General features: G+C 48.4%; 1 protein-coding gene and 1 long non-coding RNA gene across 4 annotated transcripts in view; both read left to right on the top strand.

Moving 5' to 3' along the window:
- LOC139061153 (uncharacterized) overlaps window positions 1–10,850 on the top strand; it is a 21,190-nt gene extending 10,340 nt beyond the window's left edge. For 2 of the 3 annotated variants that reach the window (XM_070540779.1, XM_070540777.1), the window contains 4 exons: window positions 4,430–4,747; window positions 5,863–6,183; window positions 7,690–8,448; window positions 9,833–10,850. In XM_070540779.1, coding sequence (XP_070396880.1) covers window positions 4,430–4,747; window positions 5,863–6,183; window positions 7,690–8,448; window positions 9,833–10,462 — 2,028 coding nt within the window. In that variant the 3' untranslated portion in view covers window positions 10,463–10,850. The remainder of the gene's footprint in view (window positions 1–4,429; window positions 4,748–5,862; window positions 6,184–7,689; window positions 8,449–9,832) is intronic. The other variant, XM_070540778.1, reaches the window with a different exon arrangement.
- Window positions 10,851–35,801: 24,951 nt separating this feature from the next.
- LOC139061158 (uncharacterized) lies at window positions 35,802–55,603 on the top strand. The gene is made up of 2 exons (XR_011515231.1): window positions 35,802–35,883; window positions 55,360–55,603. It is a non-coding gene; the product is annotated as an uncharacterized lncRNA (long non-coding RNA).
- Window positions 55,604–72,089: the final 16,486 nt, after the last annotated feature.

Below are 72,089 nucleotides of genomic sequence, written 5' to 3'. Positions count from 1 at the left end.
CGCAGCGCAAGCACGGCGATGGACGAACCAGGCTAGCGCTAAGGTTGAATTTCACAACACAATTTTCGCAGCGCAAGCACGGCGATGGACGAACCAGGCTAGCGCTAAGGTTGAATTTCACAACACAATTTTCATTCCACGTCGTAATCACACAGATCGTTTGAGGCTTCGTTCAGGGGCACACGCGGGCGTTCGGGTTGGTGCTTCTTGTTGCGTTTGGCGTAAGAATATGGCTAGGAGCAGGCACCACATATGCGCAATGACAGGCAATATACACACATCCTTTCTCCAGAAGCTGACGCCGAGCACGGGTAGCGCGAGGATCTTGTTGGGCTGACACGACAACTTCGGGGCAGCCGAATTCCGAATACTGCATATACGGTGAGGGTAGCTATATGAACTTGTCGATAGGTCATCTTGCAGATTGTTGTAGCACAGGCAGAACGAAACGGTCATAGAAGGTAGATAAGACAACACACATCGCTGAACCACCTGCGAACAGCTGATTACGTGCGCGATGTCGCACTGAACTACAGAAACCGCCGTCGCGCACCCCAAGACAAATCTTAACTAACGTTTTTAAATGAGTAAAAGTACATATTATTTGCTTACAATCAAGAGAAGTCAATAATATTATAGTGTAAACGTTTTATTTACTACAATAAAAGAATTATGCAGCGCGTGCCACGAAACCTGGCACTAAGCAACCCTGTGCGTCGCACCAGTCGCATTGTTGAAATCGCAATCATGTGAAATGAGCCCTCTAAAAATCGCACTGCGACGCGTGCGACAGCACCGATTTTCGTCGTTGCAGTCGCAGCATGTGAAACAGCCTTTATGCGTCACCCGCACGCTGTCCCTCGCGATCTCCAGATTGGCGAGGCAGTAATGCCCCAACTCGGCTCCGTTTGCAACGTGCCGCACGAGACCGATTGTCCACGCCAGCCCAAAATTTGGAGGACGTTTAAGCTTCGCCTTGAAGAGCATTCAAAGATCCCTGACTGCTTCTCACGGTCCCCGGCAACTGCAGCCTGTGTAATCGTAATGTTTTCCGGGAAACGCTGGCGGCAAACGCTATGGACGACGGTGAGCTTTCTGGATGAAATGTTACGGTACCTTGCGTGGGCCGCAAATCCGTGGATATAGAGCCACCTGGACAGTGGCGTTGCAAGGAAGCGAGCTCAATGCGCCGCGCTACGAATGGTAGAAACGCTGGAAAAGGGGTTTATGTTTGAGTTTCCACTTAATAGAATGTTGTTTTCTCGTATATCCATATCTTTGAAGCTATTGATAACAGCAGTGAGCACTATGCTACACCTGGTGACGACCCCCCCTCCCCCTGCCCGGTTTCGCCACTGCCGTATAGCTTCGTAGAAAAGCTACTATAGGGAACACTGCAACTAGCGTATACAGGAACAGCAAGTGAGCTCTTTCAGCCACGGCGTTGAAATGATGGGCATTACATGAATGCTCTTTGCGGTTTAAACGGCTTAGCGACTTTGAAAATTCATATCCTTGCCAAAAATGCACTGCTTTATAAGTAAATGCATGAGTGCAACTACTCGCAACGATTATAGGCGTGCTCAAAGATGCTTATTTCGTGCGTTCGTTCGGGAAGGTGCGATTTTCTTGGAAATGTTAGAAAGACAAAAGGCTACAAAATGCCACAAGGATCCCTGAACCCATAAGCACGAATATTACGGAGGGATGCGTGGTGTAGGAGTCGTCGGACGATGTCGCCGCTGCCACCATTTGAAGGAGTTGAAGGTCGTAGAGAGGAAGCCGGTGAACAGGACTAGGCGAGCATGATTTATTTACATATAACATTTTGAATAAGACATACATCGACTGTCTAGCGTGACTCCCATATGGAGCCCGCAAGACTAACATACAGCAAACAGCTTACGAGCACACAGCTCACGAGTACATTTCGAGCACGACAACGAGCACTCAGCTCCCGACGACAAGCACACCCTAGCAGCCGGCAAACGCTGCTTATAAGCACTTGATCCCCCTTTGATTCCCAGTGAACGGAAACGTTCGTCCAGTCATCGTTCGACGTCACCGTTCGTCACCCGCCCTTTTGGAGGATGAGGGCTGGCATACACGTGCCGCACACACACACACAGGTATAAAGGTCCGGAGCCGACGTCAGAGGGGCTTCGTAGAACTCTGCTTTGTCCCGGGTGGCGCAGCCGAGTACCACATTCTTTATCTGACCCCGCGCCACGTGGCTGCCGGTTTATTCGCACTTCTCTGAAGGGCGCCCCGTCCGGTTGGATAGGAAAACGTGCAGCGGGCTGAAAGCTGACACGTTGCCACCCCGCCCGGCCATTCCTAACAGTGGATACTGATATTGATACTTTTTGTGCGCAAACAAACAGGGACGAAGAATAGGGGCAACACAAGGACGAGCGCTTTACTGCCTATCACTTACAGATTGCAGATCCAAGAGCTCCCTCTGTCAACCATTTTAAGAAACCTTTCGATCGTGTGTAACAATGCGGAACACATTGAATTGATATGGAGCCACGTTACATGAGTAGGAGCTTTTGTATTCCTGGAGCTCAATGTCTGTGTATGAGTTCGATCCTTGCGCCGCAGGGATGACCCGTCGAGGGTGGCTTAATGGCTATGGCGTCGTGCTGCTAAGCACGGAAGGTCTCCGGTTCGATTCTCGAATGCGGCGGCCGCGTTCCGACGTGACGGTAATGCAAACACACTCCTGCGCTTAGTCTTACATGCACGTTAAAGAAGTCAAGATGGTCGAAATTAATCGCCAGAGTGCCCCAGTATTCGCCGTTCCTCATAATCACATGGTGGTTTCCGCACGTAAGAACCGAACATTTTATTATTCAGCGCAGGACGGCAGGAACGAGTTGCGTACACGTAATCTCGTAACGAAAAGTGACGCACATCAATTACAAGGGAGAGGAATGAAGAACTAATGCGCTTGTTCATCGTACCCTCCCCTGCGATTGGGTTTATCTTATGCGTGAATGCCTATAATAATCGTATAAGTGTATGCGTAAAACAGCAGTTCAACTTTCCGAGCACTCCTTTCGGCATACTACAAGAGCTGCATTGTATTTGAATAGATAGCGAAGTGAACGCCCCTTTTTTCTAGCGGGCGCTGAAGAATGATATTTGTTGTTAATTATAAAGAGATAGAGGCTAGTATCTTTCTTTCCTCCCGACATGTATATAAGCTTGATTAGGAATTTTATTTCCGTTGAATGAAATCAAGTTATCTCTTTTTTTTAGTTCAAAATTCTTTTTTTTTTCTTTCTCAGTGTTTGTTCCCTCCTCGCCTAGTCGCGCTTCAATCACTGCTGCCGTAACCGTCCTTGCTGATGTCATTGACAATGGGTTCTGGACCGCTTTTCGCCCGAAGCTTCGAGAAGTGTTCGGATCGACTTTCGAAAGAAGTTCCACTCGCGTGCAGAAGTTCGCACGCCATGACTCGAAGGCCCATGGTCCGCCTCAGGGCCACCTGGCCACGCACTACCACTTGTGTCCTTGGTGTCCAAAGAAGCAGGAAATGATGGAGTCGGTTACTAATAGGCGTTCTCACTGCAGTGATGGCTGAGGCTGACAATATTATCAAAGCGGAGGACGTCTCCGAAAGCCAGGCACCTCTCATGTCGCCTGAGGAAGTGCCTTTGCTGTCTGCGACATGATCGTCTGTTGTTGTTTATTGATTGTTTCTGGTCCGTTGTCTTATTCTTTGTTTTTTTTTTCGTGTTATTGTGGGAGTAGCGTTATCCTGCCTGTATGTTTCCGCACGTGCCAATTAATTTTGCGTCGAAATTCGGCGCCTGGTCGTGTCGTTTTTCATCCTCGTACGTGTTTTCTCGGGCTGTTTACACACTGTGAAGAAGATATGCAGTAGCGGACGGGAAATTTCTCTGCAGCTAAATTTCCAAGGATATGACCGTCAAAATGGCGACAGGCCGTCACTTTCTAAGGATCGCACCACGACGTATGCATCTACTACACGCGGCAGCTAATCGAATCGAGATATTATCATCGCGAGCAAATTGCTTTGTTTATCGTGAGACTCGTGACTCGGCCCTCCTCTTCGCCTGTTCGCGGTGTTTCAAACGTATTGCCGGAATAACGCCCATATGGCTCGTTAAAAGCAATAACAAAAATTACCGTTAACGTGACGGGCTGTTCTTTTTTTTTTCACAGTGTATAGCACAACGAATTCTTACCGACTAGCAGAAGCTCGACATGGGCGAGTTGGTTTAACATACTTGAAAAGAAAAGAGCGCTGCAAAGACGCGGACTAAAACGAAGAACATGTACGACACACCGGCGCTAGTCCATCGTCCACGTGTTCCTCATTTAGTCCGCCATCTTTGTAGCGCTCTTCTTCTTTTCGTGCCGACTAGCTCAACCTTCCTTGCCTCCGCACGGGGCGCAGCAGAGCCCCACCCGGAGCACGCGCGGGCCGTCGCCGTCCCGGGCCAAGTACGCGGCAGAGCCGAGCCGCCGTCGCGTGTGGGCCCCGCTGCTGGTCCTCGCGGTGGTCGCGGCCGGCGCGGTCGCACTGGCCGTGGCCGCGGCGCGCTACCTGCGGCGGCCCGTGGCCTCGACCCGGCCCCGCTGCCACGGCTACACGTGCCGCCGCTACGAAGAGCTGCTGGCCAACGCCATGGACCCCGAGGCTCCGCCGTGCGACAATTTTTACGCGCACGTGTGTGGCACCTGGATCAAGGCCGGCAGGAGGCCCGTCTACGAGGTGAATAACGGCGGGCTCTGAACGAAGCATGGAAATAAAGTAGTGAGTGAGTGAGTAAAGACTTTATTTGAAAACAAGGTATTGTTTTTGTGCAACTCTTCTTGTCTATGCTTCACGGCCTGCTGATCCGATTGATAAAGGGGCGGGGGGAGAGGGCGGAGCGTGACTCTCACCATTGACGAAGCTGCCGAACGTGCGACAAAGAATAGCATCAGAACAGGCATCGATACGAAATCGCTGCAGCCCTACGCCCCTTTAAGTCGTAGGGCTGACGATGTCGCTCAAAATGCTCAGCCGGTTCGTTATCAGAAGCAAGGGCCTTGTCAACAGCACTTTTGCTTCTTCCTGAAGCGCACCTGTCATTATTGAGCGCATGTGCTGTCCCATGTCTTCTACCGTGCATCTGTTCGCGTTGTTCCATTTTTATTCCGTGGAATGAACCAAGTAATCCAACAGCGCGTCTTGCGAATGAAGCATAGCATCATCACGAGTTTGAAAAAAAGCCCACACCTCGGATTTCGTTGGATAAACAGCCGTGTACTTAGGTTTAGCCGCACGGTAAAGATCCTCTGTGGTCAAAATTTTTTCTGAGCCCCCCTCCCCCACCCCCACTACGGCGTGCGACAGACCGTGGTTTTGGCACGTAAAATCGTTCAGTTAACTTTTAGTATATGTTAAGCCATAAGAAACGAAATAATTGAAAGCATTTTATTTGCGTATCAGTTTTAATTAGGTCCGCCGTCTACTAAGCTACCTCTGAGCAATACCTGTTATTGGGCTGGTTGGTTCATCTTATTCTCCATGCTCTTTGACGCTCTTTCCTGTCCTGAAGCTTTTTTCCGCCCTTGGTAACGTCTTCGGGCAATAAGCTACCTCAAACCACAAATTTTGCGCCACAGTCCCGTATTTCTATTTCTATAGCGAACACTACTCAACGGAATTTGCTCTTACATTCCCATCGACCACATTCCCATCTCCCTGTCTGTTAACGTGACGCTTGTCATTTTCCGTATGTTCGCTCCGTCGCACAACTTCGTCGCGACATTCTTCGTCGTCCTGCAAGCGTCGGGACCCGCAGTTGCCGGCACAGCGCGCTCAGGATCTGCATGCCGCAGGTCAACTGGGACCGGTTCCTGGTGGAGATCGCGAAGCGCACGGCCGACTTCAGCCCGCGCACCGGCTCGGACCAGGAGCCGGTGGACAAGGCGGTCGCCTACACCAGCGCCTGCCTGTCCCCGCTCGAACAAGACAACATGCTCGAGGTGCGCGCCGTCCTGGCCGCTGCGGGAGTCACGTGGCCACGGCCTGACCCGAAACCGGACTTCCTGTCCGTGATGTTCCACATGTCGCAGCGCGTCTACCAGCCGGTGTTCATCGCCGTGTACGTGGACACCGTGGAACGGCCGAGGACCCTGGTGCTCTCGTTCGGAGGACAGGTGGGGGAGCCGTGTACGCGGCGTAGGAAGTGCGTGCTCAGCGTCGAACTTGTCGCGATGGCGAAGTTTATTGTACGCTGTGCTGCTTCTATTGCGGTTCTAAACTCTTTCTAGGGATTTGTAAAGTTGTTTCTACACTTCAGGGAGTTCTAGGTTTTAAATAGGGGTGCTATTCTAGGAGTTCACTACTAGGAGATTTTGCTATTGTAATGCGGATAATCTAAATAAATACGCCATCATCGTATCCCACTGTAGGACTAGCTACAGGACAATGTCATTTTTTTTCTTCTGAAGCATGCACGCCACTTCACCATTCACCACTTCAGTGATGTAAGCATGGCGACGCCCAAGAAAAAATGAAAGTCGCGATAATGAGCGAGGTCTATGTTACATAAACTGAAATTGCAAATCTAGTGGCAACATCAGAACGGACCTTATTTAATATTTCACTCTACGCTATCCCTAAAAGAGGAAGGTCTTGAAGATTCACAGGCCCGTACCTTGCCTGACAAACCATCACCACTTCGAACCTAAACCTCCTCCAGTGATGCGACGCCAGACTTTTTTGCATATTACCACCAACCTTATCATGTGCAAAGCTGCTTCTTGATTCGTCGCCACCAGCGGTTCCGCTTCCGAAATTTCCGGTTCTTCTGCTGCATCTCGCTGTAACACGCCCGCGCACACATTGATATACTTCATCCGGGAAGTAACTTCTCGGACCCACAAGATGAGGCATTTGAAAGATCTGCTTTACGATGCACACAGAAAGTGATCGAGAGAAGCACTGAGGTTGGGTGGCTGGTGCTACTTCACCTTATTAATAGTGGCTGCATGAATGGCTGTGTAGTTATTGAGATGAATTGGCAACACAAGTTTCAAATGCTTTTGGAGAATTCATTCCTTTTGTAGGCTCTTCTATAATCGCTATTAACCCGCGCAGTAGGCCATGGATGAATTCTGGAAGATTCAGAATATGAAACTTCAAGTATCATTGGAACACAATAAATAAGAACGTTTGATTCATAGGCGAAATTCTGAAAAATCTCTCTTTTTGACGTTATTGGAATGCGTCGTTACGTGACTGGAATACAATGAAAAGAAAAGCCTCCTTCAATTAAGAACAGAAAGCTGCTTATATGTAGGCAGCCAATGCTAAGCGCTGGGGAAGTTGCAAACTGGTTTAGTAAATGAATTGCCGAATGAGGAGAACTCGAAAGAAGACAGAGCGCCAGATGGATAAAAACACTTCGCAAATGATCTCAACCAATAATTCAACTGGTGCGTTGGTACTGCCAGCTTAAGAATTTGCTGCAAACTGCATCGTGTATTGGGAAACCATTGCGCGCTGGCCGGAGCCACGACTGCCACTGTGTTAGGCGAAAAATAGAATCCGCGTTTACGTTTATTTGCTTCTCTCCCTGTATCTGACCCTTTATAATAGTAAAATACTGACGAGAAAGAAACTACTCCGAAAAAAACTGACCTCATACTTTGCCGTCGCAGTTCGCGTCGACGTACGAACAGATCTCTCAGCACGTGACCACCATCCACACCAAGCAGCACTTCCGCGTCACCTACGATAGCCTGGCGCCCATGAACGAGACTCACCTGGATGAGCTGTTCGACCAGTTCATCGTCATGAAGCGTTTCCTGGACAACCACACGCCCATGACGGACGACGGCTACAGCAGCGCGGACCCGGCGTCCTTCGTGCAGTGGACCCCGTCCGTTCCCGAGTCTCGGTGGGACGAGCAGACGCGGCGCTTCCTCGACAGTCCTCTGCGCGGCCTGGGCGGCTGCTTCGTCGACCGCGTCGGCGCCTTCAAGGCGCTGTTCGAGCTACACGCGTACTTCGGCGAGAAGAAGATGGCCAACTTTGTCGGGTTCTTCGCGGTTCAGGCCCTGGTGGGCTTCAGCAACATCCGCCTGCTGGAGAGCTTCTACGGCGCCTCGGACGTGGCTGTCGAGGAGCAGCGCAAGTATTGCGTCACGGCGGCCTACCAGATGTTCGCGTACGCCATCGACAGCTTCCTGGAGACGGGCACCAAAGGCGCTCTCACGGACGTGAACACGCTCGTCGGTTGGGTAGAGGCGGCCTTCGGGCGCCTCCTCGGAGCCACGGACGATTCCTCCTCGCTCGAGGGAGACCCGACTCCCGAGCGGCTGCACTTGAATCTCAACCAAGCGTTCAGCATCTTGAATTACTCCAGGCGCGAGGTCACGCATAGGATCTATGCCGGGTACCCTGAAATGGCCATGGAGGTGAATATAGTTCGATATGGATTGCTTCCGAGATCTGGCTGGGCGCTGTATGCATGACATCTGAGATAGGGCTGCGTGCACGTTCGGACACAAGTGGATCATGGAAACTATGTGCTTTATCGCACAGAACCCTATAGCAGAAGAATCTTACAACAGACGAAACTTCACAAGCGCTGTGAAAGTACTACATTTTCTTCGCGCATCTCCGGTGTCATGCATCGACTGACGCAGTAGTTCATGACGGCTATGCGTACGCTGTCAGGGAAACTCTTAAAATGAAACGCTTATCGCAGCTGCATAGTTTCGTTTTCATTCCGGGCACTCTCTTAATAGACATCGAGATTTGTCCTAAGTTCATCCGACTATAGCGTCTTGGCACGCCGTACTTTGTGCATTTTGTGTGCTGTAGTGTATGCTGCCCGGAGTTGTACGAAGCCGTACGAATTCGAGAGCCGTCGATGGGGCTGGGTATCAAGTGCTGCAATGCTGCATACGCTGAGCCCGTGCAAGAAACAGACGCAGCGCGTACTTGTATCCCTTTCGGACTTCTCAGCTCCTTACATCCAAGCATTATATGCGCTTGATATGTGCGGACACACTTTAGAGGTACCAAAACCTGTTGAAAAGTACGTACTTATGATGTAGCGGTTCCCTTGTTCTATAGCCAATACTATGAACCAATTAAAGAAGAAATCACGCAGGTTGAGCGAGCAGATGCTTCATATGCTATTCATTTATTGCAATAACAGCGAATAAAGCGGCATGCGTTTTGGTGTTCAGAGCATGGTAAATATCTTAATGCCGATAAAAACAAACGGAACGTATTTCAATGCTGCATGAACTGTCTCGGAATGTGACCCAATTGCTTTGTATTTTATGTAATGATCTTTTCCATCTATTAATAATGTTCTTATCCAGCTTTTTCAAGCGTTATTCAAGCCTTAAATCCTCATCGTGCGAAAAACTTATACAACTTTCTTTGATCAGCCGTTAACTTCTACAGATTGCCAAGTCGCTTCGCTTACCTGCAGCCGTTTGCTCATCAGTAGCTGCAGCAAAATAATGCAACGAATTTGAAAAAGCATTGTCGCTTATCTTTCTCTGTGGAGAGAATTTAGCATAACACTTTCAATTCTTCTGGGAAAAACGTTTCCGAAACTACGACAGGCGACCAGCTCAGTTACTACCTGGAAGCAATGAAAAACGTCACGGCATCACAACCCTTCCCTTAACGTACTTGCATATTGCTTCGGGTGAGGTTCGTACTTTGCAGAGGTTGTTTGACGGCGCGCCCCGCAAAGCAACTTAATTTTGCCAGCGCGCGCCAACTCTTGCAACGTTACCGATGCACTGCTTCGACGCCCTTGCGTACCGTACCCCCCAGGCTCCGTTGAGCAACCGCATCAAGGCGTCGGCCTACATGCAAGCAAGGCAGAAAACGGCCTCCGCGTCCGGGATGACGGGACCGACCATCTACCAAGGCTACCAAGCGTTCGACGCGACCCTCTTCAACGGCTTCCGCGTCAACCCGCAGCTCCTGGCTTTCCCATGGTACGAAGCGGACGCACACGTTGGAGTCCTGCTGGGAGGCCTGGGAGCGAGGCTGGCCGCGGCCGTCTTCTACGACTACGTCGAGCGAAACAACGACAGCGCCAGCGCCCTCTACGCTGAGAACAAGCGCTGCCTGTCGCCCGAGAACGGGACCGGCGGTGACGAGGTCGACTTCGGCCGCGACCTCCAGGGGGCAGTGGCGGCCGCCGCGGTCGTCGCAGACGTATACAAGGAGGTCGCCAGAAGCGGCGACCGAGCTTGGACGGAACGCGAGTCCCCGCCGCCGTGGACGGGCGAGAGCGTGGCGTTCGCGTTCTTCTGCTGGCTCAACTGCGGCGACGCCGAGCGCGGCCTGGGCATATGCAACACGGCCGCCATGCACAGCCGGGACTTCGGGCGCGTCTTCGGGTGTCCCGCCGGGTCGCGCATGAACCCCGTGGAGAAGTGTCGCCTGAAGGTTTAGCCCGAGTTTCGAGACTGTGCAATCGGGCTCACGTCGTGTGAACGATGCGTCGCCGGAGCTTGCGGTCGGCTTCCGCAAGCAGGGCGACGCGCCTGTTCAACGTTCGTTGATTCCAATGCATACTCCCCTATAATTGCAGGCGATGAGTAACAAGCAAACTTGGTTCTACGTGGGCCGTGTTACTCGCGATAGACCGTCGCGGCGCTGTTGTCAATTTTTTGTGTGCATATATGCGCACGTGGGAGCGTCGATGTTGCGAGAGTGTCCCGTTCTTTTTTTTATGATACTCTCTTTAAACGCAGCCGTTCTGTGAAGCTGCGCTTGTCGATGTCACGCATAAACTATGTAATGCGTACTGTGATATATGCAATTTTTGTCGCCCCTCCTGACGTTGGTTGCGTGCTTCTTCTCAATGAGAGCGGCCATCTCCAAAAGCTGCGTGACTAAGCTTGATGACGCAAGGGTTAAAGTATGCATTTGCAGCTTCTGCAGGGAAAGTAACGACAATACAATTTTATATAGACGCCACAAACTCCGTGAACGAAGCGTTTTTGCAGAGGAGTTCCTAGACAAGGCGGACAAAAGCTTCGGAAGACTACTTAAAAAAATTGACCTTTTTTTGCAAATTTGAAGGAAGTCTCGTTTTAATGCGCCCACCTTTTCTGAAAATCGCGAATGTCGCACCTAATTCGAGATACTTATTATCGAATTTCAACGGTAAATCTGCCAATATCGAAACCTAGCGCCGCGGAAGCGCAGGAAAGTTGGCCCCGCTATAATATCGGACCACTACCAGACGGAAACTCGTCATGACGACAAGCTCGAAGTTGCAAACCGAGCGTCTCGGCCCGTCGCGGCAGCCACGCACGAGGCACGCTTTGCACAGCAATCACGTGCGGCTGCTTGTCGGGCTCGAGATGTGCCGCGGCACGATACATCATTCAAGCTTCGTCCCGCACTTCTTTACACCGCGTAAGGAAGTGCGTCGCCGTCTGACGCGTACAGCGGGAAGCGCTCGGTCTAGATATTGCCTCCAATGGGCTTCGGAACTGCAGAACGACCATCAGCAACTAGCTGCGATGTTCAAGATTATATTAAAGGATGAGTGTCCATGAATATGTCACTGCCTACATATTTTCCATTTATACAACTGGCTCCAAGGTACTAATAAGAAAAGGTAATAATTTTTGTTAGTCTTCTGAAACTCATGTTATTCTTCTGAAGCTCAAATATCCGAAGTACATTGTTTCTTGATGGTCGGGAAAGTGCCCCGTCTCTCGTCATTCGTAGTGTTCGTCAAGGGTGCCCTCTATCTCCAGTACTCTTTGTGCTCAGCCTTGAGGTATTTCTGCGCTCAGTAATGTGAGAGCCTCAGGTGTGCAGTCTCCCACTTCCTCGTAGCAGTGAAAAATACAGCAAACACAGCAGGAGCCCAATAATGCTATCACCTATAGACTGTGCATTTGAATGCAACACTCCCCGATTCAAACGTGTCATTACATGCATGTTCGATACCACATATTCTTTAACAAGTTCATATCTTTGCATGTAAAAATTTTCACACGGCTTAAGCTCTTCCATTGCTCACTTGTGATGTAATCGTTTCATAGGTCAAACATTTGTTCACTTTGTACTTTTGTCTTGTACTAAAAGCGGCATCCTCTACAGTCGGATAAAACTTCAGAAGACAACAGAGGCTCTGCCCCGGATGACCAAAGCGCAGCAGCCAATTGTCGCCACGTCTAAAGAAACAGTCCCTCTCCAATGAGCGTGTATAGTGCATCCGGCGGCACGACTTCAGTCGCAGCACCTGCCTTTGAAGTGAAGATTACGCGGCCTCCTAAAGTTGTATCCGACTATAGAATCACGTAATGCCTTCCACTGGTTGCATAGACTTAGGAACTTGATAGCACACAATAATAAGGAACAGAAATCTATAAAGGGGAGGTCGTCGCACGTGGGTGCGACGACCTCCCCTTCCCGTTTCAACAAGGACGGGCACCGCGGGTGCGACGACCTCCCCTTCCCGTTTCAACGGGGACGGCGCCTTGGGGGCCATGTCATCCCCTTCCCGTCTCATGATCGTGGCATCGGGCGTGCTTACCTCGTCGCTCACTCTACCCGCTGAGCCCACGAGCACCGGAGAGGTCATTCACTCTTCCGCTCCCCTCAGATTCGTCGAAAAGAGAATCGACTTCTCCTACCCCGACATGGTATTGCCGGAGGAGGGGCCTTCTCTCTGTGCCTGTCTCGTGTCATCGACGCAAGCAAGATACCGCCCATACAATTGTCAGGGAGCCTATTTAAGGGGCTCCGAAATGTACTTGTCAGAGATACGAGATATAGACTTCATGCCATGTACTTCATACTTGTTACTTCATTCTCTTCTTATTTCCTTTCAACTACTATGGAATAAAAAAGTGCAAGTTTCGCACTAGCAAAACGTCGTCTCGCCCTTGCTCGTCGCCATGGTCTACCGGAGGCCTGCAGCTCGCCGACAACGCCACGCTGCCCAATAAGGAATGTCGGTGGAGCTTCGAGAGACAGGTCGCTTGCAGTAGGATCGCCTTCAAATGCAGCAAGCTGGTTCTTAACGGAGGGATCGCCCAGAGGGGCACCACAAACAGGTGGCAAGCGTTAGGATCACCCTGAGCCGCAACAAACTGGCTGGCAGCGACTGGGATACGGAATCCTGGAGACTCCAACTTGGATGACAACGACGAGAGCGTAGCCTCTTCGTCCTGGCAACAACGTTCGGAAAGAAGGTGTCTGGATCATGACCGCATATGGTGAGTGCACGGCTTTTCTTCACTGAGATATCACTTGGCTTTTATGTAATTTTTGGAATATACATAGGAGTGATTTTTCTTTAAACCGTTGACGGAAGTTTGAGTACGTCAAGGTTGTATAGAGTGAAGGTTTAGCAGCACTAAGGGCAGCCATGAACTTGAAGGCAATAAAGAAGCCGGAATTGTTGAGCTTGGCCAAAGAGTTGGGCCTCCAAATTGCCGAAACAAAGAGAAAGCCGGAGATCATTGAGGCGATCGAAGCGACCGGGGCAGACGACGAGGAACTGACGGAATGCCTAGAGGGCATTAGAGAAAAAGACGAAGAGCGCAAGCGCCTAGAGGAAAAAGAAGAGCGCGAGCGCGAGCGCGTTGCACGTGAGGAAGCCACATGGCATGACAAACTAGATTGCAAATACGAATAGGTCAGTACTAGCTGCTGTTCCCGGGTCTGACAGAACACCAAGTCCGTGCAGACAGCATGCAGGATGCAACACAATTTAAAACAAGAGTTGCCACCTTTCTACGATCATGCTCACCTCTCCCTGTCGTCGGGCACCATTTTACGTCCCTATGCGTACGTAACAACAGGACTCACGTGATGTTCTTTCTCCATGAAGTCCTGCACGTGTCTAATAAAAAATTAAATGCAAGTAGCACCAGAACTTTAGTACACCAGCAAAGCTGCTGCATTTGCATAGGCAAAACTTGGAACATTGTAGCAAAACAGAGAAAGGAAGTTTCTGCTCTCTAATTGATTTGTATGCAGTTATACATATCCCATTGCCAACAGGGCCGGGCAGGAGTGAGAAACATTGGCGTCGAACAAATCACTTCGCTAAATTGCACACATGGCTTGCGAGAAGCATAACTGCATACGACAGTGGTACAATTTCCTATAAAGTGAATGATGGACAAGGATGCACTACAAGAATAAGCTATTATCTGAATCTGACACTCGTTAACATTGCATGCTCAGTCATTTTTGATTTATTTAGCATAAAGTATTTCAGGAATTCATAAAGTATTTCAGGAATGCTACGTCTAGAAACAGCGAGTTTTGTTACTAACTTCAAGTAAACGCTGTGAATAAGACTTTAGGTACGTCTTAGTTTAACAATGTCCTGGCATAAGAGACCATGAATAATATAAAAGCACTGCGAACACTTACCCCATAAAACTGCTCTCGGCAGCCGCACTACCAGATTTATTATTGTTCGTCCGTACTCTCTTATACGTTCTCTCAAGTGACTTCCATTTATTGGTAGCATGAACTACGGTGAGGCAGCAGCCGAACTCATCATTGAGGGAGTCCGTTAAGAACAGCATCAGCCAGGTTCAAAGGTGCACTGCACCGCGGCGACACCTAACCTCGCACCCAGCGCACTCGAGGGAGAGAGTGCAGGGGGTTTAGGTGGAGCGCACCATGGACGAGTGCAGAAAGTGCAGAGAACCCAAGCTGAATTGACCTTATGACGCTGCCTAGGTATAACGGAGTTGGTTTCTTAGCGCGTGTTGTAGGCGTTTGTCCCTAGGTGTCCTGGAATTGCGTAGTGGGGTCGAGTTTGTTTACGCTCCGACGCTGGCTTTCGGTGCGGTAAAGTAGGGAAGCAGCAGGCACTGACGCCCGATATGGCGACCCCTCTGTCGGACAGACTGTCTCGCACCTGTGGCGCTCACGCTAAGTCAGTCGCGGCGGATCATAGCTTTCTCGCGCCTTACGGCGATGTACCTTGTAAATAACATGGCAGATGTTTCTGTGGGAGCAGTAGCGACCGTAGCAGAGCCCGGGTGGCATATAGATTGAAAATCTAGAAGGCGGCTCGGGGAGCGCCTTAGCAATCGCGGTTAAACGCAAGTGGCTGAAAGACGGCCGGAAAGGATGACTGACTCAGCACCAGCGGCGCAGGCGCGAGCTAGAACTCGGACTGGTCCTTGGGTTGGCGCTCACCGAGGCCGGCGCGTGCCAGGGGTGTATAAGATCGGCTGCCCTCTATCGCTGACAGCAAATTTTTTATGCGAACACCCCCTGGCATGCTTCGGCCTACGCGCCCACAACCCACGGGCTTCCCTGTTTCCAGCTCTGACCCCCCCCCCCCCCGCCCAGCTACCCCTTGGGTGACCTCATAGAGTTTCTAAATAAATACTACATTATGCTAACATGAAACTCTATGGGTTACCTGGAGATCCTGCGCCACATGCTTTATTTTAACCTCAGGTGCTCTCCTAAAGCCTCCGTTTGCCGGTTACGTGTGCCCTCCTGGAGCAGTGCATGTAAAAAATCCAATCTATCGTCGCGACGAAAACAGCGACCCGCGACTTATACAAGACCAGTTAGAACCTTGCCCCTTCAAACCCATCGATCACCAAATGGGGCGTCCGTGCCCACTGCCTGACCGCGCGGGCAGCCAGCGGCCTAGCGCCAAGCCGCGACATGCCTCAACGCCACGGCATGTCAACATCCCGCAACGCAACGCCCTAGACATGCCGCAACGCCGGCGTGTCTAAGGGACAAACGCGTACAACACGCGCTAAGGAATCTCCTGATGATAGTGATGATAGTGATCTTAAGAAGGGAAAGACGCTTGATTCTGCAATCCGTGAAGCAGCACGGCGAAGCGTCGATCCGTAGTGCTATAGGCGGAGTCGCATAATCAAGGAGCAAAAGCCCCCAAATTTTCTCACTCGCGCCCGCTCTTACTCGCGCCTGCACACAAACGACTGGCGATTCCTCAAATGAACGTCTCGTCTCTTCGATGTATCTGCTTCTAACACGGCTTCTAAGCTTTCGCATCACTGTCGCCACTCGCGGCAAGTGCAAAATTTCATAATTTGCTCGATCTCCGTTTGGCATCAGAAATTTCTAGCATTCGAAATGAAAAACAGATACTTAAAGAACTAAAAATGTTTGTTATGTTAATTTGTTGTATTTTAACGTATTCGATTGAGCGAAAGTGTGGGTGCAAGGATGCGCCACACGTACCCTGTTCGAATTCGACGGAGGATGGAAAGATAGTGCCCGAAAGAGGAGGCACGCCCTTGACACGTCCGAGAAAGCCTTGGCAAGCGGCTCACAGCAAGTGTGCAGATAGACAGCGGGACAGTCGCGGTATTGCTTAGTTGCGATAATCCGTTGATTAGAATACGCGGGGCTGGCGCGTTTCGTTGTGCAGCCTTCTGCGCTTGAAACGTGGAAGCAGCGTGCCGCGAACGGTGGGCTCGTTTTGTCATACACGGCTTTTCGTCTACATTTCGTTTTTTGCCTGTAGCTATTGCGCGTTCCGCGCTATCTCCGTTCACTGACTGCCGTCGAGCAAACTCGGGTAAAACTCGGATGAACGAGAAAATCGGTGCATCCTGCATAGCACCCCTGGTCTGTCGCGCGGCGCTTCGGTAACCACGCACTCGCAATGGGTTAGCGTTCCCATCCATGTCTGTCCGCTGCCGGCTGCTTGCCGTGTGATTTCTGCTCCGTCTGTCACAGCGTGATCAGTGTAATGCGCGTGAACTTGCCCGCTATTTCCTTGGCGCGAAAATTCGTTGCATATTACCGAGCGCGCACATAAATCGCAGACGATGAGTATTAAACGCACCTGCATTTTACTCTACGACCGTGGCATATTATCGCCACATACAACAGGTATTTTCTGATGTAGACGTTCTTGAAAACCGTGTTGAAAACGGTTTAGTGGATACGATGTCAGCCTTACTGCTTTCTCTTGTTACACCAGCGCGCCGCGCACGTTCCAATAATGTGTCGTGGAATGCAATAACGACGTCATTTCTGCCTGGCCACCTACGCAATTTCATGTGACGTCTACGGTGGCAAGTGCTTGGAACTCGTAACAGGCTAGAGCGGTAGGCTGCGGTCCCCATCTTCGCTGTGTCCGAATTGCCCCTTTCAAGAGTCGAATAAACATGTGCCGCTGAAGTGCATCGTTGCCAAGGTGTTTTGGAGGGCCGTGCATACTGGTTTCCGCGGCCTTCGAGTTAACCGCTTTATTACATCTGGTCGCTGCTCACGTGGCCGCTTTGCACGACTTTCCCGCAGGGGCGTCTGCGTTAGAAGGAGTTTGGTGTGTTGCGACACCATGTACCCGAGCACACGAGGGTTGGACCCACCCGCGTGCAGCCGTGCGGGGCTTAGCCGTGTCCGGGGAAAGGGGGATCTTGGGGGTTGATGCGACGCCGGGTGTTCGGTCCTTTAAGGCCCCCCGGTGGAGGCAACACACCTCTTTGGCCTCTGCGCCACGTAGACGGCACCCCCGGACTGACCCACCCGGGGGAAATCGGTAGTTGCCTGTCCATTCTCACTCTCCCTCCAGCCTTCGTCTTTCTCTCACATTCATCTTTCCTGTCTTCTCCTAGCTTGCGCTTACTTCCCATTTTTCCGGACAGCAAGGGTTAATCTGGTGTGAATAGCCAACCTAGGTTATCTCATATTTTGTTATAGTGATTACGTACAGCTGGCGTTTGCAGAATCTGTTTATACACACCCTGTAGCGTCCCCTTGAAGGGCTCCACGGTGGGTGGCTGGCGTTATTGCCGAAAATTACATTCTTCTATGGCAAGCTCTTTCACTCCGCTCCATGATCGCCCTCAGAAAAGAGGGCGCACCTAAGATGTATTTCAGTTCTTTGGACGTCAAAGACCCAACTTCCCACGATTTCCCGTCATTCACTCGGAAAAATCACATACACAAGTACGCACAATCTCCCCATTTATAGTTTCAAAGCTTCTAACTGAGGCTCTTGGTCCAGCTTACAAAGCATCAAGGATGGTAAGTGGAGATCTGCTCTTGGAGCTCCATGATCTGAAAAAATTAGAAAAGTTGCCCAGTCTAGTATCGTTTGGGGACGTTCAAGTTACAGTGACTCCGCACCGCACTATGAACACTATTCGCGGCGTTGTCTCAGACGACGATTTGCTTCTGCTGACATAGGCAGAGCTCCTGGAGGGCTTCAATGAGCAGAATGTCGTAAATGTGAAAAGAATAAAGATGAGGCGAGATGGTAAAGAAATTGCGGCCAAACACCTAATACTGACCTTCAATTCAAGTGTACTGCCCGACTCAATCGAGGCCGGGTACATAAAGCTCCGTGTGAGGCCGTACATACCAAATCCGCTCCGATGTTTGAAATGTCAGCGTTTTGGACACAGTTCACAGATCTGCCGTGGCCGCCAAGCTTGTGCGAAATGCAGTGCCCATGAACAGACCTCTGAAGCCTGTGAGAACGCTCTCCACTGTGTAAACTGTGATGGGCAGTACGCCGCGTACTCGCGGTCGTGCCCATCCTGTGAAAAAGAAAAAGAAATTGTAATGTTCGAAGTAAAAGAGAATATATCATTCAAGGAGGCACGCAAGCGGGTTTCATACCTGCCCACGAAAACCTTTGCCGATGTGACGCGTCAGGGGGCAGCGACATAAAGGCTTGCGGTGGCTGTCCGACACACAAGCAGTGAGTTGGCAGTTCCGCCATCTGCCCCCGCGGTGGTTGCAGTTAGCGCTGCTCCGCCAACCCAGCAAAAGCGACCATCGACCCCGAAGGTGGGTGCAGCCAAGGCTGCCTGAACCTCCCCGGCCCCTTCCAGCGCTGGCATCAGCGGGCGCAGCCAAATTCCACAGGGAGCCCCATCGACCTCCAGGCTGGTGGGCGCCGGGTTCTTGCCCTCCTAGGCGGGACTCTCTCGGAAAACTTCTCGATCGCAAGAGCGCGTGTCCGGCACCTTACAAGAGACAATGGACACTAAACCTAGCCTCACGGCGCACCAAGCGCCTAAGGAGTGGCGAGGCTGCCTGGAACGCTCCAGAAAGGACAAAACCCCCATTACACGGCCTCGAAAGAGCTCTGTAATCTAATCTCTGTAATCTCTGTAATTATTACTTCTGTTTCTGTCACACAGCATCTATTTACTTGCAATATGGATACACAAATAATTCATTGGAACGTCAGAGGTCTTAGAAACCTTGATGATGTGCAAGAACTTATCCGCAAACACAATCCAAAAGTGCTGTGTTTACAGGAAACACACTTAAATCAAAACACACAAACTTTCTCCCAAAGAATGTTACGTTTCGCAAAGATCGCGATGATGCCGTCGCATCATCAGGCGGTGTTGCCATTGTTATTTCTAAAAGTATAGCGTGTCAACATTTACAGCTACAAACGCCCCTTGAAGCAATGGCGGTTCAAATTGTCCTCCTGAACAAATTCATTACCATTTGTTCGCTTTGCATACCCACAGATTACAAATTAAACAAACATGAATTGGACTCCTTTATAGATGAATTGCCAGAACGTTATGTTGTTCTTGGCGGTTTCAATGCGCACAGCTGCCTGTGGGGCGACTCTCGTATAGATGCGCGAGGTCGTCTTGTTGAACAGTTCCTTTTTTCTCCTGGTGCGTGCCTTCTGAATAAGAAGGAACCCACACATTACTGTCTTGCAAACAGAACCTGTTCTTCAATTGACCTCAGCATAGTGTCCCCATCGATACTGCCTGAACTTGAATGGGAAATTACCAACAATGCTTACGGGAACGACCACTTCCCCATATTGCTAAGAACATCTGAAGAAAACGAATCTCCACCACAGGCTCCTAAGTGGAAGATTGATACAGCCGACTGGGAGAAATTCCTAACTCTCACTAGTCTCTCATGGGATGGCATGTCTTCTTTAGGAATTGATGCTGCTGTGCAGTATTTCACAGCCTTCATTATAGATGCCGCATCTAAATGCATATCTAAAGTAAGTGGCTTGGCATGCAGACGGCGTGTCCCGTGGTGGAACGGCTAACGTAGGATCCCTCGTAAGAAGCTTAACAAAGCGTGGGGGTTGCTACGCGCTTCTCCCGCTGCAGAGGATCTTATCAACTTTAAGAAAGTAAAGTCCCGAGGCAGGATAGATAGAATAAACTTTAATGTCCAACAGAAAAGGCGATCTACCCACCCCCCGACACGCAGGTCAGGGAGTGAGTGCCGCCGCCTCAGATGCAGGCTGGGAGGTCTTGGGTCCCAGCAGCCTCTTCAGCCAGTTGGACGAGCCGGAGCTGGAGCTCAGAGTCCGAGCTGCGCAGCAGGGTCTCCCAGGTGTCTCTACTATCTATTTTGTGCGTTCCCCCGGGAGAGTACGGACATTCCCATATTATGTGGTCGAGGGTCCCTCTCGCCCCACAAAGATTACATTCATCGCTCCTGGCCTCGGGGAACATGTGGTTCGCCATAACCGGGTGCGGATATGTATTAGTTTGTAGTCGTCTCTACGCGACTGCTTGTCTGTTGTTTAATTTTGGGTCTGGCGGGGATACCAGTCTACGAGCCAATCTATAATGCTGCGTGATCTCCCCATATTTTAGCATGCGCTCTCCGCTCCCTCGGTCATCGAGGGGCCCCGTAGCGGCTCGGCGGTAGAGATCTCGAGCCAGCTCGTGGGCCGCCTCGTTGCCGGGGACGGCTTCGTGCGCCGGAGTCCAAATTATTTGAATTTTTCTATCTAGCTTTCTCTGGCCTAGGATTCTGGCCGCTAAGGGCGAGATCCTTCCCTTGCTAAAATTTTGTATGGCAGTTTTGCTGTCACTGATCACAAATTTCGCGTCCGTTCCAGCGCAAGCTAATGCGATCGCAATTTCCTCGGCAACTTCTATGTTGCGCCCGCGCAGAGTGACAGCGGTCACGGGAATACCGCGGCGGCTGACGGCCGTTGCCACCGTAAAACTGCCGCTACCGCCCGCCGCATCTACATAGGCCACTTCATGTTCCGGGATATTACCGAATCTAATTTTTAATGCTTCGGCTCGTTTATGCCTCCTGTCTTTGCTGTGTTCCGGGAGCATGTTTTTTGGCAGGGGGGGGTGGGATAATCAGATTTTTTCTAACTTCCCTATCTACTTCCACCTTTTGGGTGGGGCCTCTGTCCGGATTTATTCCATCTTTGGCCAATATGGCTCTTCCTGTCCTCGTGGTGCTAAGTCTCTCAATTTGAGAGGTTCGCACCGCTTCCACCAGTTCTGCCCATGCGTTGTGCACTCCTAGAGCCATCAGTCTTTCTGTTGATGTACACATGGGCAGTCCCAGCGCTCGTTTTACGCATTTTCTCATTAGAGAATCAATCTTTTCTCTTTCCACCACTTTCAAATCGAGATATGGCGTTGCATAGCTCACCCGGCTGAATATGTACGCCTGTATTAGTTTAACTAATTTTTTTTCCTTTAGCCCTCGGCCTTTGCTGGTCACCCGCCTAATTAGGCTCAGGGTCTGTATTGCGTGATTCTGCAGCCTCTTGACGGTCTCGCCATTGTGGCCGTGTGACTGGAGAATCAGGCCCAAGATTCTAATTTGCTCGACTATTGGTACCTCTTTACCCGCCACTTTAATTTTGATCTCCGACGGTGCCTTGCACCTTAAGTGTTTCGGATTGTATATAAACAATTCTGATTTCTGCGGCGAGCATGCTAGGCCTCTGTCGGCCGCGTAATTGACTATGATGTCGGTGGCGGCCTGGAGCAGGCTTTCGACGGCTGAATCACTTCCCCGGTTGACCCAGAGGCTGATATCATCCGCATATATACTAAATTTTAATCCCTCGAGCTTTGCCAATTGCTCGGGGAGTTCTCTCATAGCCACGTTGAAGAGTAGGGGAGACAGCACCGATCCTTGGGGCGTACCCTTATTCCCTAGCTCAATTGTGGGGGATTCCAGCGTTTGGAACCTCATGCAAGCAGTTCTTCCCGTCAGGAAGTCCCTGATGTATCGATATGTCCTGGTACCTACATTAATCTTGTTCAGCCCTTCCAGGACCACCTCATGCTTTACGTTATCACAAGCCTTCGTGAGGTTCAGTCCCAGAATTGCTTTTGCATCTTTAGACCTTGAGTCTATTATATCATGTTTGATTTGGAGCATGACGTCCTGCGTACACAAGTGAGGTCGGAACCCGACCATCTCATGTGGCCACAGATCGCCCTGCTCCATAAAGCCCATCAGGCTGGTCTGGACGACGTGCTCCATCAATTTCCCCACGCATGAAGTTAAGGAAATTGGCCGTAAGTTTTCCAGTTGCGGAGGCTTCCCGGGTTTTGGTATTAAAATATTGCTTGCCGTCTTCCACTGTTGTGGGAGCTCGCCTTTTTCCCAACATTCCTGCATGTACTTCGTTAGATAACTAATGGAATCATCGTCTAAGTTTCTGAGCATTTTGTTCGTTACCCCGTCACGGCCCGGAGCCGACTTCGTTCTGAGTCTTACAATCTCTGCTCGCACTTCCGCTTCTGTGATGGGGGCGTCCAACGCCTCGTTAGGCGCTCCACCATAGTCGGGTAGTGGAGTTCGCGATGTTTCCCCCACGAACGTCTCAATTAATTTCTTCATGAAATAATCATCGTTGTCAGAAGTTTTTGTCGAGTATCAACTCTTTTACAGAAGAGGCCAAAGTCTGGAACAGGGTTTATAGGATAAGAGGGCGAGAAACATATTCGCTCCCTTTGGTAAATACACAGTGCGATACACTGCAAGATCAGGCAGACTCACTTGGGGAGCACTTTGAGAGTGTGTCAAGTACAAACCATTATTCGCAATCCTTTCTCAAATATAAACAAATAGAAGAATGTAAATAAGCCACTCATAAAAAAATGTCGACAGAATGAACCGTACAACTGTCCCTCTAGTATTGCCTCGTTGAGAGCTGCCTTGAGCGCATGCAATAGCTCTTCACCGGGATCTGACAGAATCATGTATGAAATGATCAAAGACTTACACAATGACACCCAAGTTACACTATTCACAATTTTCAAGACCATTTGGGCTGTAGGATACCTTCCAACTGCATGGAAAGAAGACATTGTGGTCCCTGTTTTCAAACAAGGCAAAGACCCTTCCTCATTGGCAAGTTACCGCCCGATATCCCTCACAAGTTGCCTTTGTAAGGTATTTGAAAGAATGATTATTCGGCCATTCATTCATTTTCTTGAACTGAGCAAAATGCTCTATCCTTATTAGTGTGGCTTCAGAGAGGGGCGCTCCACAACTTATCATGTTGTACGTATTGAAGGAAATATCCGTGACGCGTTTGTACACAAACAGTTTTTTTCTTATCCATATTCCTCGACATGTAGAAGGCGTACGACAGAACGTGGCGTTACGAAATCTTAAGAGACATGTCAGAAATGGGCATCCATGGTAATATGCTAAACCTAATAGAAAGCTATTTGTCCAATCGTACCTTCCGGGTAAAAGCCGGCAATGTACAGTCACGTCCTTTTACGCAAGAAACTGGTGTACCCCAGGGAGGCGTGCTCAGCTGCACGTTGTTTATCTTGAAGATGGACATGCTTCGTTCATTACCACCAGCCATTTTGTACTCCCTCTACGTGGACGACATTCAAATAACTTTCAAATCCTGTAACCTCGCAGTGTGCGAGGAACAAGTACAGCATGGCTTAAACAATGTGTCAAAGTGGGCAGAGAAAAATGGATTTAAAATCAGTCCTATCAAAACTTCTTGTGTCTTTTATGCGTTGCATATTGCAATCACTCAGTTCAGACCTAAATAGAGATCCTGAGGATTTCATGACAGTGATCCCAACGTACTCTGACATACTACATTACCATAGAGGGACGAGAATCAGATATCCCCCGCCCCACAACACACTCACTCAACAACAGGCAGTTTACTGGCGACAGCTGCAGACAGGAACTTTCCCAAATTTACATATACTATGCAAAATGTTCCCAAGTCAATACAGGGACAAATGCCCGTGGTGTGGTGCAATGCCCACACTTTATCACATCACATGGGAGTGCAATACAAATAAGGAATTCCACAAAATAGAAAATCCGAGTGCGGAGCAGTGGGAGAGCGTGCTCTCCAGCGGCGACCCTAGCCTCAACGGAAGCTGGTGGATCATGCCCGACGAGCAGCCACGCTCAGTGGTGCCCTGGAATAGGGGCGCCAACCATGCAGGCCGGAGATCTTCATCAACCAAGAAGATCAAGACATCCGGCACGACCGCTGAATTACTCTTTCTAGAGTAATAAAGTTTACTTCCTCCTCCTCCTCCTCAGCCCTCGGGCGCGGCCGGGCAGCCACCATTGAGGGTATGAGCCATTGTTCATTGCTGCGCGTCTCATATGTGGGTCTATTGTCTTATAAGTTTGCTATGTTAGTTATTTAGTTGCTTCTATTTTATGCGTTGTATATTGCAATCACTCAGTTCAGCCCTTGGGCGCGGCCGGGCAGCCACCATTGGCCTTTATCGCAACCACGTGACGTGACGTCATGACAGCCGGAGGAAAAGCTGGGGCCCAACTCGCGCAATATGCAACGCATTCTTGGCTTTACCAAGCTAAGCCTGGCCATTTTTTTCCAAGAAAGAGAGGCCTGGTCCCGGACCCTACCTTAGAACTGTGTGGACAACAAATACCTAGCAAAGAGCACAAATTCCTAGGTATTACACTTGACTATAGACTCACTTTCATTCCACACATCAAATATCTGAAAGCAAAATGTCTAAAAACAATGAACATAATTAAACTTCTATCCCAGACTACATGGGGTAGCGAGAGGAAGTGTCTAATGAATCTCTACACGATCCCAATTTGGTCACGATTGGATTATGGTGCCGCAGTGCATAACTCTGCCGCCCCGACCGCGCTAAAGATGCTCGATCCTGTCCACCACCTAGATATCCGCTTAGCCATTAGCGCTTTCAGGACAAGCCCGATGGAAAGCTTATATGCCGAATCGAATGAGTGGTCGCTCCACCTACAGAGATCATACATCAGCTTTACATATTTCCTTAAATTGCACTCTAATCTTGAACACCCATGTTTTAATACCGTTACCGATATGACGTGTGCTACACTTTTCCGCAATTGTCCCTCTAAGACAGCCTTTCTCGCTGCGTGTGAAGCAGCTTAGCGATGAAACGTATGTGCCACTCCTCGAGCATCGTTTAATTCACCTAACCAAGCTATTACCTCCTTGGGACTGGCAGATGCTAGAATGTGAAGTATTCCTTCTAAACGTTTCAAAGCATGCTCCAGAGGTCGAAATCCGAATGCATTTCCCAGAACTTCGTTACAAGCACTCATGCACAGAGTTCTACACAGACGCGTCCAAGTCACATGCCGGAGTGTCCTATGCAGTCGTCGCTCCAAAGTTCTCGGAATCCGATGTACTACATCCAGATACAAGTATCTTTACGGCAGAGGCCTACGCATCATTGTCGGCCTTAATGCATACAAGAAAATAAAAACTCCAAACACCGTTATATATGCAGGCTCCCTAAGTGTGGTGAAGGCCTTAATGTCACTCTGCAACCATAAAAATCCCGTACTTACTGAGGTCTATTCCGACCTGTGCAAAGCTTATCTATCTAACCAGCATATCATTATATGTTGGGTACCTGGCCATAGGGGAACCGAAGGTAACGTTCTGGCAGACCAGATGGCCACGTCAATTGCATCCCCCGCTGTTAATACTTCTGCTTCGGTGCCTCTCACAAATCTGAAACCTTACATACGAAAGAAACTGCGAAACCGCTGGCAACGTATGTGGGATGCAGAAATAAAAAAAAAACTGCATGGGACCAGCGGATTGCAGAATATTGCACGCAAATATCTAACCAGCCATGGAATGAGGTGTGCGACGCCGCGGACGGTCGCATCAACAGAGGGACGACGTGGCACCTGATCAAACATGTTTTAGACAGAGCCAGAACCAAAGCGGACCAAGGTCGTGCGCTGAACAGGATCATGCAGGAGGAACTCAAAATTACCACGGAAAATGAGCTCATTGACCCTCTCGCCGACAAGTACCTCCCGCTGGCCAAAAATGCTAGAGGCACGACCGCCGAAGCATATCGCGGCAAAGCCAGCCCAGAGCGAGATCGGGACTCCTCAGCTGAAGAGATACGCACGGCGCTTCAGAACCTAAACAGAAAGTCAGCGCCGGGGCCAGACGGCGTAACTAACGAAGCACTTAGAAACATCGACGAAACCTCAATCGAAACTTTCACAGAGGAAATCAACAAAATCTGGAGGAACGGAGCACTACCCGCATACTGGAAAACGGCCCTCATCGTGCTCATCCCAAAGCCTGGCAAGGCGCCCAACATCAATAACCTCAGACCTATCTCGCTGACGTCTTGCGTCGGCAAGGTAGTCGAGCAGCGGTCCTAAACAGGCTCTCGAGGCATCTCGAAGAACAGGATATCTACCCCGCAGCAATGATCGGCTTTAGACCCGGGCTATCCACCCAAGACGCCATGAAGCTCTTCAAGCTTGAGATCATTGACGTAGACCCGAGAGACGTGAGAGTATTCCTAGGGCTAGACCTCGAAAAGGCATACGACAACTTATCACATGACTACATACTCGACACGGTCTCCAACCTCGATCTCGGCACGAGACTCTACACTTATACAATATCGTTCGTGAACGACAGAACAGCCACCCTCGGTCTAGGGGAAATCAAGTCCCAGAAATACAAACTCGGCGGCAAGGCCACACCGCAAGGTTCTGTCATCTCTCCGACGCTTTTTAACCTTGCGCTAGCCGGCGTAGGCAACAAACTGGACCAAATCGAGAACGTCAAATAGACGATATACGCAGATGACGTAACGCTTTGGGTCCCCGGAGGTGGCCAGGGATCAATTGAAAGCGCTCTGCAGCAAGTGATCGACGCGATCGAGGAATACCTCGCTCCCACCGGCCTGCGATGTTCACCTGCGAAGTCGGAGCTCCTCGTCTACAAATCATCGAGAAGCGGTCCCAAGCCAAAAAACGAAATCAGAGACACACACTCCATTACTCTCAGAACAAAAGACGGAGGAACCATTCCACACGTAAGCAATATCAGAGTCCTTGGGATGCTCATTGAGAGCAACGGCTCTAACGACGCGACTGTGGAGAAGATCGTGACAGTCGAATAATGCCTTGAATCTCATACGACGCGTAGCAAACAGACAACACGGCCTTAAGGAAGAAAATCTCCTCAAGCTAACACACGCTTTTCCGCTATGCCACTTCACCTACGAGGCGGCCATGCACAGATGGAAGGTAGCGGAGAAGGATAAACTCAATGTACAACTGAGGAAGCTAGTCAAACTAGCGCTGGGAATTCCCAAGAATACCGAGACAGAGCTCCTGCTGCAACTGGGGGTGCACAATACATTTGAAGAAATCGCCGAAGCTCAAGAACGGGCTCAATGGACAAGACATTCTGGAACCAAACCAGGTAGAGAAATCCTAGCCAAACTAGGTCATGACACCACAGTAATGGACAATCTATATCAAAGCGTTCCGACGGACACAAGCAACTCCTACACGGTTCGCCCACTCCCGCGGAACATGAACCCCGCCCACCATCAACCCGGAAGGCTGGCACGCGGATTGTTCATCCTGCGCGAAATACGTGATAGGAAGATCTTAGCCTGTTTCGTAAACGCGGCACAGTACCCGACCAGGAAGGCCTTCGTTGCCACCACGATCAATAAGCAAGGTCAAGTCACAAACGCTCTCACAGGCAAGACCCACAAGTCCGAGATAGCAGAACAGGCCGCCGTCGCACTCGCGCTCACAGACCCGACCACCACCCACGTCTACAGCGATTCACGCTCGGCCGTCAAAGCCTTTCAGAAAGGAGCAATTGCAAGCCAAGCTCTACAAATAATCAATAGATCCGCACCGCTGCAGCATCACACCATCTGCTGGTTCCCGGCACACTTCGGAGATATCGAGGATGCCCCTCGCAATCTCAATGAGATGGCTCACAGGAGCGCGCGAGATCTAACCCTCCGCGACGCCACCTATTCTGGTCGTGACCATCCCAGCGAGAATCGGGACCCTCCCTCCACATATAACGAGATAACAAAGCACTTTTATCTAGACTGCAGAATATACAGCACACCTCACAATAAGCTCACCAGGCCTCAAGCCCTCACGTTCAGAATGCTTCAAACAAACACGTACCCCACGCACAACAGACTACATCACTACATGACTGACCTATACAAAACATCACATTGCGAAATTTGCCATAGTACACTAGACGTACATCACTTGCTCTGGCCGTGTGGTCAGACCTACGCAAACAAGCATCAAGACTTTGCCAGGCTACAAGAAGCATTACGCAGCACGGACCTGGCGGAGCAGCTCTGGGCCGTCCATCGAGCCCACGATGTGGCCAGGGAGTTACAACTCCCGGTCACAACGTGGAAGTAGCCCGCTCTATGGGACCTTGCGTCCCGTAGCTCGCAGGACCTTTCATTAAGGTTATTCAATCCAATCCAATGTGATAAAGCCACAGTTAGGTTCTTGGTCCTCCGCAACAAAATCAAGGTGAACAGATTCCTATTCTGTCGTCTCAGAATAGGACACACATTTGGGACCCATAATTTTCTACACACTGGAAATGAACCTCCAACCTGTGGCAGATGTGGTGAGACGTTGACTGTCCTCCACGTGCTCCTGGAGTGTGGGGAAGCCGAAACGGAGAGAGAAACATTTTTCGCTTGCATACTGTTATTACATCCCTCTACACCCGGTTATGTTTCTTGGTAAGGAACCGCTTTTTAACACCAAGACAGTCCTCGACTTCTTAAATGATGTGGTTCTACATGCTATAAGCCCAATAAATTCGTAGAGCAGCGTCGCTCCAGCGAATACCACTGCGGTAATTGCTTTGCATAGCACATGCCTCCAGGCCCTTGTGTTTCAAAGGCTCCAAGGAGGAAGCAGTGTTCTAGCACATTGACACAAAGATGTGGGTCTCCCTCACCGCAGGACCAGAATTGCTAGATTTGGCTACTTTGCGCCAAATTGGCTACATTTTGAGGCTGTTGGCGGGGACAAAATGCCTTGGCTACTTGGCTACTTTTTTGGCTACTTTTGAAATAGCTTGACTATTGTAAATATTGGATAGAAAGTTGTGTAGCTCATATTACGCAGCATCATTAGCAAATATTTAGGCCAACCCACGACGACGACACTTAAAATCTTTTCAAGCTGGTCCATTATCTGCGCCAACCTGACTCGGGCGCTTTCATTACATGCAAAGGATTTCGCACTGGTGACGTGACAGCGTGTTTCATCTTCGCATTGACGTTCCGCGTCAGGCCTTCCGCACAATGGGCTTCGATTTCGGAGTTCCGGCAGCCCACTGGCAGCCAGATGGCAGCCAGTTAGTGCCCGTCCTGATGGGAAGTCAACGTGAGGCGGGATCCTAAGACAACCCGAAGCTGCCCAAAGTTTGCAAAATGGACACTTGGACAGCTGGTCGTGGGATAAACGTAAACATGCTACCAGCATGTCAGCGGCCGGTATGTGTTCCCAGCTTGAAAATATACAGCTGTGTTCGGGAATACAGTTGGGGTGGCATCTCACTTTGCAGAGCGTAACAAAAGGCCTGCGACGCGTCCGATGCCAAGACGCAATATCGCACGTAAATAATCGCGAAAGCGATCGCTCAAGGATGACTCGAGCTTTGACATTCTTCGAGAAATGAGTGTCAAGATTAACTCAAACATTTACACGTGAACTGGAGCTGCGATTCTGATATGGGATAATATTCTAGTCATATTACATGCTGAACAAAGCGCTCTTAGATGTAGTCATTTATGCAAGTTTCATAATATTTTTTGTATTTTGCTACATTGACTAAAAGCAGCTTTAAGTGTTGGCTGTGAAAATGTCTTCAGAGTTGCATAATAAATGAAAATTCAACGTTCTTCCATAACGTGGCTACTTTTTTCGCTACATTTCTGTATGTGGCCAAGGTTGGCTACTTTTCTGGCTACTTTTCGAGATATTTTGGCTACTTTTCACATTTTGGACCTGGCAACCCTGCGCAGGACGGCGCGCGCAACGGTCGGCGCCATGAAAGACAATCAAGTGCGTAAGCTGCACGCTCTTCTTCGGCCCCGCCATTAAAGAAAAACGCCTATTTTGTAACACACCATCTCCAATCTACGTTACAATATCTTATAACCTCATATATTTTATACGTCGTATCATTCCTTTGAAACGCATCTGAATGTTCATGGTACACGTCATACGTCATCGCCATAATCTTACTGTGCAGATTTTGCGCACTTTAGAGCGACTATATTAAGGCCCCTTTACAGCCACGACATACCAACTTCACAGAACTCATAATTACTCTGCGAAATCATTACCACGGACATGGCGCTCTTTGGCCACACTTGGCCCTTGCGCCATTAAACATCAAAAATTCGTTCATTCAACGACTTTTAATTGCTGCGGGTGCGTCTTGTCTATGGCGTAACCGGTGCCAGGCAGGTGCCACGGGTCGTCATCGCCACGCCCTCTTTCCACTTTGACGAGGCTCTACTCTGAGCTACTGTCGTTTCTGTCTGAGGAGTTGTTCTTCCGTGTGGGGAAGAAGAGTTCCATCGACAGTGGTCATGCCGTTTTCTGTCGGTTGCTGGTGGACGCGTACGTCTTAATCTTCGACCAGCCTGGTTCAAGGAGCCAGGCCGTCGGAAAAGTTCATTGAATGAAGAACCCATAATGCTTGGACGCACGCACGAAAAGCCTTCGAAATTCGGCAATGAATACCATGGAATGCTCTCGGAAGAAATGTTAATTTCAGTAAGTATGAAAGCATCGAACGTTAGCCAGGATGATGAGATGATGGTGTAAAACTGATTCCATTGTTTGCGAAGGCTGCAAATGTTCACACGTGCAACATTAAAACTGCTGGTGGCGGCATCACAAAAAAAAGAAAATTGTTTACATCTGCTAAGTCATTGCATTTGATACTCTCTATGTCAGCCATGTCTAGGCAATCTCATACAAATCCAAGAATTCTCAAACCCGAATGCAAGGAGCTCCATCAGATTTTCTCACCAGAACCTCTCCGTTTCTCGTCCACAGGAACTTATATACATTTTTCTTTCCTTTGGAGCGGGCCAAACAGAAGAGCTCCCGTTTCATCCGCGTCAGGTTTTCGTTAATGAACAGACGAGGAAACTTCTTCTTCTGAGCAAGATCCAGGACACTTTCCGAGCGCAAAACCATTTTTCCTTCACTGAAGCGTTGTGTACTTACACAAGAATAGGCGGGCTAGTGCTAGAATTATTCTGGGTCGGTAAACAGTGTATCCTGCATACCTTCCTGGAAGTTCCTTAGACCCAGTTGTCCAGCAAAGTGACACGAAAGGAGATCATGCAATCATTTAGATTCATAAATGATGTTTCAAAACATTGTTTTCGTTCATTCGGCCAGAAAACGTTGATTACCGGTAAAGCTAAATGTGAAGCTTATTTGTTTTTCTTTAAGTTGATCCACCCAGCCGTCATGGCAGGTATGTCAGTGTAACATCATGACTTTCAATTTATTTTCTCGTTTTCGGCCAGTTCTGCCGCTGCAAATTCTTTGAAAATGGATGATTCCAGTCTTTGGCTCCTTTAAAAAACAATGTAGCGCTTCTTTATCAACGAAAATAATTGCCAAACACTAGTAGACGCTGTCACAATGCATGATGGCACAGCGATCCGGTATGAAAACTTCTAGGCCGCGTCACCAACCCTCTTGGCAAGCCTACTATAGACATTTCTTTTTCTTAATGCCTACAACGCTGTTCGACCATTTGCCGTAGTCTCGGGGAGCGCCGGGCGCCGGCATAACGGTGTATGGGCACCGCGTGGTCTGGTGCCGTCTTGCTCGCTTTGCTTTTGGTGTTCCGACATACGCAAAGCGTGTTGCCACCAGGATTGAAGCGCCTCCCTCCCCCTTAAAGCTAACCTAAATTATATGCGTAAATTACAGGCGGGATCGTAGAGTGTTCGTCTGCACTAATTACTAGACGGAACTGTGGCGTAGTGTCTACGGAAGCTGCAAGCAAGGTGGTTCAGCCATCACGGGAATTTGCTGGCCGTAGTACACGGATTTGTCTAAAGCTCGTCCTCTTGGCTTTGAACGACTTCGCGACTTTGCAAACTGACCATTTCACAGAAAGCACTGCGTTGTTAAGTAATTCAAAAGCGTTTGTAACTTTGTCCTTCGGCAGGATTCGAACGCAGGATGTCTAGCAGAGAAGCCTTGTATTGAAACCATTACGTCGCGGACGAACTGAAAAGCGGAACTACTGGAATTAGCAGCAATTATGCGTTTCCGCAGATTTATATTGCCTTCTGAATATGAAATAAGTATAGATTGCTTTGAAATTTAAGGCAGCCAAGGCTGAGAATGCGTCATAAAAGAAGCCACAAGTTCGGAGATGAAGAAAATCCATATTCATCATTCCCATGGTTACTGAATGGCCACAGTGCCGGAGTTCCGTCTATTTATTATTGCAGGAAACTATTCGGGCGAAATACATTGGCGCGTTCCTACGCCTGTATCAAGAAGTATTGACTGCAGGAGCACCAACGTTTGTCAAGTCTTACGCCATTCCCGATTTTATCACAGCAAACAATACGAACTAAAGACGTTTGTGTTGTTTAACCGACTAGAACCGACCATTTCAAGGAGATCTTGTAAAACATATATTCCACCAATTACTTTACAATAATAACTGTACATCCATAACTCTGTCAAAGCATAGCAAAAAAAAGCATGTGTGTAAGCAACGCTGCAAAAAACTGTACCAAGAATATTTCGTTAGTTACAGCTCTTTCAAGGATAGTTCCGCAGTTCAAGGCAAAGAGCTAAGAACGGTCGCTGACTGCGAAACCCTTAGCTCTTAATATTCGGTCATTCCAGCGATGCAGGCGGCGCCACACGGCCCTCCTCCGAAGCAGTCACCCGGTGATAGAAATCTACGACGCACTTCGGCGGTTTGGTCTGCTGTGTGCATGGACTCACTGATGAAGAAAAAAGGCAATAGTAATCGCATGTGCAGCGTGCCGCACTGCTCAAACCATGCCGTAGCTAGTGTTCACTGTTAACATGTCTTTAAAATGTACTTCAAGACAGGCGTAACGACCTGAGGCACTGGAACCAGCTACGAAGCTCGTACTACATTTACATGACACGGAATCGCATACAGGGGTGATCCTACTTGTCTATTCGCGGCGAGGAGTTACGGAGTCGACATCTATCGGAAGCGCCTCCCTTGCGTAGTATGAGGGATCACGCGACGCGCTCCCCGTAGGTTTCGCTTATGGTTCTCAATAAAAACACCACGCGGCAGTCCTCGCGGACATTTATGTAGGTACACAGAAAACGAGGAAAGTTGTTGACTGCCGATATAATAATCTTAGGCAAACTGAAAGCACAGAATCGTTTACCGACGCTATCTCTTTACCGAATACTGTTGTGCTAGAGCTCCCAACAAAAGTTCGCTTTGCCGGCATGCGGCTGAGGCTGGGCGCCGAACGAATTGGCCGCGCCCGACGGTGAGTCGTGTTCGGGTTACATCCGGTGGCGCCGCCGAAGCGGCGGCGATGAACCACTTCACCGGCATCGCCTGATGCAGGTGCCTCTCGTGCATTCGTCGGAATTCGCCCAGCAACCCGCGGTGAGAAACCGCGGGTTGCTGTGCGAACCCCGTTTCTCACCGCAAGCTTTAGTGCGAGACCATTATGCCCCGGCCTCTGAGCCGTTCATGTAACGCCCTTGTACATGCTGCATATGTAATGCATATGTGCTGCATCACCGTCACCTTGGATCCTCCTTCGCAACAGTGGCGGCAGCGTTGAGACGTCTCCGTCACAACAGTTGGTTGGCAGCAGCGGGATCGACCGGCGTCAGCTACCCCGGTGCGGTGAGTGCCTTATGTTTTCCCCTCAGTTCACCAGACTTCTCTAGCACAGGTTATCGTAGTTTAGAGTAGGCCTGTGTGAAGCACTGTGGAGAGCTTTGAGTGTTTCAGACCTAGTGAGAGTTTTGAAACCGAAGATAGTGCCGAGGGAGTAAACAAGAGAGTGTAAAGAATTGCTTGCGCGTGTCACGCTAGTAGCTCGATAGTAGTGAACAGCAAGGGAATTCTAACAAGGGCAAACGGCAAGAGGCCACTGTGAACAACGAAGAACTTTCGAGTAAAGGAACTCATCGAAATTTGTAAGGAGCTAGGGCTTACTGTAGGCCGTGCGAAACGAAAGCAAGCCATTCTTGATAACACGAAGAAGGAGAACTTAACTGCTGAGGAGGCCAATGAGGCCTGCGCTGTGATCAAAGAGCACCGTGAGCACGAGCTCGAGGAGGCCGACAGCCAGGAGCGTATACGTAAAGAGGAAGCCCGTAGAAAAGAGCGGCTCGCGACAAAGAGGTTGGAGTTTGAGCTTGGGCAGTCCTCGCCGGCTGTAACTTCTACGACAGTTCAGGTGAGCAGTCCAAGAATTCGGGACAAACTGCCGCCGTTCGTATTTGGCGAAGGCATAGCAAAGTATCTCGTCACGTTCGAGCACGTTTGTGAGCGAAACGACATCGAGAGGTCCCTGTGGGCGCAGAACCTGCTAGCTGTGCTTCCTGGGGATGCATTTGACGTGATAACGTGCCTGTCAAAGGAGGCGTTTGAGAGGTACGATGATGTCAAAGAGGTTCTATTGAGGAAGTATAGATTGTCACCAGAGGCTTTCCGGTAAAGGTTACGGTTCGCAAAAAAAAGGCAGTGAGTCGCACATCGACTTCGCATTCCGCCTTAAGGCTGACTTGATTGAATGGCTTAAGGGCGAAGTTTATGACGATCGAGATAACGTGGTAGAGTGCGCAGCATTGGAGCAATTCTACCGCTGCATCGAAGATGACGTCAGGCTCTGGCTGCAGGATAAGCTTCAAGAAGTAAAGCTGAATAAGGCAGCAGAGCTAGCTGAGGAGTATTATATCCGCCGAAGCTTGCATAATAGGGCCGTGCAAGTGGTAAAAGCGGAGAGGAAAGACGCTTTTACAAAGCCCGATGAAAGGAAACCGTTCGCGTATCGCAGTTTTCGGAAGGACTCATTTCCTCCTGAAGAAAGTGAGCAGAAAGGGTTAAATGAATCGCAAAAATCAAACAATGTTGCCATGCAGCGCGCGGATGCCGCACGTACAGTTGAATCGCGGTAGCCGCTAATCGGTTACAACTGCAAAAGGGAAGGGCACATCGCGGCAAACTGTAAATAGAAGGTTGCTTTTGCAACAATTCGAGAAACAAAAAAGAACATGCGGTCGTTGGAACGCAGGAGATAAGCGTTAACGGCAAAAATGCCGAGCACTCCGGGACTCAGCAGCCACTATGGACGTGGCCCACTCTTCACTAGTTTCTCCGAACGACTTCACAGGGGAATGCGCGTGGATAAGGCAAGTTGCTGTGGAGCAGTGTGCTTGCTTACCGATCGCTACGGTGATCATAGAAGGCACTTTTGGTAAGCTTAATACCGAAGCGGCCGTGTCGGCAGCCCTCCCAGAGCATTTTCCTTATCTCTTCTCTAAAAGCTTGGAGCAGCTTCTAAAAGAACAAGGAAAATCGTTCTTTCTCAGCTTGGCGTGCATTGGCCTTACATGATCGCAAGCGCGAAAGCTCACGCTGAAACTTGATACTGCACCAGAGAGTGAGATAAAAACAGCGGCCAAGCAGCGTAACCCGAGCAGTCAGTCGACCGGGCTGGAGAATTCCCGCAGTCGAGCCGTCTGCTGCTGAAGAGGGTTGCATCATCCCCAATGGCGGAGAAACCGAACCGGCGCCGTTGGGCGAGGTGAGCTCGACGTTGACCCCAATCTCTTACAGCTGGCATGAGCTACTGAACGTTGACCGAGCGACGTTCATTCGAAAACAGCAAGGGGATATCTCGATAAAGGACTTGCTTGATAATGTGAAACTGGGAGCAGCGAGAAAGAATGTTTCATTCCATGAGAAATCTGGCTTGTAGTACCGCAGGTATTCGGACGTACAGGGTCGTAAGTAGGAGCAACTTTTAATACCTTTATTGTATCGCCGTGAACTACTGGACCTCGCGCACGTGAACGCGTGGGCAGGACATCTCGGCTTGAAGAAGACGAAAGCTCAACTTGCCCAAGAGTACTACTGGCCTCGTTGTTGGAAGGACATTCAATAGTTTGTGCTCTCTTGTGATACATGTCAAAGGGTCGGCAAGAGTACTGACAAATGGAAGGCAAAAATTAAATTGGTACCAGTCATAACTGAGCCTTTCCGTCGGCTGGTAATCAACATAGTAGGGCCACTGCCCGAGTCCGAGAACGGATGTCGATACATTTTAACTGCCCTGTGTTTCGCAACGAAGTTTCCGGAGCGGTGCCACTCAGGTAGCTCAATTCTCCTCAGGTCGTTGATGCGCTCCTTTCTATATTCGCTCGACTCGAATTTCCTTAGGAAATTCAATATGATAATGGCGCCGTCTTCACTAGCTTCCTAACGTCTACTTTCCTGGAAAGGTGCGGAATCAAAGTGTTCCACAGTTCGATCAATCAGCCGCAATCCAATCCAGTAGATCAAGCGAATGCATTCAGTGTTGAAACGAATATTGAGAGCTCTTTGCTTTGAGCGGAAACGTGATTGGGAAGCATGCGTTCCAGCCGCAATGTTCGCTTTGAGATCTGCTCCCCTCGAGAGTACGGGCTTCAGCCAGGGGCGTAGCCAGGGGGGGGGGGGGGGCTTATGGGGCTTGAGCCCCCCCCGAAATTTTTTCGCGCTGTCATGCGCCGCCGACCAAAACAACCCCCGGCGCCGGAAATCATGCTCGATTTTGTCTAGAATGTCCTGAATTCATGCTCGAAAAGACATTTTTGCGCGAACATAGCGAAATCGGGCTGGATTTCGCGGAAACGCCCATGCATCGGGAGTCACATACCGTAACGCAGGAGCCCCACCGAGCACAAAATTTCAAGGACGTTTTGATGGCGAGCAGGCTCGTCTCGGCATCTCGTGCAGGCCGCGGAATCTACCGAGCGATTGGATTTCAACTCTGAAACTTTGTGGGTATAAAGTTCTCATAACATTTTGATACGAAAGGTGCATTGACATTTCCAAAGTCGTGCTTTAGATTTTCGATTCCGGAATTTTGTGGGTTTAATGCTGTTGTAAACATTAGACGCCAAAGGTGCATCGACCTTTCTGAAGTCGTACATCGGGCCATACAACGAGACAAGCCAAATCAACATACTATCAGACAAGTTGACAAAGCACGCAGCGAGGTCCGATGAGACAAAGCGTTGTGGTGGTTCATTTGTGCCATAAGGTCGCAGAAAAGAATATAATTTTTTTTTCACCTGCGCCAAAGCATCCATGTCAAGAACTAAAGCCAACATTGTAACTAAGTTCTTATTTATTTTTCTACCTAGACTTTTATTCGCGAGGATACATTAAGCCTCCTTCTCATATTTTTTTTTTCTCGCAACCCGCGAGCTGCCAATCCAGCCAGAGCGCATGCGTTTTTCTGGTGCTGCATCCAAGTGCGCGCGCCGCACTTGGATGCGCGTTCGTTTTTCTCTGGCCGACTGCCTTTTCACCTGGCAGAGTTTTGGACGCTTTCTGGCTAGCAGACGAGAAAAAGAAACAATGCATAGTCGCTCGCCACCAGCATTGCGGGGACTCGACGGATTGCAACGCGTTCGCTTGTGTGCGCAAAGGAGAAAAGCGGGGAGGAACCGCGCCGCCTTCTGTCGCACGCGATACATTTTGGGAGTGGAGGGAAGGGGGGGGGGGTGCTGTGATCTGTGAATCTGTGGTTGCGCAACCTGTTTATTTGCCTTGTTTGACGCATTATATATAGTGACTTTTTCTTAGGTACGTAGATTTATTGGAGACTTATACGTATATTTAAACATCTTGTTGCGAGGTTTTCTGTATATGCGCAGTGAACTTCGTTTCCAGTGCCAATTTTTGCCCTGTATCACGCTGTATCTTCACATATGTATATTCCATTGAATCTTCGCATTCCTAATGTACGAAGGCGAGTCAATGAAAGTGAGACAACCCGCCACGCGCAATAATGGTTCGGTTCATTATTTTCGAGGCATGCGCGTAGCACATACGCATCTCATTTACAAGTGACATGCAGAGGTGAGGTTAAATGTTCTTTAATGTTCTCATACACTGGGTTGAGCAGGGTTACGTGACATAATGGACACTCCAAAAGTTGAACAGCTTGGTGTCGTGAGGTTTTTGACAAATGAAGATGTTTCCCAAAAAGAAATTATTCGCCATATGGCTGCCGTATGCGTTGAACATTGCGTTTCATTGGCCACTGTGAAGCATTGTAGCAAACTGTTCAAAGAAGGACATGAAAGTTACAAAGACGATCCATGACCGGGCCAAAGCCACCGTGCAATCATCCCCAACACAATTGAAAAGGCCGTGGTTGCTCAGTGGCTATGGTGTTGGGCTGCTGAGCACGAGGTCGTGGGATCGAATCCCGGTCAAGGCGGCTGCATTTCGATGGAGGCAAAATGCGAAAACACCCGCGTACTTAGATTTAAGTGCACGTCAAAGAACCCCAGATGAGGGTGACGACATTTTGTCTGCAATTGTGACCGAGGATGACTCATGGTGCCGCTACTACTAGCCTGAAACACTACGGCAAAGCTTACAGTGGAAGCATTTGGATTCACCACTCCCAAGGAAAACAAAGGCCGTCATTTCTGCCGGAAAAGTGTTGACTTCTTTTTAGATCGTTAGGGGCCATTATTTATCGAATTTTCTAAACCTGGAGAGACTCTAAATCATTTCAGATATTGTGAAAGGTCGGATCGGCTGCGTGTCGCAATCAAGAACAAACGACGTGGAAAATTGAGCATTGGGAACATGTTGCTTCACAACATTGCCCGTTCCTACGTCGCTGATGTGATTAATACGAAACTGGCAAAGTTCAAGTGCGAAACGTTGCAACATTCCTCATGCAGCCCAGACCTGTTTCCTTGCGTCTTCCACATTTGGTAAAATTTGAAAAAACTGCTCAAGGGAACCAGATTCGTGTCGGAAGATGACGTGTAGTCATTTACAGGTTTTTGAGACAGCAACCCAAGGAGTTTTATGAGACGGGAATTACGCGACTCGTTAGTAGGACAAGTGTCTAAATACTCATGGTGGCTACTTTTAAATAAAGTACCCCGTTTATCATATATTCGCATTGGCTCACTCTCATTTGACTCGCCCGCGTATATTTTGCAGAACTCCTGCTTTTTTACATGTGCTCTCTGTTGCGACTACAATTTCGGAGCAATTGCTCGCAATACACGAGCGGTGACAGCTGCTCCTGCGCAATACATCAACATACATTCTAACAACGGACAGCGTCATTGAGATTTTCCCTGGTCGTTGCATATGTACGAAAATGTAAACAAGGTTGTTGAATGATATATATATATATATATATATATATATATATATATATATATATATATATATATATATATATATATATATATATATATATATATATATATGTATATGTATATGTATAGATCCCTCGACTAATTCTGTAAGGAGGAGGCCGAGCGGCAAAGTGAGCCCCCCACGAACGAAATTTCTGGCTACGCCACTGGCTTCAGCCCAGCGGAGCTTGTATACGGCCGGAGTTTAAGAACCCCGCTGCATATGCTGCGAGAGGCGTGGGAAAGCTATGATGAGGACCCAACTGTAGTTGCGTACGTTCTTAGCTTGCTTCAGAGGCTCGGAAGAACTGAAGACCTTGTCGAGAGCCAACTTAAGGCTGCACAGGCGTTGTCAAAGGTGTACTACGACCGGTCAGCAAGGAAGCGTACTTTGGAAGCGGGTAGCCAAGTGATGTTACTGCGGCCTTCTAAGAAAAATAAACTCGAGGTTCATTGGGAAGGGCCAGCAAAGGTTGTATCGAAGCTTTCTGATACAAACTACGAAGTGAACCTAGGCAAACGACCGAGCAAAATCTACCACAGCAATTTGATGAAAGCATGCATTCAGCGTCACGCAGTGGTGAACGTAGCTTTGAGTGTTCAGGACGAGGAAGGTACGGAAATCCTGACCACTGCGGACATTAAGGAAGGTGGTCCCCATGTCCTGCTGGAACAAGTAAAGTTAGAACCTCGTCTAAGCGAAGCCCAAAAGGAGGACTTGAAAATAATTGTTTCTGAGTTTGAAGAGGTCTTTTCCGATCGGCCCGGAAAGACGACGCTAATTGAGCATGACATTGAGCTAACGTGCGAAGAGCCGATACGTAGTAAGCCGTATCGTTGTTCTCCCGTACAGAAACGGATTATAGCGGATGATATTCAGCGCATGTGTGACCTAGGAGTCATTGTGCCGAGTGAGAGCGACTACATCTCACCTCTAATACCAGTCGAAGTACCGGGAAAGGATCCCAGGTCGTGAATCAGTTATCGACGCCTGAATGCGATAACCCGAGATCAGACCTATCCGATACCGAACCTCGAGGAAAGGATGGAGACGGTATTGAAGTCGAATTACATATCCGCGCTAGACCTTGTGCGAGGCTATGTGCAAGTCCCCCTCACAGAGCGGGCCAGTCGCTACGCTGCGTTCGTGTCCCCGAGCGGAACGTTCCACCCAGTCCTGTTGAGTTTTGGGCTCAAAAACGCGCCGTATTGTTTTTCCAGTCTAATGGATCACGTGCTTCGTGGCCTGTCTGAGTACGCACTCCCTTACCTCGACGATGTCGCCATCCTTTCAAACACTTGTGTCGAGCATATGGAGCACTTACGAGTCGCGCTGAGCAGGCTGAAAGAAGCAGATATTACGGTAAAACCTGTGAAGTGTCACCTTGGTATCTGGGGCATGTGGTGGGGCGCAGCCGACGAAGACCATTTGATATCAAAGTAGCCGCGGTCGTGAAGTACTCCCGACCAACCACCAAATCCGAGATAAGGGCCTTCTTGAGCTTGGCTGGATATTACCAGCATTACGTGAAAGGTTACTCTGCGCTTGCTTGTCCTGTAACTGACGCAATTAGAAAGTCTGAGCCAGTGAAGCTGCAATGGGACTCGACAAAAGAGAGCGCGTTTCAAATGCTGAAACATGCCTTGAGCGAAAAACCAGTTCTAGTGGCGCCAGACTTTTCAAAACGTTTTTTGATCCAGTGCGATGCGAGCGACCGTGGCATGGGAGCGCTGCTATGCCAAGGGGATGACAACGGCCATGAACGGCCAGTTTTGTACTTTAGCCGTAAACTAACTTGCAGAGAAGAGGCTTACACTACCTCTGAAAAGGAATGCGCCTGCGTCGTGTGGGCCGTGCAAAAATTGGCCTACTACATTGCCGGTTCCAAGTTTGTGGTGGAGACCGACCACTGCCCACTGACTTGGTTAAATAATATGTCGTCTAAAAGCAGCCGTTTGTTAAGGTGGAGTATGACGCTCCAGCAGCACAATCTCGTCGCTCGCTATAAAAAAAGAAAGTTGAACGCGAACGCAGACACATTGAGCCGTGCGTACTAAACAGTGCTGCCTTCGAACTCCCCGTCACTTGCATTTCGTTAGTTCACGAAACGCTAGTTGTGTCGTTATTAGGTGAGGGCAAAATTTAGACACCTCATTTGCAGCCTTAGCTTAGTGTTTTCTGACAAAGTGATTTCAAGAAAACCAAAACCTTGTTTTGTATCGCAAACATTACGTGTCATGTAGTGACACATTCTTTGTGCCGCTCTTGAGAGTTCTGTATGGCACATGTATCTCTTCTCGAAGAGTGAACTAAATTGGGACAGAGATAAAGCTAGAAGAATTTCGACACGTTTGAGTATGGTATTCTGAAAGGGACAAAATGGCACTTGCTCGTGTTGGGGGTGCATGTCCATTATGCCCCGGCCTCTGAGCCGTTCATGTAACACACTTGTACATACAGCATATAAACGTTTCGTTTACTCACCATCGCCTTGGATCCTTTTTCGCAACAGTGGCGGCAGCGTTGAGACGTCTCCGTCACAACAATGCGTACAGTCAACGCGCGGTCGCCGCGATAGAGTCTCCCGAACCGGCTTCTTGCGTGAAAGGTCGGCAATCGCTGAGCGCGAACTGTGTGAAATATGTCCATATAGTGGGTGGTCTGTAAAACCAAATGGTGCATAACAGAACGAAGCCTCAATGCGTGCAGCCATCGGACGTGTTCACGGCGAGCAACTGCGCATCTGCATGCATGTCCGCGCACAATGGTTTGCCATCGCTTTGAGCGCACTTTCGCACCAGGCCGTGAGCTTTAAGCCGCAGCATTTGAGAGTTTCCCAGAACACTAGCAACCATCGTTGCGCGGGTGCGATCAGAACTGTTCAAAAATAATTTCGTTACAGAAACTTCGACGCCTACGGCGATTGTGATGTGCCGTCGCGACGATTCAATCATCTTTTGTTTTTTAAATTCTTGAACATTTCACTATTATTTCTCAAGTTGCGTCGCACTGTATCTTTATCGGTCTTCTCAGCGTGCGTATATGCCTCTGCTTCTTTTTTGTAATCCAGTGCATTAATTCATAACACAAACATGACCAAATGCCATGCCTTTCTTTAATATGCGTCTTACCGCGCCCTTTCCGCTCCAGAGAACTTGCCAGTATCCAGCATCAACAAGTTCATAGACCAAACCGTCCAGACATTAGCCAGGTAGCGGGCGCGGGCGAGCGTCTCAGTGCGCGGTTTCTGCTACTCACCGAACATCGCACAGTCCCGGCGCCGTAGCAGAAATCTTCCTCACGTGCGTGCTTGCTGCATACGCGAGCTGTAGCCGATGGCTGTCTGCCGGTTCTAAATTTCGCCAGCCAAACTTCACGCAGCTCCTTGCCCTGCGGGTACGTGTGAATAAGGCTCAGACTTGGATCTGTTTCGTACGTGCGGCACTGCGGCACCAAGCAGTAGCCTACCATGCTGCCCGCCTCCAAAGGCAGCCACTACCTATTATAGTAGTTTCAAATGTTGTCAAGCAGACACCGAAGGCGGTAAAGCCGCACCGCTTAATTAGAACCGCCGCGCCGGTGCGACATTACCTTTCGTTTTCAGCTCACTTCGGCGCTTCCGAAGCAGTCGACGCGTCCACGTGATCCCTCATGCCGCGTCACGCCGACGGTGGCGCCAGGTTTTCCAGTGGTGGAGATCGAGGCCAACAGCGATCGAGCCGAGCTCTGCGCAAGGAAGAAACAAATTTTAAGGGAGGTACCGAGTTACGAAGAAACAACTCCAAACACAAGTGGAAAAACGTGAAACCCGTTCAGGCACAATCACTCTGTCCTTAGTCAAACAGCTACGCTAAATTTCAGTTCATTTGCTCCGCCGTACGCTGCTCGAGGCTCCAGGCGAACGCGCTCACCCCTGCACGTTACGAGTTTCGTAAATTGTTGTAAATTCTACAGCTGTTTTATTTTTGTTTACATTTCCAAATGGACTAAAGTTCGTTTCTTACTGCACAGGATTAATTTGTTAAATACAGGAGCGCTTGAAAAACAACTAACGTCTGCTACCGGTATGCGCTTGGGTTTCCTAAGTGTGTGCGAAGATACAAATATATGCCTTCATGCCCGTGAGCATTATCAAGGCTAATAGCGACATACTGACCTTTCCAGAGCCTGTACCTTCACGTCATCATCATCATCATCATCATCATCATCATCAGCCTGGTTACGCCCACTGCAGGGCAAAGGCCTCTCCCATATTTCTCCAACAACCCCGGTCATGTACTAATTGTGGCCATGCCGTCCCTGCAAACTTCTTAATCTCATCCGCCCACCTAACTTTCTGCCGCCCCCTGCTACGCTTTCCTTCCCTTGGGATCCAGTCCGTAACCCTTAATGACCATCGGTTATCTTCGCTCCTCATTACATGTCCTGCCCATGCCCATTTCTTTTTCTTGATTTCAACTAAGATGTCATTGACTCGCGTTTGTTCCCTGACCCAATCTGCTCTTTTCTTATCCCTTAACGTTACACCTATCATTCTTCTTTCCATAGCTCGTTGCGTCGTCCTCAATTTGAGTAGAACTCTCTTCGTAAGCCACCAGGTTTCTGCCCCGTAGGTGAGTACTGGTAAGACACAGCTATTATATACTTTTCTCTTGAGGGATAATGGCAACCTGCTGTTCATGATCTGAGAATGCCTGCCAAACGCACCCCAGCCCATTCTTATTCTCCTGATTATTTCCGTCTGATGATCCGGATCCGCCGTCACTACCTGCCCCAAGTAGGTGTATTCCCTTACGACTTCCAGTGCCTCGCTGCCTATTGTAAATTGCTGTTCTCTTCCGAGACTGTTAAACATTACTTTAGTTTTCTGCAGATTAATGTTTAGACTCACTCTTCTGCTTTGCCTCTCCAGGTCAGTGAGCATGCATTGCAATCGGTCCCCTGAGTTACTAAGCAAGGCAATATCATCAGCGAATCACAAGTTACTAAGGTATTCTCTATTAACTTTTATCCCCAATTCTTCCCAATCCATGTCTCTAAATACCTCCTTTCAACATGCTGTGAATAGCGTCGGAGAGATCGTATCTCCCTGCCTGACGCCTTTCTTTATTGGGAATTTGTTGCTTGATTTATGGAGGACTACGGTGGCTGTGGAGCCGCTATAGATATCTTTCAGTATTTTCACATACGGCTCGTCTACACCCTGATTCCGTAATGCCTCCATGACTGCTGAGGTTTCCACAGAATCAAACGCTTTCTCGTAATCAACGAAAGCTATATATAAAGGTTGGTTATATTCCGCACATTTCTCTATCACCTGATTGATAGTGTGAATATGATCCATTGTTGAGTAGCCTTTACGGAATCCTGCCTGGTCCTTTGCTTGACAGAAGTCTAAGGTGTTCCTGATTCTATTTGCGATTACCTTAGTAAATAGTTTGTAGGCAACGGACAGTAAGCTGATCGGTCTATAATTTTTCAAGTCTTTGGCGTCTCCTTTCTTATGAATTAATATTATGTTAGCGTTCTTCCAAGATTCCGGTACGATCGAGGTCATGAGGCATTGCGTATACAGGGTGGCTAGTTTCTCTAGAACAATCTGTCCACCATCCTTCAACAAATCTGATGTTATCTGATCCTCCCCAGCTGCCTTCCCTCTTTGCATATCTCTCAAGGCTTTCTTTACTTCTTCCGGCGTTACCTTTGGGATTTCGAATTCCTCTAGATTATTTTCCGTTCCATTATCGTCGTGCCCATGGGTGCCACTGGTACTGTATAAATCTCTATAGAACTCCTCAGCCACTTGAACTATCTCATCCATATTAGTAATGATATTGCCGGCTTTGTCTCTTAACGCATACATCTGATTCTTGCCAATTCCTAGTTTCTTCTCCACTGTTTTTAGGCTTCCTCCGTTCCTGAGAGCATGTTCAATTCTATCCATATTATACTTCCTTATGTCAGCTGTCTTACGCTTGTTGATTAACTTCGAAAGTTCTGCCAGTTCTATTCTAGCTGTAGGGTTAGAGGCTTTCATACATTGGCGTTTCTTGATCAGATCTTTCGTCTCCTGCGATAGTTTGCTGGTATCCTGCCTAATGGAGTTACCACCGACTTCCATTGCACAATTACCTTCACGTACTACGACGTTAACGCAGAGCGGCGGGCTCTTGATTGCACTCGTTTGCAGGCAGAGCGATTCGACGCGGACCATGGTGTCTCTAATGGAATAGTGAGCTGTTGGGCTAGTTGGTTTAACATGAGTTTTGCAAAGGGGAGCGCCGAAGTGTTGCGGAAAAAGGAGACGTGGACAGGACAGACGCTCACTTGCAACTAAGCATATTTTCAGAGACAAAACGATCTCACGCAACCTAAAAAGGATCGGCGAAAAACATTGCGTTGACCTCGTCTTCCCAGCTCCTGTCAAGCTTTCTCGGTAGTGCGCTCTTGCAAACTGGCCATAAGAAGAACAGGACCTGTGAAAAGAAACACACGAAACTGATCGCTTCCTGTGCTGCCGAAGTGGTACATAAGATACCACAAGACTGTGGGATAGTTTACATTGGGCAGACGGGGCGCTGTCTAAATGACAGGCTAAGAGAACATTCTTCATTTTTAAAGGCCCTGAAGAACTCGACGCACCTTGCTGCGCACTGCAAGGATTGTGGCTGAAGCCAATTTTCGATGAAACCGAAATTAAATGCAGATCCACAGGCAGACTCGAAAGGGAAATTCTCGACGCAGGCCAGATTCGCGCTCATGCTAACCTTTGCATTAGTGCCCCGTCAGTGTATCTGAAGGATGAGGAATTTCCGCTCCTTGCCCTTGGCTGAAGTTTCTACACCGCCTCCTTTGTAACTCCTCCTCCCCCTCCTCCCCCCCCCCCCGCCCCACCGAAGGTTATTTTTTGGGGGATCACTTCTGTCAGGCCACTTGCACGTGCCGTTGTTGCTACCACCTAGACTACCGCTGTCATTATTGAAGTAGTGATGCATGCGCCGTTGTTAGGCGAATTTCACACATATATATATATATATATATATATATATATATATATATATATATATATATATATAATGTAAATTCTTTTTGTACAATTATCGATGACAGCGCATGCGCAATAACGTACCTGGTGGTTTGTCTCAGAACATTTACTTAGTCGCGAGCAAACGTTTTTCCTGTCCAGGTCTCCTTTTTCCGCAACGCTTCTGCGATCCCCTTTGCAAAAATCATCTGCAATGAACTTGATGCCGCAGCATATGATGTGACCGGCGTTGAACGTAGCCTCGCCTTCATTTACCCACCTTTGCGTCCCTTCGGCGAGAGAGGATGTATGTTTTGCAGCGAAACTAGAGCGCCTGACGTGCTTTGCGGCTCGTCTTGGGAGATCGCCTTATCACCGTCTCGGCAGCCATTTTCCCAACCGTCACACCACCTAAGTCGCTGGAATGACCGAATAGCTTCGTTCATCTGCCCGACAAGTGACCTTTAACGTGCCTTCGAAGGAATCCGTCTCCTCGTGCCTGGCGAACCGGACACCTTCAAAACACTGGATTCAAAACACTGGACACTTGGGAGATCGCCTTATCACCGTCTCGGCAGCCATTTTCCCAACCGTCACACCACCTAAGTCGCTGGAATGACCGAGTAGCTTCGTTCATCTGCCCGACAAGTGACCTTTAACGTGCCTTCGAAGGAATCCGTCTCCTCGTGCCTGACGAACCGGACACCTTCAAAACACTGGATTCAAAACACTGGACACTTGGGAGATCACCTTATCACCGTCTCGGCAGCCATTTTCCCAACCGTCACACCACCTAAGTCGCTGGAATGACCGAGTAGCTTCGTTCATCTGCCCGACAAGTGACCTTTAACGTGCCTTCGAAGGAATCCGTCTCCTCGTGCCTGGCGAACCTGACACCTTCAAAACACTGGATGAACGCCTCCTTACAGTCCTCTCATAATCGCACTCTCCCTTTCCTTCGAGCACCGCTTCTTGGACGACGCGTTGTCTATATATATATACGCACTCTCGTCTCAGCGTATTGTTGTGAGTTCCTCTCATAATCGCTCTCTCCCTTTCCTTCGAGCACCGCTTCTTGGACGACGCGTTATATATATATATACGCGTTGGCTACAGCGGGACGACAGCCGGGCAATATCGTCGGCAGTGGCTAGTACGAACGCCCCAGTAGACCGCCGCGATGTTGTCCGCGACCACGGCTTCGGCTGCGTCTGTGACTGTCCTTCTCCTGGCTTGGTGTGGTGGCACGGATGCGAGATTTAGCGTGTCCTCGTTTGCCAGCCGGAGGCTACAAACGTGCGCTCCGGATCCACTGTCGTTCCGGCTCGAAGACCGGGCGTCCTGCCCTTTCAGGCGGAGTGCGAACACTGTTAAGAATGGCGAGCCGCTAAGCAAGATTGCCACCTTGCCACCCGATTACGACAAGGGGTGCAAGACGCGCACCTCTCCCTCTCCGTCGCTGCAGCTGGGAGGCGTTCAAAGAAGCGGCCTTTGCGTTGGAATCCGCCGCCTTCCTCCAGCCCCTTCGACATTGTGACGGAACTAGTTCGGTGCGTGAACAATGATTCCGGAGTTCCCCAACGCGGAGCTGATTTGACACGCATGGACAAGCTGCCGCGGGAACGACGTATTTTTGTGCTTCTCACGGTTCGGAGTGGCACGGAACAACGAGCGACCCTCGAGCGGCAACGATAGTTCCCGGAACGGCACCCGCCAACGCCGTCGTCGGGCATCAGAGCGCGGTTGCCTTTGTGTACGTAAACTGTTCTGCAGAGCAGCGGCGCGTTGGTGATGAGTAAACGAACAGTCGCCGCGTCGTAGGACCGGCGGATCGAGTGTATAAAAACTGTGGTTGTGCGAATGCTGAGAACACTTCTCTTGAGCAGTCATGTTAGACTGAGTCACTTCTCTCATGCAGTCCTGTTGGGCTAATACTCTTTTTCTCAAGCAGTCATGTTAGACTGATTTAATTTCTGTAAATAAACCCCTTTTCCTCGTTCTCGATGAGAAGCAGTTCTTCACTTCATCAACGATCTCAGCGTAAATAAGTTGGACGACGGCATGGGCCAGCTACCTCCGAATTCATGCCGTACTCCAATCTTGGCAAAGGACCACGGACGATGGGATTGAGCCCCCAATCCTGACAACTGGCTGACAGCGGTGAGATGGACTTTGCGACATGGTGCTGTATCTGCGGTGAGTGCTTGGTTTTTGCTTTGACTCTCTAGGCTTCATTTTGTGGTTGTTCTGTTTAGAACAGTAGGGAAGCTAGATTGTTGTGTGTTAGCTAGGTTGTGTTTTCCCAGCTAGATTTAGAGAGCAGAATCAAGGCAGTAAAGCAGCAGTCATGGAGTTAAGGACACTGCTGAGAGACGAGTAGTTGATTGTTGGTGAGGAACTGGGCCTAGATGTACGCAAGGAAATGCTCAAATCGGAATTATTGGAGCTAATTTCCGAAAAGGCCAGTGAGGAAGAAATTGAAATGGGGTTTGAACTTCTCAAAAAGAGAGAGAAACGGGAAAGAGAAAGAGAAGAACGGGACAGAGAAAAACGAGAGAGAGAGGAACGGGATAGAGAGAGAGAGGAACGCGATAAAGATCGCGAGTTAAGAAAAATGCAACTTGAACTTGAAAACAGACGTTTGGAGTTGTCTCAAGGAAGTGAAGGCGCTCTGGGTCGATCAAGTGAGGCAGAATCGTACCGCATGGACAGGCTATTAAAGCCATTTGAGGTCGGGACCGACATAGGCTTGTTCCTATGCAATTTTGAAAGGACTTGTGAAAAGATGAACTTCGGCCCGAGTACATGGCCACAGCGGTTGCTGTCTATGTTGCCGTGTGAGGCGGCGGAAGTAATCGCCAGATTGAGTGTGCAGGATGCATATGATTATGCGAAAGTTAAGGCTAGTCTCCTGAAGAAATACCGCCTTTCAGCCGAAGCTTTTCGGCAAAGGTTTAGGAGCACAGGCAAGAAAGATAGCGAGGGCTATCCGGAGTTTGCATATAGCTTAAAGGCCAACCTAGTCGAGTGGCTTAAAAGCGCGGAAGCGTACGACAGCAGAGACATGATCATTGAATGCATGTGTCTAGAGCAGTTTTACAAAACCATCCCCCAAGCTGTGAAACTGTGGGTGCAAGACAGAGGTAATGTAAACACTGTGGAAAGGGCGGCTGAATTAGCCGAAGAGTACGCAACCCGTAGAAAGTTGAACGCCGAGGAGGGAAACTGGGACGGTCGAAATGGACCGCGGAAACCATTTCCGTTGAAAAAGAGTGCGCAAACTAGACGATCCGAGCCTGTAGACATGGCGGAAAATCCCGCAGAAAAGAGCGAGGAGAAACTTAACGGAGAAACCGTACAAAAAGAACAGAAAAGAAAATTCGAATCTGTTAGACCAATTCGCTGTTACAAATGCCACAAACTGGGACATATAGCTGTAAACTGCGAGAAGTCTAGCGTAGTTTTTTCCTACGTGGAGGAAAAGGATGAGAATATGGAACTTTTAAGTCCATATCTACACGACCTGCAAGTTAATGGAAAACCATGCCGAGTGCTAAGAGACAGTGCCGCCACGCCGGACATTGTCCATCCGTCTTACGTGATGGTAGATGACTTCACCGGAGAAGTAGCGTGGATAAAACAGGTTGTAGAAGAACACAGCGTGTGTCTGCCCATGGCCAAAGTCAAAATCAGTGGACCGTTCGGGGAGCTAGAGACTGAGGCTGCAGTTTCCAAATTTTTGTCACTGCAGTATCCCTACATCTTTTCGAATCGTTCGAATCAGTTACTGCGTGACAGAGGGCTCAAACTGGGAGAGGGCATAGTAGAGGCATTGACCCGAGGCCAAGCTCGTAAGATCGCGGCGCTTTCGGCTGAAAATGCTCAAGCTCCTCCAGCTGAAGCAGAAAAGGGGATAGCTTCAATACCCGAATCCGAGCTAGGCCCGAGGGACAAAAGAACAGTTGAGGAGAGCCTGCCAGCTGACCAGCTCAATGAGAGCGTAGCACTAGAGTGTCAGAGTTCTAGCGTGCAGGAAGAGCAAGCAGACGCGCTCACAAGCGAGACAGGGTCGTTATTATCACCGGCCTCAAAGAACTTCGATCAACTCTTACGCGTGGATAGAGAGTCACTGGCAGCTGAGCAAAAGAATGATGAGAGCTTAGCTAAATTACGTGACACAGCTAAAGAAGGCATTGCTAGGCGCAACGTAACGATACATGAGAGAGGAGGATTGTTGTATCGGCATTATAGAGATCGAAAGGGTAAGATTTTAGATCAGTTAGTCATACCTACTAAGTATAGGGAGGACCTTTTGAGTCTTTGTCATGGAAATGGGTGGTCCGGCCACCTAGGCATAAACAAATCAAAGGAAAGATTGCTTATGAAATACTACTGGCCTGGCTGTTTCAAAGATGTAGAAAACTTTGTAAGATCATGCGACGCCTGCCAGCGTTCTGGTAAACCAGGAGAGACTTGGAAAGCTCCACTGAAGAGCCTTTCAGACGGCTTGTAATAGACACGGTAGGGCCTCTTCCAAAAACAAAATCAGGCTACAGGTACTTGTTTACCATGCCGTGTCCGGCTACCAAGTTTCCAGAAGCAATCCCTTTGAAAGAGCTCAGCTCCACCGAAGTAGTAGACGCGCTTTTGACAGTGTTTGCACGAGTTGGATTTCCAGCCGAAATTCAGGCAGATCAAGGGTCAGTATTCACGAGCGCACTGACTTCCACATTCTTGGAAAAGTGCGGGGTAAAGTTAATACACAGTTCTGTCTATCACCCTCAGTCAAACAGTGTAGAGAGGTGGCATTCGGTGCTTAAGCGAGTTTTGCGTGCGCTCTGTTACGAGCACAAGGAGGACTGGGAGAACTGTCTGCCGGCAACTTTGTTTGCTTTGCGAACGGTTCCACATGAGGCGACAGGGTTCTCACCAGCAGAACTAGTGTATGAGAGGACACTCCGTTCTCCACTGAGAATGTAAAGAGAGATGTGGGACGAAAGAGGGGAGATTCCGACAGTGGTTGAATACGTGCTAAATTTACTGGAACGGCTAAGCGCAAACCAAGAACTAGTCGGAAAGAACATGGCACTAGCTCAAAAGAACGCCAAATTCTATTACGACAAGAATGCGAGGCTTCGTACGTTTGAGGCCGGCTTAACGATGAAAGCGGAAAAGTGTAGGTTTGGTTGTTCGCAGGTTACTTATCTGGGCCATGTTGTCGGTCAGGACATGAGACGGCCGGCTGAGCTGAAAATAGCTACGATTGGAGAATTTTCTCAGCCGCGCCCGAAAACGGACCTTCGTTCATTTTTGGGACTTGTGGGGTGCTATCAACGGCACATTCCGAATTACTCGCAATTGGCAAGTCCATTAACAGACGCCCTCCGAAAGGGAGCACCGAGTAACGTACACTGGGATAAGGACAAGGAGAACGCTTTCCAAAGTTTGAAAACGCTATTGGTTTCTCGCCCTGTGCTTCGCGCGCCAGACTACACAAAGGAATTCATAGTTCAATGCGACGCAAGCGACAGAGGTATGGGCGTGGTACTTAGTCAGGTCGGCGACGATAACGAGGAGCATCCTATCCTCTACGCCAGCCGTAAACTAAATGTAAGAGAGGAAGCCTACAGCACTTCAGAGAAGGAATGCGCTTGTTTGGTTTGGGCCGCCCAGAAGTTGTCGTGTTACTTGTACGAAGCGAAGTTCATCTTCGAGACCGACCACTGTCCTCTGACGTGGCTCAATGAAATGTCACACAAAAACGGCCGCTTGCTCCGATGGAGCCTCACTCTCCAAGAGTACAACTTCTCCGTTAGATATAAGAAGGGAAAGTTGCATAGCAATGCGCATGGTTTGAGCAGGCTAATTTGAATTCTGCGTTTGAGGGTCCCGCCTAAATTTTAGGGTTACTAGTGTTAGCTTTTCTTTAGGTGAAGAAAATCCCCTCTCATTCAGCAGAATTCCCTCCATTAATTGCTGAATGTGTCAGCTGGAATTTGCTTCAGAAATTGGCATAGCGAAATGCAGCATTTTTTGTTTGCTTCTGCACTTATGTTGTTGTTGTTTTTTTTTTGAAGCCTAGCGAGTCTAAAGTGATAGCCAATGCACGCCATCTCGGCGCAGAGCCGTGTTGTGGGGTTCATTTTGCAGTTGCCTGTCCTTGTTGGATGTTTTGGGGCGGTGACATCAATGCACAAGTGGTAGCTGCGAGCCAAGACATCAATCCCCCCCTGACCAGCAGCCGTTCTCTTCCTGCCTAGCGGTTGTCAGCGCTAGACAGTCGAGATTTTTCGGGCCATGGAGGCGCTGTTAAGAATGGCGAGCCGCTAAGCAAGATTGCCACCTTGCCACCCGATTACGACAAGGGGTGCAAGACGCGCACCTCTCCCTCTCCGTCGCTGCAGCTGGGAGGCGTTCAAAGAAGCGGCCTTTGCGTTGGAATCCGCCGCCTTCCTCCAGCCCCTTCGACATTGTGACGGAACTAGTTCGGTGCGTGAACAATGATTCCGGAGTTCCCCAACGCGGAGCTGATTTGACACGCATGGACAAGCTGCCGCGGGAACGACGTATTTTTGTGCTTCTCACGGTTCGGAGTGGCACGGAACAACGAGCGACCCTCGAGCGGCAACGATAGTTCCCGGAACGGCACCCGCCAACGCCGTCGTCGGGCATCAGAGCGCGGTTGCCTTTGTGTACGTAAACTGTTCTGCAGAGCAGCGGCGCGTTGGTGATGAGTAAACGAACAGTCGCCGCGTCGTAGGACCGGCGGATCGAGTGTATAAAAACTGTGGTTGTGCGAATGCTGAGAACACTTCTCTTGAGCAGTCATGTTAGACTGAGTCACTTCTCTCATGCAGTCCTGTTGGACTAATACTCTTTTTCTCAAGCAGTCATGTTAGACTGATTTAATTTCTGTAAATAAACCCCTTTTCCTCGTTCTCGATGAGAAGCAGTTCTTCACTTCATCAACGATCTCAGCGTAAATAAGTTGGACGACGGCATGGGCCAGCTACCTCCGAATTCATGCCGTACTCCAATCTTGGCAAAGGACCACGGACGATGGGATTGAGCCCCCAATCCTGACAACACGCAGGCCGGTCGGATTCCGGCTGTAGTGCCGACGGTGATGTGCAACTGTCCCGGCAGTCAATGCAGTCTGTTCGGCGATTTTCACTGTCAAGAGGTAGGCGTCTTTGACACGCTTTAATGTTTCGCGTTGGACATTTGTTCACTATTTCAGGAGTAGTTTCCTTGCGGCTAGGTATGTCAAAGCACCCTTACCGTCGTAAGCAGTATCCGACAGCTTCATTGCACACGAACGAATTATGAAACAGGAAGAATCTGCTATCAGTTGCCGTCACAACTGAATAATGTTTCTTGCAGGCATTGATTTCGCAGGTGCTAGGGTTTCGCACCTTTGTTACTTTCGCACACAGTTTTCGAACTTCTAAAACCCGTCGCTACAACTCGCATCCACCAATACATGCCCGCTAATGTATTTTTATGCTTTTGAAATGTCGCTGTTGCACAAGTAATGCTGTTAAATAATATTTCACTTGTATTTTCTACTTTGTCTCTCCTTTTCGCTGTCTTGTATATATCGATATCATACGCCGCACCTCCACCAGAATTGTAACGCACAGTTGAGTGACGGCACTTTAACCACTTTCCGTTGGGCGAACTCGTGCCCGACAAACAGCGAAGCGAGAGCCTCGCTACAACGTACACAGTCTTTTCTGAAACCGTTCCGCACCTCTTCTTCTTCCCTCGGGAACCGCGCTGATGACACGTTGCTCCGATTGCGCGTGCCTTGTGCGCCTGTGTTGCCCGCTTCACTGCGGCGATCTTTCGCAGGTAGCAGTAAACATCTGGAGGGATGCAGGAGGCGGCTGGCACGCGTAATTTCAAATCATCTTGTGTGAATAGGTTCGTTTTTGGCCAGCATGAAATACTGTGCTCCATCATGTTAACTTTGTTGACCGTGGCACTGCGCCTGATGTACAGAGGATGGCAAAGTGATACAGTGCGTGGTGGCTTTTATTCTCCGCCCGTCCATCAACTATATCGTGACAGAAATAAATTATTGCTATCTTACATTACTATTTCAGGCTGGAAATTAAAAGGAAGTTCTGGATTAGGCGAACTCTGGGTAGGCAAATCTGTCGAGCACCGCAGGAGTATTATTCGGAGCTGCAAGTGCAGGGTTGCGAAAAACTCCACTTCTTTTTAGCAATACACCTGATGCATCTTCATCCAAACGGTGACCGCCGTGGCGCATACTTAATTATTGATCGTTTACGTTATTGTGAAAGATTAGTTTACAGAAGCATTCACGCCAATCTTCAGCTATTATGAGCATTTCAATATAGTGCCTGTTTGTTTTGCTATGAGAGGATGACTCAGCAGATACGGTCTGTGCTCGCTGAAAGATGAGGAAAGAAATTTGCTGTGCCATGTTCAGCAAGTGCGTTCACTGATTGGCTCGCATGGTTCGTTGATCGAATTACTGCCTGGTCGGGTATTGGACGGACGGAGCTGCAGAGTAATCCATTTGAACGCGCTTAAGTGCTGTCGTGCTAAACTCGAGCAGCCTATACCACAAGGCTGTTGGTCGAGTCTGTAGACACTGCTTTGCCTATCCATAAACAATGCTTAAAAATTAAGGAAACGTGTAAATTATTGCCGATGTTAGTATTGCTGAAATCGCGCAAGTGTCGTTCGAATTGTTTCAATTTAAGAAAACAAAACTAAACACCCGTTGATTTGCTGTTATCGTCATCGGTCTCGTTTCTTGACTGCACGCGTTTTTCTTTGCAGATACAGGAGAGTCTTCAGGTGGTTTACGTCGAGGGCGCCGGACCAGGGTTTTTCAGGAACGAGACGTTTACGGTGGCGTGCGCCTGCGTCGCCAACAGGACGCAGCGAGCAACACCAGGCCACCTCAGGCCAGTCGGCGACGTGATGGGCTAAGGCGGCGAGGCTCCGGGCCTGTGGCGGGAAGGCGCTACGAGACCGTAGAGCAAGCTGCAAGAGAGAGAATAAACTTTATTGTACGAAGGAACTCCGTGGAGTCAATCTCGGGTGGAGCTCTTGGACGGCCAGACTGCGGTTACGCAAGTGACTGCTGTTCCCCGGTAGCAATAAGGACGTTGCTTCGAACGTTGGACGGGATTGTACTCCTCCAAAATTCTCTGGGGTGCCCTCCCCCACCTTCTTCTTCTGTGGAGTGGTTAGGCACATGCATATTTATTAAATTTATCGTGTTTCAACCTACAACTTGTTTGCGACCCGCCTCACGGTATGGTTCACTGGCTATGACGTACTGCTGCCGAGTACAATCCAGTCGGTTCGATTCCCGAGTGTATTTAGATAGAGGCGAAATGAAGAAAAGAAGAAGAGGGAAAAATAACCGCACGCGTCCGTGTGCCGTGCTTTTCCAGCACTTTATTAGAAGCCTAGGCATGCGAAATAGTTCGGAGTGCTCCACTACGACGTGTTGCGTGGGCGTTAAACCACACAGTTTAATTTGAGCGAAATGTTTTGCCAATAGTTCAAGCACCTCCTAAAAATTGTACGTTAGCGGTAAAGCAACATTCCTATTTCCTTCTTTTCAATCACATATTATCGATGCCGCCAGACGTCAGAGGATTACGCACCAATCAGTGTTTACCTGCGTACTGATACAGAAATCGGCTACTAGCGTTCTAGTGATTGCGTTCAGAGAACACAATACAATTGCGAACTGGAAACCAACAATCTGCTCAAGGCGCACCCATCGAGTAGTAATACAGATACTTGAACCAATTGTGATAAATCCATCCGCAAAATTGTAAATAAGTGCATCCGTGTTCCTCTTATTTTCTCCGAAAGACTTACTCGCTGCGAGGCAAAGCTATGGGTGGAACACCGGTGAATTGCGTAACAGAATTTAGAGTCAAGCACCTCGAAAAGTAATAGTATATTCATCAGTCATCCTAAGATGCATGATCAATATGCCATAACGATCTGGCTTCAATTTTGCAATCGTACCTCTTCTTTGTACAATAAACGCAGGATCAGAAAATATGAAAACCCCACCAAAGTCTTGGCCGTGTACAGAACGCGCGGCGGTGACCTCGGGAGGCAGTGGGTGCTAAGAGTGACACTCGCAGCCTGAAGTAATTGTGGCCCAGGGTGACCCGATTCGCTGGGAAGCGAAGCTCAGGGCAGACCCCACTGAAAAGTCCACATGCACCGCAGGGCACACAGAAGAAAGCCTCATTTTTGGTTCTTTTGATTTATACGTGTGCGACAAAATACAAGAGCGTTCAGCTTTTGCCGTGAGTGCCGCAGACGCCCAAGGCAAGGAACAAGCTGCCGCCGCCGGATTCGAACCCTTTGCTATGTATTGAAAGAGAGGAAAGGAAACCGAGGGGTCTGATTTTCAATAATCATAAGAAGCCAACAAACAATGACACCATGGACAGCGTAGGGGAAATTACTGGTAGTTCTTAATTAAATTGGAGAAACGAAAAATAAATAAAAAGAAAGTGGGTGGGAAAAAAATGTTATGCCTCTCCCGAATCGAGAGTAGATGTAAGCATGAGATGCCTACGGGCAAAACAAACTGGTTGGATATGATACTACACTCTAAAAGCAAAAAGAGTTCCGGGCACTCTCTTTGAGGGAGTATCTGCTTGTCAAATATTTCACTCTCTTCGAGCGTAGATCGACCCTCTTTGAGAGAGACTAGGTCAGCTCCTCCTGACAGAGTTCTGTTACTCCGCAGCAAGGGACCGCTAGTACTCTTCTGCAGACTGCGAATACTCTCCCCACAGGGAGTGCTAGTACTCTTCCGCAGAATGCTAATACTCTCCCCACAGGGGTAATAGGACTCCTCTAGACCGAGTAATTCTACTCTCCCAAGCCGAGTGTTTCTGCTCCCCCAAACAGAGTGCTTGTACTCCTCCAGAACAGAGTGCTAGTACACTTCCCAATAGTGTGAAAGCACGATGTAGATCCACGGTCACGTTTGTAGGGATTCGCAGGACTTACATGTGGGGAATATTTGATTCCTTCATGAACAGCTCCTGCACTTATGCTTTGTGAATGGTATGTAATCCGTAGTCGCCGACTTGCTCAAATGAAATATTTTCTCCTTTAAAAGGTCAGAGTCTTTATTGATCAGTCACAAGACAAACTGAATAATAATATCAGAAACATACTGAAAAAGACATAAAATGGATTACAATGATTCGCATGAACTTTAGAACACAAATTGTAATAAAACATAAGTATGCGTATTCTCTAAAGTTTCATCGGTATTACAGAGTACAAATATCCTTTAATTTGAATTGGCTTCTTTTTTTTTCAAGAATAAAGTATACAATGGAAACTTAAATAAACATAGAACAAACGTGTGTAAAGTCACAAAGTTTTGACACTATGATCGAAGAGAAATATTCACCGCATTACTGGCCAGCAAACACATTTCTGGCATAAAACGCGTGCACTTATATGGCAGAGGTTACGAGATGAGCTGCTAAGCATGGGGCTGGTAATGCAGATAAATTGTGCAAGAAACTTTTTTTCTGTGCCATACTCTAAGACAGCAGTTCAATTGGTAATGTCTTGTACAGCGCATGGATGTTCCTGTCTGAGAGTGCAGTGCATTTAGAGATGTGTTGTTTTTTCTCATGTGAAGCCGCAGGTCTAGCTAGCTTTGCTTATATTTCACATAAAGTTACTCATCTATGGGCTGCACCCCATTGCTTCAAAGTGTGTCTTGTCGTGGTTCTGTAGCAATATCCTGCGCGGTCTCAAACCGGTACAGACGCATATTCTATTTCCTATTCGGTTGGCCTCCTCGTGAAAGTAGTTTCCTGATGCTGTCAGGATTCGTCCGTTACACTTTCTCACAAATAAATAAAATTGAATTGACCATATAATCTAGTGTGTAGCAAATGAGTATAAAACTGCAAGAAACATTGGCATTCAAATCTTGCACATCAAATTCCTTGTCATATATGATAGCTTTTCACTCCCATTACGGTAAGGGTGGTATACTTTTGAGGAGCAGCTTGCATAATTACATAATCAATTGTTTTCAATCGTTGAATATGCAATGTAACTAAAATAACATGGCTTCAGATGTGAACCAAAAATCAGATGTGATGAATATTATGCATCAAAGGCGACATAAGCATAAGTACAGGCAGGGACGTGCACGAAAAAGGCAAACAAAGAAGCAAAACGTAAATTGAGAATAGCACCATCCTATTTTACATACACCTTCCGTGCATATCGATTTTGCATGCGACTATGCATATATTTGCAAAATGAAACAACTATCTGAAACCAAAGCTTTTTTCCTACTGAAGAGGTTAAAATGCGCTAAAGTAAGAAAAATGATCGCACTTCACAGAATCTTCGCCTCAAAACAAGTACACATGTGTCTAGGAAGGTTAATACATCGCCTCACTGTGCACTATATCTTCAGCCAACAAGAATTATGTCTACAGAAGCCGCGAAAATAAGGAACTTTTGATTAGATCATATGTTGCCACCCGCCAATTGATGAACAAGTGTTCTACTCAGATGCTCTCAATTCTTTGCATTGAAGGCATCTCTACTTGCACTAGCATGCTTGGTTGGCACGCAGATTGGAGAAACCACCATTTTACATGTTTTCAAATAATTTTCAATTCCAAGTGACTCTCCGGCTACTAAGGCGTAAGGTGTACACCACAGTGTACACTGTTAAGGGCCTTAATTGCTCCTTGCTTTCCCTTCGGGAGGCACGAGCGGGTCTAATGAACTCATTTCGTGAGCATGCATGTAAACGATAAAGACTTCTTAAACATGTCATTCTTTTCCCCCAATGCTTCCCCTTTCTGGAACCGAAAAGGAAGCCATACTTCTAAACTTAGGTGTAAAAAATAGATTAATGGGAAGACATGAAAATTTGTCTGCTTCATGTCAGCATTTAAAATACAGAATCACAGCGGTTTGTATGTGCACCCTTGCATATACGTGCTGTTAAATGCAAGTTATCAAAGCTTTTAAATGTTTAATGTATGTAAGCACCTAACCAAGCATGAGTTGTTGTTTTTATAGTGAACACCGTCACAGTGCTCACTGTAAGTATGTATCATGCCACTAAGCAAATATGAAATTTCATTGTACCACTATTCATTTATCACATGGATATATATTTTGAGAGGCAAGACAAAAAGCAGTCACTTCTCACAACTAATCAGCTTTTTAAACACATTTCGAACCTCTCAATGACACTTGCTCCTGTGTGTTTATCTCCAGAGAGCATACTTGATTTTGACTTTCCCATCAGAGACAACACATGAGCATGCCATGTTAAGATGTCTGTCTAGAGCACGTGAGAATTTTCATCTTGGTGTGACATACTGTATTTTGATTTTGTTGACATTTAGTCAAATGGTACACCCAATATACGGACATTCTAGCTTTCTTGTCCAAATTGCACGGCAATGTATTTTGATTCTTTGGCATGAGCTCCTCTGCACTACATGAAGTTGCGCTGGGCTGGCTCTTTTGACATTCTTTTGTCCTTGCAGCTGCCTTCTTGCGTTATATAAAGCGGGTGCCTGAAAAATATCGTGTGCAAAAGTCAACACGAGAACATGATGTAAAACATCAAGACAGTCAAAGTCATGGTACTAAAAGAAAGTATTAGCTCTTAGTCTTCCTACTGAAATGCATGCGAAACATCTAAACGACTACAACATTCAACTGCTAAACTACCTTCAATTTTTAGATTTACACAAAAAATAAATATCCCGCAGGTCATCCTCGTTTGGCACCAACGTTAAAACACTCCTGCTAATAAATTGAATATTGGTCATTGCCATAGGTCTGTCATTAGCCTCGTGTGTCGCAAACACCAGAGAGAGAGAGATACAAATGAGAGAAAGGCAGGGAGGTTAACCAGACTTAAAACCTGCGGTTTGCTACCCTGCACTAAGGGGAGGGAAAGGGCAAGTAAATACGGGAAGAGCGTGACAAAAATAAAAGCATGGGAAAAAAATATGAAAAGGAATGAAAAGGGGACATTATAGTCTTCCTAATAGGCCACTGTCACGTAGAAAAGTCAACAAATCCTTGACCGACTTTTGCTGCGACGACAGTTCACGTTGGCATTCCAAAATTGACTATTCTGAAAGTGGCCTGTCGTCAAGGCGTGCCAACGCGGTCGGTAGTGTCAGCTGGTGCGCGCTGTATTGAGGACAGTGGCAAAGCACGTGTTCGATGGTCTCCTCACAGCCGCAGTGTCTGCAAGCAGCGCTGTCGTCCATATCGACTCGGAAGGCGAAGGATCTTGTGTAGGCGACACCAAGCCACAGTCAGCAAAGTACTACTATTTCGAGTCGAGAGAGTCCAGATGGGAGTCGAAGTCGAAGGGATTGATCCAGACGGTGTAGACGTGTATGCTTTAAGCTTGGTGTGTTCCATAAAGTTTTGATGGCTTCATTTGCAAGCACACGCATTTTCGTTGCAGCGTCTGTTCTTGAGAATGGAATGGAGTCTTGCAAGCCCTCCTCATGTGCAGATCGTGCTGCTGCGTTGGCATGTTCATTGCCCATTATGCCGCAGTGGCTTGGAATCCACTGCAACGTGATGTCGTGTCCTTACTCGACGAGGTGGTGAAGCAGCAGTCTGATTTCAAGAACTAGTTGTTCGTGGGGTCCTCGGCGTAAGGAAGAAACCAAACAATGAGGAGCAGCCTTGGAGTCAGTGAACACGCTCCATTTCTTGGGTAGTTCTTCAGAAATTACACGAAGTGCACAACGAATAGCAGCAAGATCCGCGGCAGTCGATGTAGTCTGGTGAAAGAGTCGAATCTTTATGGTGGAAGGTTTTGCAAGAAAGATCACCGATCCTGAAGACCTATTCACCGTGGTTGAAGCGTCAGTATATAGATGATGATGCTCCTTGTACATCTCGTACAGCAAGAGCAGTGAAAGCTGCTTGAGTGCTGGAGACGACAGTGGGCTTTTGTTCGTATTCCTGGTACTATTAGTCGAACCTTTGCTCGAGCCAAGCACCATGGTGGAAACGGAACTTTCGCTGGAGCTGTAAAACTTGATGGAAGGTATGCACGATAGGGCAGTACTGTTTCACTAAAGGAAGCACGTGGTCGATACTCTGGCAGTGAGGCTAGATGATGGGCAGGGGCTCGAGCAAGGTGTCTTACGCGTGCTCTGAGCGCTTCGATGACTATATGGGTCTTGGCTGGGAAATCGTGTGCAATGGCAATGGTTTCAGCCGTTGACGAACACCGCGGCAATCCAAGACACACTCTAAGTCCCTGGGCCTGGACTCTTTCGAGTGTACGGATATTACTTCTGCAGGTGTTGGTCAGCACAGGCAAGCTGTATCGCAAACAACCAAGAAAGAGCGTCCTGCACAGTTGCATCATTGCATGTACTGAAGTACCCCAGACATTTCCTCCAAGAAACTTAAACACATTAGAGATATCCCTCAGACGCTTCTTTAGGTAGGCCACATGAGGACTCTAGCAGAGGTCGCGATCAATGATTACGCCTAAGAATCGGTGTTTCCTGACATAAGGTATGTTTTGACCGTCGATAGAGACATCGTACGATCTCATTGGCTTTCGGCTAAACGCTACCAATACGCATTTTTCGGGCGAGATCTTGAGGCCTTGTTCATTTAAGTACCCCGATGTTGACGTGGCAGCTTTTTGAAGCCTGGCGCGTACTTGCGGCCGTGTCACACCAGATGCCCAGACGCAGATATCATCGGCATACATTGATATTTTAACTGTGTTTGGAAGTCGTTCCGCGAGAACAATGAGTACAAGGTTGAAAAGCGTGGGACTCAAGACACCGCCTTGTGGAACTCCATGGTGCGTATAGTAATGCGATGCTGCGCCAGCTTGTGTTAAGAAATAGAGACCGCCTATGTAAATAAATGGGAGTCCAACAATATTATGGGCAACCTAGGCCCACCGATTCCAATGCTTCAAGTATGGCATCATGAAGAACGTTGTCGTAGGCTCCCTTTATGTCTAAGAACATTGCGACAGATAACCTCTTACACGTCTTTTGGTGTTGAACATAGGTTACCAGATCGATAACGTTGTCGATAGAACATCGGTGACGTCGCAAACCAGCGATGGCGTCCGGGTAGATTTTGTAATGTTCAAGATACCACTCAAGTCTGGCGACGATCATTCGCTCCATTACCTTCCCAACGCAACTTGCCAGCGCAATTGGTCGGTATGAAGTAATATCTAAGGGAGATTTGCCAGGCTTAAGAAGCGGTGCCAGGTGGCTGATCTTCCAATCTTGAGGAGCTTTGCCCTCTTGCCAGGACTCGTTATATATATTCAGGAGCGCACTTCGGGCCCGTTCACCAAGGTGACATAGCATGCGGTAAGATATGCCATCCGGACCAGGCGACGATGACCGATTACATAGGGCGAGCGCCGCGTCAAGCTCTTGTGTCGTGAAAGGCAGATCCATGCGTGAATCTCGTGAATCTGGAATACGGTTCAATGTAAGCGAACCTGTGCGAGTTGGCAGGCGACGATGACCGATTACATAGGGCGAGCGCCGCGTCAAGCTCTTGTGTCGTGAAAGGCAGATCCATGCGTGAATCTCGTGAATCTGGAATACGGTTCAATGTAAGCGAACCTGTGCGAGTTGGCTAGCCCGCAATCATAGCACAGAAGTCTTCCGCCACATCAATGTCTTGTCGGCGCTGGAATAGTGCTAGGGCCTTAAACGGGAAACCCTGTTCCGGAACAGAACTTAAACCTCGCACAGTTCTCCATATTTGAGATAGCGGTTTGCGGGGATCTAGCGACGCACAAAATTTCGACCAACGCTGAGCCTCTAGTTTATCCATGCGGCGTTGTATCGTCTTTTGTATTCGCCTGGCTGTTCTTAGATCCTGAATTCACTTAATGCGTCGATATCTTCTTTCGGCACGACGGCGAATCGCACGAAGCCGCTCCAATTCCAGGTCGAATTCACAATACCTTGGAGAACACGTGAGTGTGCACGTGGCTGTCTGTGCCGTTTTCTTAATAGCTTGTTCAAGTCCACAAGCGAGGCCTTTGTGACAAGCTTCCTCAATCTGGGATTTAAAGACAGTCCAATCTATTCTTCGTATCGTGGTGGACGTATACGTGTTAGACCTTCCCTTGATCTTGAGGTAAGTGGGCATGCGGTCACTTCCGTGCGTTTCAATGTCCAAAAGCCATTTAACATGTTTGGCGAGGCGGTGGGAGACGAAAGTCAAATCGAGGCAGCTGCTGTACAATATTCCCCCCAAAAACGTTGGACTCACGTCATTCAACAGGTAGAGACCATTGTTGGAAACTAATGAAGCTAGTCGTCTTCCCGTCGCGTTAACCTTTGAGCTTCCCCAAATGGTATGGTGAGCGTTGAAGTCCCCGGTGATAATCCATGGACCTGATTGTGTTTTCAAGATGTCTTCTAGTCTTTAGGTGTCAAATCGACTTGGTAGAGACAGATACACCCCCAAGAGTGTAAAGATGACTTCCCTATTTTAACAGTCATGCACACATACTTATTGTCGTCATGAGGTTGCACCGGTTGGACAACGTAAGTGAGTTCACCGCGAATAAACACGACGACCTTGCTAATCTTGATGTCGCTTGATGAGAATATTGTCTCGTAGCCGGATAGTCTCATTGGATGGGGTAATCTTGGTTCACATATGACAATGATTGGAAATCGGTTAGTGAGAACAAATTGACGAAAATCAGCGATGCGAGATCTTAGACCTCTCGCGTTCCACTGAAGGATCGACGCTTCTCTGACCTCCTTACGAAATGACTTGTGATTGCCAGTGATGGCTTCACTCAAGGCTTGCTAGGACGGGGCTTAGCGCGTCGAGCACTTGTAGTCCACTTCGAGCAGATGGAGTGTCAATGCTTGTCAGCATGGCCCTGATGACATTCAGAATGGATCGCAGCACCGGGATCATTTGGCAGTCGACTGTTGAAGCCTCACCAACAGAAGCGGGCTTCGATGGGAGCATCAAGCGTGGAGGGTCCTTAGAAGACTGAGAGCTTGCAAGCGCCGGCCACTCTTCCACGGGGGCAGCCTTTCCCGTCTGAGGCCTCCTTGTGCTCTCGGGCGTTCTACCTGAAGAAGATGGCGTTGGCGCAAGCGGCGCACGAGTTCCACCCTGTCTTGAGCGTTTCCGTCGATGACGACGTCGACGCCGGATCTTTTCTGAGGCTTCTCTATGGGGTGAGTTATCTCCGACCATTTGCTTCAGAATTTCGAACTCTTTTTTGATTCTTGGGCATTCTTTAGACGTCGCTTCATGGGTGCCTCCACAGTTGCCACACCTTTTGTTGCACGGCAGACATCTACCGTGTGTGATTCCGCGCACCGGGGGCACATTGTGAAGTTTGCGCAGGCGCCCTTAACATGCCCGATCTTAAAGCACTTGTGGCATTGAAGCGGCTTTGGGATAAACCGTCGTACGACATGCCGGAAGTGACCGACCTTTACGAGCGAAGGGATGGAATCCCCCTTGAGCACAATCTTCACACAACGGCTGTTGCCGAGCCGGCATACGTGCGTGATGACCACTCCTTCGTATGCCTGTTTGATCAGAATAGGCAGGTCCGAGTTCGAAACGGCCAAGTAAAGATCGTAGATCACACCTGCAGTGCAGGCCCCATCCATAGGTATGACCGGTCGTACTTTTACGTTGCCCAAATCTGTTATCTGTCGTAGCGTCTCCGTGGTTCCACGGGTTGTGTCGACAGCTAGAACATTCTTTCATGTGTTCAGCCGGACTTCCTTGATTTCGTTTGCGCCTTTCCCTCAAGAAAAACAGAGAGACCTTGCCTGTTCAATACTCGAAGGTTGACAGAAGAATCCACTGGCATGAAAAGGATGGTGTGCGGCCAGCGTTCACTACCTGCCTGCATGGTTGACGTACTCGCTGGTGACGACGCCTTGATAAGCCTCCTTTTAGCCCTTCGGCTCCTCACCGACACGAAGCTGTCATCGGATGAGTCGTCACCTGTGATTGAGTAGACCTCTGTGTCTTCGCAGGTGCTGGACTAGGTGCCTCGTTTCCTTGAGGAAATTGTCAATGAAGTGATCTGGCCAGACGGGCCGGCAATAGGCTCTGCGTCCATGGCCACAGGAGTAGGAGTCTCTCTTGAGAGTTCACTGGTGGTTGACCCAGGTGCCTCGACTCATAGAAGAGCTTCCAGTTGCAGACTTCTGGCAGCACGGGCCTGCGGAACGTTCCGCGTCCATCGCCTCAAGCCAGGACGCGGAAAGCGCCCCAGAGTTTCATGAAAATTTGACGAAAACTGGCTAGCTGGGACAGGTGCGTTTTAGCATGTGCCCAGTGTGCCCCCCGCACCAATTCTGGTTCTGCCACTGCTCAAGCAATAATTTGACGATCATATCTGCGAACATGATGCTCAGCAGGTATGAAAGTATGGTCCTCCTGTTTAATGGATATAACTGGATGTGCCTATAAGAAAGGGCAACAAGGCTTGTTTTGGTAATCTTACCCACATTTCAATATTAAGAAGAAAGTTCACTGCGGCCGGCATTTAAGCTTACTAAAAGGCATGAACTTATTTTCATTTATGGGGTGCGCAGCGGAGTTCACTTTTGACAGACTCGACTACTGCTGCAGTTTGAAATCCAGCATTTTACATTTTTGAAGGCAGGCAAAAGTTCCAGTTAGACTGCAGTTAATAGTTTACTAGACCAACTCTTTGTGTGCGACAGACGACTGGTAACACGGAATTAAAGCTACGTTTTACTTTGACATTGTATTTCTCTACTAACCATATCAACGCGATAAACACATTTTGATCTGACGTGCAGTAGCAAGGTGCACACATTACGCTTGTAACCCGCATAGGAGGGGTGATTTAGCTGTTCACATAACATAACTCTGAAACGCCAACTCATATTAGCAAATGCACAGGCATGTCCAAAAGAATAAGCGTATGCAAAGCGTCCCTGCAATTGTAATTCCGCACAGCAGCCGTTATATTCGATGCCCATGCATAACTCGCTGCTTGACAATTCACCGAGTTCGTAGACATAAGTACCCTTTCAGATTCGCACCGGGCTCGAAAACCGCAACAGGAGACATAAAATCAGACATATAATCACACCATTTCAATACATAAGCAAAAACCGTTCAGTCTTAGGGCTAAACACCTTGAGAGCGATTTATTGTGCGACGGCGACGATCAACGGCTTCGAGCGACAAAACGGGCCGTCGCTTGAACAGATCGCTCGGTTCTGGAAATCTAGAAATCGTTGCTCGTCTCGCTGAAGTGTTATGAGCGACTAGCCAATAGTGCGAAACCGGAACTGGATATACGTCGCTCAAATACTACCGATTCTCGCGCGGAACGAGCAAACGATATAACTTTTATACGTGCAAGGATAAGAACCTACTGCAAGACCTTCGGAAATATTTTATGCTACTTTTTACCGTATAATACGTCAATTTGAATTGCTAAAGCACGCGTCACGATAGAGATAGAGAGAGAGAGAGCAACTTTAGTGAAAGTGCCTGCAGAGTCGGTTAGGCTCCCTCCACGCAGGGAGGACATGCTTTTACCGCGACGCGGCCACTACGTCAGTCTCGTGCATTGTGCTCCTCGAGGTCTTGGTTCCTCGCTACTTCCGCGGATCCGAGAGGGCCGCCGCCCCCTTCCTGGGGGTGCTGCCCCCCTTCTACTTCGACGCGTATTTGCAGCCCTCATAGCGGCAACACCGGGGAGGCGTCGCTCAAGATCGTCGCTCGCATGGAGTACGACTTGTAGGCGACGAGCGAACGCGACAGCTATCTCCATCGCATCGCTTGTAGCTGACTCGCGCAAGATCGCTTATATGTGGTTTATACTTTATTCAGCATAAAACGTGGATTCCTCATACGTTTTCAGTAAGTTCAAGACAACGCGCCCAATTGACCCCTTGCAGCCAATGGCGTAGCCAGAAATTTTGTTCGGCGGGGGGGCTACGCCACTGGCCCAACATATATATATATATATATATATATATATATATATATATATATATATATATATATATATATATATATATATATATATATATATATATATATATATATATATATATATATATATATATATGTGTGTGTGTAGCTGCACGTTGCAGCTCAGCCTCCTCCTTAAGAGGAAGCTTTAGCTCGGGTGCTCCTATTTAAGTGCATGTAGAAGGGGAATTCGTTTTTCCCTGCACCCACTTCACCAAATTTGAGGAGGTTTATTGCATTTAAAAGAAAAAGTTTAATTCTAGTGACTACTGACTTCGAATTTTTCATTTATGTGGTCAATTATTTATTAAAAATTGGCCAAAACTGAAAATTTTCAGAAAACGAACCTATCAAGTTTAAAACTCCGTGACTCAACAATGAAAAATGATATCACAATTCTGTGAATTGCATCTAATCGTACATCTACAGCGCACAAAATAGATATGTTACACATAAATCTCAAAAAAATTTAGTATTGTGGAAATACGGCTTTTGCAAACCCTTGTACACAACGTAACAAATTCACGTAAGATACAAATTGACACAGCAAACTTGTCCGCTTTGACTGTTATAATAAATGCCGTTTACAGAACCACAATATCTGTTCTTCATGCATAGCTATTAGTCTGTAAACATCGTGCTTCTATTTTTTCAAACTTTCGAATTTTGCAAAATAATTTAAACAAAATTCAGGCCCTAAATCGAAGTTCTGTTTCCAACAGACACTAGGATTTACCTTTCTCTCTCAAATGCAACCAATTTCAATAAAAGCGATTAGCAGGATTATCTCAGAAAAGCGTTTCTGCGTTTTACAAGTATTTGAATAGGCCGCGTCGGATTGGGCCCGAGCTAAAGCTTCCTCTTAAACAATTTATCGAGGGATCAAATACATGAATAATAACTGCATTGTCATTGCCAAAGATGCTGCAAACGAATTATTGAAAGCTACGCACTGTAAATACAAGTAAAATATGTATTTTTTCATAAAATATTATACTCGTATGTGCCAAAAATTTTGCCCAATATAACTGATATCAATGCTTCCAAATTTTTGTCTATTTATTAAGTAAAGAAAATATCACACGAACTTTAAAACTATATCAGTTCGAAACCAGGAAAGCAGTGCATGCCGCTGATATGAAAAATTAAGAGGCAATGAACTGAACAAGTTGAGGACAAATATGTTAATGAAACTTTGTCATTCAAGAACCGTGCTTACATTCTTGTACATATGCAATGGCCAGTGAAAAATCTCAATGACGCTGTCGTTTGTTCCAATGTATTACGCAGGAGTAGCTGTCCCTTGTCGTGTATCGTGAGTAATTGCACCGAAGTTATAGTCGCGACAGAGAGCACGTATAAAAAGCAGGAGTTCTGCAAGATATATGAAGGCAAGTCAAATGAATGAGCCAACAACGGGGTACTTTATTTAAAAGTAGTCTTCGTGAGAATTTACACATTTCTCCTATTGACTAACCAGTTGCGTGATTCCCGTCTCATAAAACTCCTTGGGTTGCTGCTTCAAAAAGTCTGTATCTGGTTCCCTTGAGCTGTTTTTTCGGTTGCCCCAAAATGTAGAAGTCGCAAGGTGACAGGTCTGAGCTGTATGGCGGATGTTGCAGCGTTTCCCACTTGAACTTTGCCAGTTTTGTATTACCCACATAAGCGACGTAGGGACAGGCATTGTCGTGGAGCAAGATGACCCCATTCGTCAATTTTCCACGATGTTCGTTCTTGATTGCGACACGCTGCCGTTCTGGCGTTTCACAATATCGGAAACAATTGATAGCCTCTCAAGATTTAACAAATTCTATCAGTAATGGACCCTGTCGATCGAAAGAAAAAAAGTCAACAACACCTTTCCAGCGGAAATGATGGTCTTTACGTTCTTTGGGCGTGGTAAATTCGAATGTTTCCACTGTAAGCTTTGCCGTCGTGTTTCAGGCTCGTAGTAGTGGCACCAAGGTTCGTCCCCGATCACAGTTGCAAACAAGAAGTCGTCATGCTCATTGTGATACCCGATCACATGAGTCAAGGCAGCGCGAAACTTCTCCGTCTTCTCGCGATGGATGAAAATCTTGGGGATCCATTGCGCACCAAAGAGCCGATAACCGAGAAGCTCATGAATTATGGCGTGAACCCAACCGTGACTGATGTTCAGACGGTCTGCCAGTTCATTGATGCTTATTCTCCGTTCTTGTTTCATCAGCTCATGAACCTTTGAAATTGTGTGGGGGTGATTGCATGATGGTTTTGGCCCGGTCATGGAATGTCTTTGCAAGGTCCTTTGAACCGTTTGCTCCAACGCTTCACAGCGGTCAATGAAATGCACTGTTCAACGTACACGGCAGTCATATGGTGATTAATTTCTGTTTCGGAAACACCTTCAGCTGTCAAAAACTTCGCGACACCGAGCTGTTCAACTTTTGAAGTGTCCATTATGTGACGCAACCATATTCAACCCAGTGTATGAGAGCATTAAAGAACATTTATCTTCACACCTGCGTGTCACTTTTGTAAATGAGACATGCCGTTCTCCTACGCGCATGCCTCGCAGATAACGAACCGAACCATTATTTCGCGGTTAGGGTAGGCTCACTTCCATTTGACTCGCCCTCGTACATTAGAAATGCAAAGATGCAATGGGATATGCAAATGCGAAAATACTGATTGATAAAGGACAAAAAAGTGTCACTGGAAACAAAGTTCACTGCATGTATACACAAAACCTCGCAACAAGATATTTAAGTATACATATAAGTCTCCAATGAGTCTATGTATGTAAGAAGAAGTAACTGTATATAATGCGTCAAACAAGGCAAATAAACATGTTGCACAATCATAGATTCACAGAATCCTAGATTCCGCCCCCATTCCATCCACTCCACCCGATGTATTGCGCGCGACGGAAGGCGGCGCGCTTGCTCCCCGCTTTTCTCCTTTGCACACACAAGACTGAGCCACCATCGTCGGCTCACCTATTCAACCTCCCCTCCTACGCTTTCACTCGCACATACAGCATGCAGCGCGTGGTCACGATGTTATCACCCTTGGACTTAATACGAAACATGAGGGCGATGGCAGGAATGCGCCTGGAGTGTCCATATAATTGCTTTCGCAATAATATAATAAATGTATCCGGCAACTGAAGCGTCCCGTCGCCCATTACTTTCCGCAAAAGAAGTATCAAAATCGAACTTTCACCATGCGACAATTCGCTGCGCCGCAACAAGGTATTTTCTTCCTGTGAGGTGGAGGCACCGAAATGAAAAAAAAAAGCATAGGAAAGTACGTTGGCCAGAATCTAATGCCTACTTCGGGCACCTAATGGGGCTACGGAAGGAATACCGAAGAAAACATGAGATGCTTGGTCCACTGAGAACCATACGCATACTGCTCAGTATCCTAGAGCGGCGAAACAAGACTTTCCGGAAAGGTTCCGCTCAAGGAATGCGGTGCAATCGATTCCCCACAGTGATGGCGGCGAGCGACCATCGTTTTTTTTTTCTCGTCTGCTAGCCAGAAAGCGTCCAAAACTCTGTCCGGTGAAAATCCACTCGGCCAGAGCAAACCGAACGCGCACCGAAGTGCACCGCACGGTGGTCGGGGCCATACGAGAAAAAATTGGAGGACGCTTAAGCTTCGCCTTCAAGAGTGGGACGCGACAGCGTTCCCGTCGACCCGCCAAGGGGTATAAGACAATGCGCTACGGCACAGCAATCACTTACGATGCGCCCCGCATCGGACTTAGCGCCCACCTATCACGCGGTGAGCGTCAAGCAACGCAGCGTTCGGCGCGGCGACGAAACGTGCGCCTGAGCGAACGAAACGAACCAAAGAACTCGGTGTCTCGGAGGGGAAACGATCTACGCCACGTCGTGATCGGCACGGGCAGAGAGATAGATAGTAATCTAAACCGGAAGCACGGCGAAGCGTCGTCAGGGGAGAGGGAGTCCCGCGACGCGCCTGGCAGCGGTCCCAATGCGCGCGCGGCGCTCCTCCTGTCGGGGCAGCGCCGTACATTGAGAGGAGGGGGTCTTCTGTGTTTGCCGCAAGATGGCTCTGCGTGTGCGGAAAGCGCAGAAGAAATGCAGCGGAAACGCACTTCGCAACTCGTGTAATTGTGACTTCTGTACGTTACATGTTCATAATTACCGATATACACCGCAGTATAACTTTCCACGGCTCGTTTCGAAGGCAACACCGCATTCACTAGAGGCGCGTTTGCACCGCTTGGAAGCATCGAACTCGTGGCTGAGTGGTAGCGTCTCCGTCTCACACTCCGGAGACCTGGGTTCGATTCCCACCGGGCCAATCTTGGAAGTTGCTTTTTATTTATGAAGCGCCTGCCGTGATTTATCGCTCACGGTCAACGCCGCCGACGCCGACACCCGACGCCGACGACACCGGCTTTTCTGCGACACGAGCTCCTTAACGCTATCGCGTTAAAACGTATGCGCTCTGGCTGGCTCTGGCAGCCC

Source organism: Dermacentor albipictus, chromosome 6 (genome assembly GCF_038994185.2).
Source record: "Dermacentor albipictus isolate Rhodes 1998 colony chromosome 6, USDA_Dalb.pri_finalv2, whole genome shotgun sequence".
NCBI lineage: Eukaryota > Metazoa > Arthropoda > Arachnida > Ixodida > Ixodidae > Dermacentor > Dermacentor albipictus.
The sequence above is the reverse complement of the archived record's forward strand: the minus strand, read 5'-3'. Positions and strand labels throughout refer to the sequence as shown.